The sequence below is a fragment of the Spermophilus citellus genome (genome assembly GCF_964194105.1).
Source record: "Spermophilus citellus genome assembly, chromosome: 16".
NCBI lineage: Eukaryota > Metazoa > Chordata > Mammalia > Rodentia > Sciuridae > Spermophilus > Spermophilus citellus.
In genome coordinates this window covers 9,196,037-9,267,003 of record NC_138196.1, presented here as the reverse complement: position 1 = coordinate 9,267,003, position 70,967 = coordinate 9,196,037, and the positions used below count along the sequence as shown (strand labels likewise).

Genomic DNA, 70,967 nt, shown 5'->3' with positions numbered 1-70,967 from the left:
TGATCCTATAGACCTTGTTCTGCCCTCTCAAGGAGAATGTCAATCAGTCACCAAGCCTTGCTGCAATGTGTCTCAGGATACTGAAATAAGGGTAATTGCAGAAATTTTAAAGAATTTCTAAAGTGAGCAACGAGACAGGGTCTCATGTTCTGAACTTGCCACCCACAACTGTCTGCACTACTTTTATTTTTTTATTTATTTCTTATTTATATATGACAGCAGAATGCATAACAATTCTTATTACACATATAGAGCACAATTTTTCATATCTCTGGTTGTATATAAAATATTCACACCAATTTTTGTCTTCATACCTGTACTTTGGATAATAATGATCATTACATTCCACCACTATTAATAACCCCATGCCTCCTCCCTTCCCCTCCCACTCCTCTGCCCTATCTAGAGTTCATCTATTCCTCCCATGCTCCCGATCCCTATCCCACTGTGAATTAGCCTCCTAATATCAAAGAAAACATTCAGCATTTGTTTTTTTTGGGATTGGCTAACTTCACTTAGCATTATCTTCTCTAACTCCATCCATTTACCTGCAAATGCCATAATTTTATTCTGTTTTATTGCCGAGTAATATTCCATTGTGTATATATGCCACATTTTTTTTATCCATTCATCTATTGAACGACATCTAGGTTGGTTCCACAGTTTAGCTATTATGAATTGTGCTGCTATAAACATTGATGTGGTTGTGTCCCTCTAGGATGCTATTTTTAAGTCCTTTGGGTATAGACGAAGGAGAGGGATAGCTGGGTCAAAGGGTGGTTCCCTTTCTAATTTTCCAAGAAATCTCCATACTGCTTTCCATATTGGCTACACCAATTTGCAGTCCCACCAGCAGTGTATGAGTGTACCTTTTTCTCCACATCCTCACCAACACTTATTGTTATTTGTATGCATAACAGCTGCCATTCTGACTGGAATGAGATGAAATCTTAGAGTGGTTTTTATTTGCATTTTTCTAATTGCTAGTGATGATGAACGTTTTTTCATATATTTGTTGACTGATTGTATATCATCATCTGAGAAGCATCTATTCAGGTCCTTGGCCTATTTATTGATTGGGTTTTTTTTTTTTGGTGTTTAGCTTTTTGAGTTTTTTATATACCCTAGAGATTAGTGCTCTATCCATGGTGGGAGGGGTAAAGATTTGCTCCAAAGATGTAGGCTCTCTATTCACCTTACAGATTGTTTCTTTTGCTGAGAAGAAACTTTTTAGTTTGAGTCCATCCCATTTATTGATTCTTGATTTTAATTCTTGTGCCACAGGAGTCTTATTAAGGAAGTTGGGGCCTAATCCCACTAATGGAGATTAAGGCCTACTTTTTCTTCTATTAGACGCAGGGTCTCTGGTTTTATTCCTAAGTCCTTGTTCCATTTTGAGTTGAGTTTTGTGCATGGTGAGAGATAGGGGTTTAATTTCATTTTGTTGCATATGGATTTCCAGTTTTTCCCAGCACCATTTGTTGAAGAAGCTATCTTTTCTCCAATGCATGTTCTTGGCATATTTGTCTAATATAAGATAATTGTAGTTTTGTGGGTTAGTCTCTGTGTCCTCTATTCTGTACCGTTGGTCTACCAGTCTGTTTTGGTGCCAATACCATGCTGTTAATGTTACTATTGCTCTGTAGTATAGTTTAAGGTCTGATATAGTGATACCACCTGCTTCACTCTTCCTGGAACAAGACAGGGATGGCCTCTTTCACCACTTCTATTTAACATACTTCTTGAAATACTAGACAGAGCAATTAGACAAAAGAAAAAGGTATACACATAGGAAAAGAAGAACTCAAATTGGCACTATTTGCTGATAATATGATTCTATACCTAGAAAACCTTAAAATTTCCACCAGAAAACTTATAGAACTAGTAAATGAATTCAGTAAAGTAGCAGGATATAAAATCAACACCTATAAATCAAAGGCATTTCTGTGTATCAGTGGCAAATCCTCAGAAAGGGAAATGAGAAAAACTACTTTATTTTCAACCTAACGAAAGAGGTGAAAGATCTATAGAATGAAAATTACAGAACCCTAAAGAAAGAAATCAAAGAAGACCTTAAAAGATGGAAAGATCTACCTTGCTCTTAGAATTAATATTATCAAAATGACCATACTCCCAAAAGCACTATACAGATTTAATGCAATTCCACTCAAAATTCTAATGACATTCCTCATAGAAATAGAAAAGGTAATCATAAAATTCATCTGGAAAAATAAGAGACTAATTTTATTTCCTGCAAAAAAAAAAGGTTTTGGTCATGGAGATACTGTGCTTAGTATTTTTGGTTTAAGAAAAACAAGACACTTAATGCAAAATAAACAATAAAACAAATGTACCCAAACCTGCATGTCTTTGAATCACTGGAAGTCTGTGAACTTGACTACGTCCGCAGCTGTTGGAGCAGAGGAGCAAGTGAAGATTACTGAATTAACACAAAATATAATGTGTCTGCCTGTGTTTGTCAGCATGTACTTTGTAAAGGCTTTCCTTGCATTTGTTTAAGAATGCTTCTTTGAAAATTCTTTGCAGTGTGTAATTTTCTAAATAAGGACAGAATAGACATTTTATAGCAGTTTAAATGTTAAGCAGTAGTTTAAAAGGGATACCATTATTGGTTTCTCTTAATTCTTCCATCTTTGTGACAGAATATAAATGGAGAGAAACCAAGATGGCAAAGGCAAAACTACTCAGTGCTTGAGGGTCTGAATGAGTGCCAGGCCAAGGGACTTCAAAGAATGGTGCCACTTGAGCCTAAGAAACAGCCTCCTCTTTTTGCTTTTTTGAGTTTTTATGTACTTTGCAAAACATAAAAACAATAGTAGGGAAAACCACCTAAGAAACAGGACAGCTAAGTTGACAAAGTGTACTAGAAAAGCAAAGAGAAAGAATATTAATGAAAAGGTTTTTTTTTTTTTTAAGAATTGGAGGCAGCAACTACAGAAATGGTGCAGCCAACCAATACTAGAGAACTCAACCACATATGGGAATCCAAGCTTTAGCTTAAGTGTTTTGTCTTAAAGTGATACAGGCATGAACTCCCCCAATAGGGTCTCAAGGATCATAAGAAAGGAAGTCCTGCACTGTCCTGTCCTTTCAGTGTTGGATGTTAATAGATGCTAAGTTGACGTGTGTTGAAAGGAGGAGGAGATTTTTATTGACATGACGTTTGCCTAATTTTTTCCAAAAAAGCACATAAGAATTTAAGATAAAGAAATAATCTTTGGTTATTAACAACTTTGATATAAAAAATACAGATAAAAGATCTGTTTTTCCCTAGAAATATGAAGCATCATATTAATTTGTTTAAGGTAAATCAATAATTTTTTTAAACAGGGTTTGGTGTGGTTTTACCATAAGCAGTCTAAAGCCACTACCAGTTGAGCCTTTGTATACCTCAGCTGAGGAGCTCAGACCCAAAAATGATTGATTAATTCTGATAGGCAGAAGGAAAGAGTTGGGCTACATTTCTTTATGTCTGTCATTATTCAAGTTCGATTCATCGTGTATATTGTTTTTGTGACTGTAAGCACTATCTTGATTTCTGCATTCATCAATATCGCCTTTATTTTTGCTTTCAAATGTATTTTTTTAGAGTTACTACAGTTTTGAAGAATTATTAGTCATTACGTTGAAAAAACTTGGCAAGACTTTTATCTCCTTTTAAATCATCTATTTAAAAAGATGTAGGATATTTTTTATTTATAATTTTATAAAATATTTATATTTTTTGCTTTATATACAACTTTGACTTCTAAGTTTCATGCTTTTAGAGTGATCAGATTTCAAACATTTAGATATTTAGTTCTTTTTAAAGTTCTAATGAATGTAGCTACTTTAAATTTAATAAATATATGTACATTTGCATTTACATATGTGAATGTTAATTCTGAGACAAAATCCTGAGCAAACCAACCTGATTTTTATGGTGATTTTGCCATTTGTCCCAGAGCTTTGCACAGAGTAGTTACTGAATTGGTGCCTAACATTCAGTTCTTCTAACAGAAAGGAATCAATTTCTTAATTGATTCCTATAGCAGTTACTAATGCACATCTAGCACTATAGGAAATACTTGGAGGCTGGGATAAAAAGCAAAAAGGAGTATAAATCACTTGCTTGAAAGGGGTTAATAACCTACTTCAGAAAAAAAATCGAGGGAAATGGATAAAAATGCCCTCAAACGCAGAAAGAATATATTTGTAGAAAATTCAAAGTGAAATAGGAAAAGGTGATTTTCCAGCCATGTTATCTTAGTGAGAGATTATGCCTATTACCTGTGTGATGATGTTCATTGCATTCTAGCATGACATGACTATCGTACTATAAATCCATGACCTTGCCTCTTCCCGGGGCCTCTGATGCTGCCAGGCTAGCAACCGTAGTAATTCACTAGTCCATTTAATCTTCCACATTCTTACAAGTCTGTATTGTATCACCTCCTGTCTCCTCCAATGCCTAATACCTTCTTCCCTGACTTTAATTCCACCTTCCTATTTTGCAGAGACACTAAAAACAATTAGAAGATGATGGCCTACCAATCACTCAGTGATGACCATCTGTGCATGTATGTGTATGCTCTGTCTCCCTCTAAGACCTGGTCCTTGACCTGTGTGTTGGATCCTACTGCTTCCTCCTGTCTCAGCAGGGGCACTGCTTTTACAATTCTGTCCTCTCTTTCCCGTATCATGTCCTCTCTTATCCTGTATAATACTGGATCATCCTCATCAGCATAGAAATAAGCTGTTTTTTTCTCCTACTGTAAAAGAAAAAATTAAAAATGTTACAACATTTTCCCTGCCATTTACTACTCCATATCTTTCTCCTCCTTGGAAGAATCGCCTATACCCACCAAGTTCAATTCTTCTCCTCCTTTCTTCACTCCAGTAGGACTTTCATGCCCTGCTAGCTGCTGACTTGGCTTTTGTCTGAATCAACAGTCACTTCTGGCTTGTCAAGTCAACGTGGCAGTTCTAGGTCTTCATCTTTTTGACCTATTTGACAAATACTGTGTAGTATTTGACACAGCTGATTGCTTTCTGCTATTTGGAACACTGTCTTTCCTAATCTAAGAAGTCATTCTCCTTACAGCTGAGCCTTCTGAGCCTCTCTTGCAGGCTGGAGGGCTCCTATGTGTGCTTGTTTCCTTGGTGATCTCAAGCAGACTCGTGGCTTTAAATGTCATCACTATGCCTAAGACTTAGAACCTTCTGTCTGTAGCCCAGATTTTCCTCCCAAACTTTCACTTTGCGGACTCTGCCACACTCTACATAAATGTTGCACACAATCTCTTACTTGTTTAAAACAAAGCTTCTGATGTTTGCCTCATCATCATCTAAAATCTTCCACATCCCTTGATGGGTAATCCTTCAGATTGCTCAGACCCAAAACATGTGACAACATCTTTGACTCTCACACCCACATAAAGTCTGAGAAATCCTGTTGATTCTATCTTGAAACTGTATCTATAGCCCCACCATTTTTTCACTACTCCGTTGCCTCTGCCTTGAGTGACCATCATTTCTACACTTGGATTACTGTGGTAGCCTCTGCCTGCAATCTGTTTCCATTCCTGCCTGTCATGTTCCTTTTCAACTTCATAGTCCTCTTAGTCCTGTCAACATATCAGCCCAAATCACTTCTCTGCTTGAAAGCCTCTAGCTACTTCTCATCTCACTTGGAAAAAAATGCCAAACATCTTGTCTATGACCCAAGAGCTCTTACTGTCATCTTTTATTCCTTTCCCTGGCTCTCTCCACTTCAGCCATTCAGAAGCAAACTCAGCTGTCCTGCTCCAACTGTAGCCATTCCGCAGTGGCTGTCCCCTCTGCCTCGAGTTCAGATACATGCATTCCCTTACCTTTGCACTTTTCTTCAAATATCCTTGATGTAGATTGCCTGGACTCCTCATTTAAAATTACACTTCCTTTCTCACCTTGCATCCTGAATTTCCATACTGTGTTTCTATTCATCCTTTTTTCAACAACACTTATCGCCTTCTAACATGTTATATACTGCATTTGCTTATCCACCTCTCCCCTGTAGAATGTAAGCTCCAGAGGGTAGGGAATCTATTGCTATCAATCATTCACTGATATATTTCAAACTTGGCCCAAACAGTGTCTGATATATGAGTAATGAGTGTGAATGAATTAACTGATGGATGGATTCACAGGAGAATGCAAAGAAGGTTTTCCCTACCACTCCATTTCAAGTTGCCTGTCCACCCTTCTCCATGGTTACTCTCTATTCACATCACTTTAGTTCACTTTCTTTGTTATTGGAAATTATATCACTTACAGTATCTCTTCTACAGGTTGCGTGAGGGCAGTGACTTGAGACAGTTATAGCATGTACAGTAAATATTAGTTAAAGGAATTCTGGAGACGACATTTGGATTTCTCAAATCAGTTAGCAGCATGTATAATTTTTATCTTATGATTTTTGTGATTATCTGCTTATTCAGTCTGACTCAGTGTTTAGTTATCAGGTTACAAAAGTAATTGTTACATTCTTTTTATCCCTATGATTTGATGTTTTGCCATCAGAAGAATTCTAAAATTGCCTTTGATCATTTGTAATCAATAAAGCAAAGATTTTTGAAAGTTCAATGATTGGCAGAACTCCAGGTAAGATTTTTCACAACACATTGTAGAAACTTTTGCCTATCTACCTGGGATAAAATAAAATTGAAATATTTCTTATATTACAAGGATTTTTTTTCCCCTGTATTGTGGATTGAACCCAGGAGCATTCAACTCTTAGCTACATCTTTAACCTTTTTTAATTTTATTTTGAGACAGAGTCCTTCTCTACAACTTTTCAGTACCATTTTGCAACTTGTGATAATCAAAAATCCTGGTCAAATACCATGAGGCAAGCCTGTAGTTCCAGCAATTTGGAATGCTATAGCAAGAGGATTGCAATTTCTAGGCCAGACTTGGCAATTTAGAAAGACTCTGTCTCAGTTCTGTGATGGATTTAGGTTATGCTGCAATTAGCAATTCAAAAGGATATGACTGTTTTAGGGAAAAATACAATAGAGTAAAATTTTAGAAGCATAGACTAAGTTTTATAATAAGTTATGATATACCATAAGAAAATAAGTGTTAAAATCTTAAGATTTTTTTAAAACCTCTTTTCTATTGTCTAATAGATATTTGGGTAATATTTTTAAAGTTTATCTTTAAAAGATTGCAAGTTGGGAGTAGTTAATATTTAAGACAAATCCAATATATATCATTTTATATTGTTTCTTTTATATTGTTTAATAAAGAAAATGAGAATGCATGCTTTGCTATTTCACATAGTAAATCTTTGTAATAAGAAATTAAGGAGTCAATACATGGGACACTAACTTTTTTTTTTTTTTTTAAATACGGGGGATTGAAACCAGGGTCACTTAACCACTGAACCATATCCCTAGCCAGTTTAATATTATTTAAAGACAGAATCTCACTAAGTTGCTTAGCGCATTGCTAAGATATTGAGACTGGCTCTGAACTCACAGTTCTTCAGCCTCAGCCTCCTGAGCCACTGGGCCTGGCCTAACTATTAATCATTTGTTTATTTATTCATTCATCATGATCAGAAATTAATTTTTAAGTGAATTTCACTTAGGGGTTTTTTTTTTTTTAATACTGTACTTGATCCCAGGGGTTCTTTACCACTGAACTACATCCTCTGTCTTTGTTATTTTTTTATTTCGAGACAGGGTGTTGCTAAATTACTGAGGGTCTTCTCAAGTTGCTGAGGCTGGTCTAGAATTTGTAATCCTCCTGCCTAAATCTCCGAGTCACTTGTACTACAGATGTGCACCATCACACCTGGCTTCACTTTGATTTTTTTAATGGTAGATATTCTGCTACTTGCACATTTTTTAAGTAAACTTAAAGTAAACATTATGTTGTATTTGTTCAAATTATTAGTTTCACTACTTGTTGAGTTATTGTTTAGAAAGAAAGCTAGAAATGGAACCATGAATTTGTGCTAATCTGTTTATTCTACTTCATGATCAGAGATATTTTTAAAGTTAATTGTTTTCTCTTTATAATGATAGCTTTTTAAACAGACAAAGTCTTAGTGATTCTAGAAGGTTGTGAGCAAATAAAACTGCTCCTGTTATAATACATCTTTGACAGGCTTCCACAGGCAAGGCCTCTGAAGAGCTAACAGAGCTTCCTTTGGATGTAAGAAGAAACAAGTCCTGTATGCACACAGCTGTCCACAGATACCCTCATGGACATGCCAGATGGCCCTCTCACATACACATCTGTTAATGACTGGTCTGGCATCTGTGTAGAAAAAATGGAGCATATGGCAGTATGATTAAGGCCTGAAGGTAAGGGTTACAATGCCTGAGTCAGCAGAAGCATCTAGAACTTGGAAAGTCGGATAGATGTTTCTGAATACATGTTTTTTCTGGATCATCCTTTCAGGTCTTCAGACCAAATGTTATTAGAATTGGAGTCCAGGGGCTGGGGATGTGGCTCAAGTGGTAGCGCGCTGGCCTGGCATCTGTGCAGCCCGGGTTCGATCCTCAGCACCACATACCAACAAAGATGTTGTGTCCGACGAGAACTAAAAAAAAATAAATATTAAAAAAAATTCTCTCTCTCTCTCTCTCTCTCTCTCTCTCTCTCTCTCTCTCTCCTCTCCCACTCTCTCTTTAAAAAAAAAAAAAAAAAGAATTGGAGTCCAGGTGGGAAGGAAAGTGGTGAAGCCAGGCATTCTAGGTCTTCAGCAGCATTTTTAAGGTGCCGCAGTCTTGGCTGGGCACAAGATCACGAGCCACTCACAGCTTTGTAGATTCAAACAGCAATCTTTATTCCCGAACTCACACCCGGCCTCTACACACATTCTGGGGCAATCCCATTCTGCTGCCGCCCCAATCACCTACTCCACGAGGCTTTTCTTTTCCAATACTTTCTTAATCGCACGAGAACTCCAAGGGAGCTCAGGTAGCAGGAACGCCCTATTTCCAGCAGCAAGAATCCTCAACATCGAACTTCCCTAAAACCCATAGTCTTAAACCGGGAACGCCTTAAACCCAAGGAGCGGGATACTTCCTCAAACCTGCAGGATACACCCTAATCCTGGATCCACCCTGGTCCTTGAGCAAGGTCACCTTACATGCAATGTCAACAGTGAAATTCCAAGGCAAGTCCATTTAACATGGGGTACGCTGGCAAGGAAATTCCGATGCGTCATTCCTACTTGGCAATGGCCCTCAGCATTAAGGTGACTAAATTGCTCTGTTTATGACTAAGTATAATCATTTATCAGAAGAAGCCCACCCTAAAAGTCATATATCAAGTAGAACTATATGAGTTTCTACAGTTGAGCCACCCAGATGGACTCTAAGGAATCCTGATATTGCAGTGTATTGAGCCAGTATATCCAATGCTGTTACAGGAGAGAATGAATGACTATTGCATATGACTTGCTATGTAGCACATGCCCACCTGACAAAGAGAAGGTACCCAAATCAGGGAAAGAAATCAGTTGTATTTTATCATGGCATGAGGCAGGAGAAGCAAAAACTAGTACAATAATCCACCTTGACCTCAGGTGCCTTTTCCTCTATAGCCACAAAACAAGTTATAAGGAATCTAAGTAGAAAGAGAGAGCAAATGTAGACTCAAGTTATACTGATGTGAGAATAAAGTCCTTATGTTACTAAAAGAGTTAAGTGAAAGTGGTATTATGGACCACATTTGTTACAGGATCAGTGGGTTCTTGTGCTCTGCATCAGAAGAAGCAGATAAAAGTACAACTTCAACGGGAACAAGACTCTTTTTTTAAAAAATATTTTTTACATTTTTAAAAATGTATTCTAATTTGTTATATATGACAGCAGAATTCATTACAATTCATATTACACATATAGAGCACATTTTTATTATCTCTGGTTGTATATAAAGTATATTCACAGCATTTGTGTCTTCATATATGTAATTAAGGTAATAATGTCCATCTCATTCCACCATTGATTTTACCCCCATGGCCTCTTCCCTCCCCCTCCCACCCCTCTGCCCTATCGAGAGTTCATCTAATCCTCCCATGCTTCCCCTCCCAACCCCATTATGAATCAGCCTCCTTATATCAGAGAAAACATTCAGCATTTATTTTGGGGATTGGCTAACTTCACTTAGCATTATATTCTCCAACTGCATCCATTTACCTGCAAGTGCCATGATTTTATTCTTTATTATTGCTGTAATATTCCATTGTGTAAATATACCACATTTTCTTAATCCATTCATTTACTAAAGGGCATCTAGGTTGGTTCCACAGTTTAGCTATTATGAACTCTGCTGCTATAAACATTTATGTGGCTGTGTCCCTGAAGTGATGCTGTTTTTAAGTTCTTTGGGTATAAACCAAGGAGCGGAATAGCTGGGTCAAAAGGTGGTTGCATTCCCAGCTTTCCAAGGAATCTCCATACTGCTTTCCATATTGGCTACACCAGTTTGCAGTCCCACCAGCAATGTATGAGTGTGCCTTTTCTCCCACATCCTCACCAACAGTTATTGTTGTGTTCTTAATAGCTGCCATTCTGACTGGAGATGAAATCTTAGGATAGTTTTGATTGGCATTTCTCTAATTGTTAGAGATGTTGAACATTTTTTTAATATATTTGTTGATTGATTGTATATCCTCTTCTAAGAAGTGTCTGTCCAGTTCCTTGGCCCATTTATTGATTGGGCTTTCTTTCTTTCTTTTTTTGGTGTTTAGCTTTTTGAGGAACAAGACTCTTTACTGGTAGTTCTTTCATCTTTCTTTTTTTAAAAAAAATATTTACTCTTTTTAGTTGTAGTTGGACATCATACCTTTATTTATTTATTATTATGTGGTGCTGAGGATCGAACCCAGGGCCTCACACATGCTAGGTGAGCACTCTACTGCTGAGCTACAACCCCAGCCCTCTTTCATCTTTCTTGAGCAGGAGATACAGCATTGACTGAGAGTATCAAACTGACCTACAAACAAAGAAGGTAGCTAGTTTTTATTCCCATGTAAGGAACACAGGGATATACTAGAATCTAGGAATTTTAATTGACTTTGAGCACATCTTCCAAGGTGTTTACTTTGTGGGCACTGTGCACACACATTAACCTTGGAGGAGCGCAATCAGCCAAATGTTACATCTCTCTCAGTAGAATCTTCTTTGCCTTGGGATAAGAATGCATGGCTGCAGCTGTGAGGACAACACATATGTAGGGTGGGGGAAGGAAACAAATCACGTGAGCAACAGGTTAAGAGTCCTGGGAATTTGCTATTTTGGTGACTCCACCATTGTTCTTTGTCATGAGAGTCACAATGAGGATTTCCTGGCTTTACTGATGCACCTGACTTTTGAGGCTGATTAGATGGTTTTAGAGTAAGCAAGTGAGAGATTAGCAAAAGGCACATACTCATAATAGTTAACAAGCCATTAGTTATTGTAATGGGGCTGGAGGGCTGTCTCATTCCCTCCTCAAGAGTGTTTCTTTTTATACCTCTGCCTCATTCCTTTCTTCTTTCTTTCCTCTTCCTCTAGCCATCCAGAAAACCTGGAAGACCTTGGAATAGAGGGTGGGGGGAAGGACAGTTTTATCACAGATTTCAGAGCTGATCGTTACTTTTGGTCTTGGGGTCTGCAGGAGCTTTGCTTCCCTCAAGATCTAGAACACCTCATTAGTGACCCATAGTTGTCAATCTATTGCTATAATCCCCTCTGTTCTGTGTCCCCAGGAAGCCTCTGTTGGGCCAAGGTTTCTTGACTTCTGTTCTTGCTCTGGGGACATTGCTTTCCTTTTTAGGGATAGGGGGTGTGAGTGGGGAGAGAAAGATGAGAATATAAATGGCTACTGACCTCAAAATGTTTATGCCACAAAAATCAGTTAGATCCACTAATTTCTATGAGGTGCTAATTATCTCAGTCTAAAGATAGTGATGGTACAAGGAAGTGATTTGTGCTGGGCCTTAGAAGAGGAGGAATAAATGTGGGGAAACATTTACTTATATATTTATTTTGGTATATAGCAAAATATGTCACATGAAAAATGTCAAATTAAAAACTAGATAAAAATGAAATATATTATGATTATTGTTCTTGGAATAAAATTTACATATTTAGGAAAATTCCAAGAAAAAAATGGAAGTAGCATAATGCTATCAAGGATTTTCAGGGGGCTGGAGTTGTGGCTCAGTGGTAGAGTACTTGCCTGACATGTGTGAGGCCCTGGCTTCGATCCTTAGCACCATAAATAAATAAATAAATAAATAAATAAATAAATAAATAAATAAATAAATAAATAAAATAAAAGATCCATTTACAACTAAAAAAAAATTTAAAAAGATTTTCAGTGGTAGAACTATGGGTGATACTTATTTTTACAAATTAAAAAAAATATACACACATATATAAGCATGTATTTTAAATTTCGACTTAAGGAGCAGTAGCCCTTGTATCATTAAAATTCGTAATGGATACCAAAAATTGGCTTGTCAGATATTTCAGTTCACTTTGTGTCTACTGTGCCTATATCCAGAGTGTGGGCCTCTTTTCCTACTATGCAAACTGTGAGTAGACCTGAGTAGGACTCTTAGCTTAGTCCCCAACCCAGACAGTAACAGCACAGATTAACTGTGGATTTTTCAGAAATAAGACAGATCTCTACTTTACTCTCCCTTGTCCTTCCTGGCAGGTCCAGATGGGCACTGGTTGAGTAGGGCAAAACTGTTCAGAAAACATCCACTTGTCCACAATGTGAAATACAGATACCAGTTAGAACAATACCCCTTTTTCATCCTTTCTGAGCTTGCTTACTTTGTTCATCTTGAGGATAAGCATTTGCCCTCTATCGGCAGTACTTGCTTATCTGAGAATTCTCAAGACATCAAATAATGAAGGATGACTTAATTAATGTTATCTTTAGTGGCTGAGTGAACTCAAGGGGGAAAAGAGAATGAAAGGTCACCACTTTCAAACTTCCCTGTAGCCATGAATAATAGTGTTAAAGTTGTTACATATATTCTCTGATCCTTTGTCAAAATATTATGTCTTTAGAAATCATGTCTTTACTAATTATATTAGATGTTTTAAAGTAGGGGTAGGGAGGCAAACTCTGTCTTTTCCAGTTCCCAAACTAATGAACTGGGCATTTGTATTCCTGTTTGTGATTCCTGATGTCCAATTACTATAAGCTGTTATTCTGTAAACACTCATTTCAGATCATCTTCACCTTTATTACTTGTAGTGCTTTCAAAGAGAACAATGGCCTTTTTCTAGTTCAAAAATGGGTGGTATATAGCTGAGAACTATTTCATGCATTGGGGATACAAACAAGTTGTAATGTGATAAAGAACAAAAGGGGAAGAAAATGATTGCAACAGGTTTTCATTGTGTCTTTTATTTGATGGGGGAGATTGGAAGGGAGCGATTGTTTCTTTCCTTAATTTTTTTTCCCCTTTTCTTCCTTAGACAAAACCCGTTGCATTTGCAGTTAGGACAAATGTCAGCTATAGTGCAGCCCATGAAGATGATGTTCCAGTGCCAGGCATGGCCATTTCGTTTGAAGCAAAAGATTTTCTGCATGTTAAGGAAGTAAGGAAAATAATTTTAATTTCTATCAGTTTTATTTTTCACCTTGAAACATCATTTTTCATTTCTTATTATTGTGAAATAGCCTGAGTATACAGCTGCAGTTGTATAATATACACTGAATCAATGACCCTCAAGTTTTTCTGATATAAATGTACATTTTTAAAGTGGAAAGGAATCAAGGGCTTCTGGCAATAACTTCAGGGCTCCCTTGGGCTCTGTGGCCCAGATATCAGGAATTGTTACAGTAGATTATCCTTTTTTATGCTTAACCTCTACTTTTTCTTTTAAGGTTTAACCTTGACTATGTGTAGATTTTTCTGATGTCTGAAGTTTAGCCATCAGGGGAAGGTTTAATAATTTCCAGAATTCACGAGTCTTCTTCTCTGCTGACAATGTCTAAACTCAGATTACGCGTGCCCTTTTTCCCCCTTGAGTGCTAAATTTCTGTAGTGAAAGGGAGAATGGCAGAAGTTGGAGCCAGTGAGGCAAGAAAGAGATATTAGGAAAATTATTTTCCTCTATGCCATATGTCTCTACCTGTCAGTTAATAACAATATAATGTGCAAATTGGAACAATTCACCCTTATGTTTAAATTTTGTTTGGACTCAACATGTATGAAATGCCTGCTATGTGGGACATTTTATTAAGTGACAGAAAGTCCCCCTACATAATATTGTGTGTGTGCACATGATATTTTTCTTGGATCTGGAGGGATTTACAATTGGAGCATTTTACATATGTCATAGTGTAACACTTTACATATGTAAATTTAACTTATCAATGCACTAAACATTATAAAGAGGTAATAAGTGCCAATTAAAAGACTATCATTTCAGTAACATAAAAGAGATATAAAATATTGGTTATATAGAAAAGATAGAAAAAGTTTTCAGAAGTAGTAGTGTGCCTAGAACCTCACTATAACAAGAAATTAGAGTAACATAAGGTCTCCTCTTGATGGATAATGCTCAGAGGAGAATCTCTTTCTACCACGGAAAGAAAAAGAAAACAATGAATATTCTTTTTTGAAGTGTTCCAGAATAGACTTATTCAGTTGAGGAAAATGAAATTAAATTATACAGACTAAAGATAAATATTCTACCTATAGGAGATAAAGTATCAGCATCAACATAAAGAAAAATCATGTGTGAATTCTGTTAGCAAAATTTACCTTTGTGCAGTTTTACAAACACAAAATATTTCAGATAGATTCCGGTATTTATCTCACTCTTAATTTTTCTAGTTAATCTGATTATTTAAGGGAAAAATCTCTAATTCTTTCTAGTTCCTGATGGTCTTTCACTAGGAAGAGCTATTAATCTCTGAACCTAGAAAGCCTGTCCTACTCATGGTGACAACAGCAACTGTGACAGAATTCTACCCCATCGTAAAGGCAGCACTGAGCAAAAGAAGAAAGCGTAAAGCCTTTAATGGACTGCTGCACACACCAAACACATTAAACCCATGAACCTAAGGGCTTCTTGAGTTATGATATTTAAGGCATAGTTCATTGTAATTGTCACATTCTCTCTCCATTGAAAATGGTTAATGTGGAAGAAAAAGGATTCAAAGATTTGAACTTCTGATTTTAACACTTCTGATTTTGTGTTTAGAAATTTAATAATGACTGGTGGATAGGGCGACTGGTTAAAGAAGGCTGTGAAATCGGATTCATTCCAAGCCCAGTTAAACTAGAAAACATGAGGCTACAGCATGAGCAGAGAGCCAAGCAAGGGAAATTCTACCCCAGGTATGAGAAAAATGTCAAGAGTTTGTGCAAAAGTTCAGAGTATAACATCATATTTATACTGTTTGTATTCTACAGTCTTATGTATTTGAAAGTAGCCTGGTGATATGGTCTATTGATAGCATAAATACTGCATTTTAAAAACTTCATCCCATTTGGTAGAGAACTAAAGTTAAATATGATCATTAATGAAAATAGCTAAGGTCATACAGTATTAAATCCCAGCTTCAGTGCAGAGGAAATCTGAAGTCCTAATCATTTGCTGAAAATACTCTGGCACAGAGCAGCCGTGGTGACTAATCCGAGTGTCTTTAGCTGCCTGGCATGGCAGGGAGATGTTTTAGAGATGACAGTCTCAGACATGATTGGCAAATAGCAGTTCTTGTCATCTGTTAGTTTCATTTTCACCTAAGAAACTCAATTTTCAGTTCTATCCACTTTTAAGTATTTAAAGAGACACTAGGTATGAAACAAGTTAAAACTGCCTTTGCAGATAGCGATTATGTGAGTTATGTAATCGGCTGGGGCTGAATAATCCTTCCTAGCAGGCTTGAGGTTATTTACCCTTCACTGGACAACTCACTAGGGGGCTGCCCAGACAGGTGGTGAATTTTAAACTGAAACCTATGCAGACAAGTCCAAGGACATACATGACAAACTTCTCCCCACATGAAGGATGGGCTACAGGCAAGACTTTAGTTTAATCTGAACAGCTTGGTTTCTGTTTCTCTATGCTTTATGTCTTGTTTGTTCATATGATGATGCAAATTCCTTTGTCAATGATAACATTTTAAATGTCAGCAAGGATTTTTTTACCCAAGTATCAACAAATGAAATGGAATGTGTCAGTTTGGAATAGCCATCCTCATTAAGTAGCATTTACAACTGTCAAGTTCATAGCATCTTATAATTAATTCCAGGGTTAACTTTTCAGATAGAAGTATAATCTTTCCTTTAGTTCTCAGGATTCAGCCCCATCTCTAAACACAAACTTGCCTAAGTGAATAAAAACACTTCCTGCCTTTGTAGGTTTTTTTCATTTGTCTCCTAACATTAAAAAAAAAATTAAGACAGAGTCTGGAGCAGTGTTTCAAAATTCCAGTAAACTATCAAAACGAACAGAAAAGGCGATTACACTTGGATGTGGTTTACAAATTCGGCATTTTTTATACAAGTAAAAGTTAAGGACTGGCTGGGTGCTGTGGCACATACCTATAATCCCAGTGGCTTAGGAGACTAAAGCAAGAGGATCATGAGTTCAAAGCCAGTTTCAGCAAAAGCGAGGTGCTAAGTAACTCAGTGAGACCCTGTCTCTAAATAAAATACAAAATAGGGCTGGGGATGTGGTTCAGCGGTTGAGTGCCCCTGAGTTCAATTCCTGGTACCCCTCCCCACGTCCCCCAAAAAAAGTAAAGGGCAAATTTGCATCCTGGACATTTTAACTGAGGATTATCTGTCAAAATACTACACAGCTAAAATAATATTTTGACTATTAAACTGCAAAAAGAATGTAAAATAAACCCACACTTAAACTGAAATTATACTTAGTGTTTTAGAAAAAGAAAATACAATAAACTTCTGGAAGAAAATGTTTTGGTTTTGGTAATAGGTGTCCTTACATAACTGCCAGAAACTGCCTCTATAAATACTACTTCTTACTAATTTTACATACTGTCTGGTTACTTATTAAATATAAAAGAGTATCTCTTAAAAACTTAAAATAGATGTAGAGCCCCCCTGGTAGTTACTTAATAGGTTTTTGATATGTCATGTTTGTTTTATATATGAAAATGCTAGAATAACAGCAATGATTCAGTTTTTTATTATTTACTGTTGCTGAGATTTCATATTAATATTCACTATAACATTAATATAGTGAATATTGCCCTTTGATTCACAGACACTGTGACGAATTCTTTCAACTAGATTCTTGCTCATGCATAATAAACATTAAGCAATGGGATCATTTTGCCCAAATTCTGTGTCCTCTTTTAAGGTATTTCTTGTCAGGCTGAGGTTGTGGCTCAGCTGTAGAGTGCTTGCTTTGTACATTTGAGACACTGGGTTCAATCCTTAGCACCACATAAAAAAATAAATAAATAAAATAAAGGTACTATGCCCATCAACAACTAAAAATATTTAAAGAAAAAGATGCTGATTGGCATCTTCATTTGTGAATTTGAGTAATATGTTATTGCCGTTCTTGTACACTGATGAAAACCATAAATGCTTTTTTATTTGGTACTGGGGATTGAACTCGGGAGCACTCAACCACTGAGCCAGGTCCCCAGCCCTATTTTGCATTTTATTTAGAGATGAGGTCTCACTGAGTTGCTCAGCACCTTGATTTTGCTGAGGCTGACTTTGAACTTGTGATCCTCCTGCCTCAGCTCCGAGCCACTGGGATTATAGACATGAGCCACCATGCGGCCAATGCTATTGTTTTAATATTAGCTCCAAAGGTTCTAAGATGCAGAAATGTATCTTCTATCAAATTTTAGAATTTGGTGGTTTTCAAGGATATGCTCTTCAGATCATTTCTAAATTAACCCAGTTTAATTCTCCATATTAACTATGCTTATGAAATATTCTGGGTACTAATTGCTGATTAAATCATAAAGTACTCTGTTTCACATTTTTTCATGTGAAAGGTTAGCAAGCTTTAAAATTGCTTTGTTTTACTTTTATAGGTTGCCCATGAAGGCTTGAGCACTTTGAATCTTAGTATAGTAAAAATAATGAAGCTAAGACAAAGGAGCTGGAACTAAACAAGAAGAAAACATTCAACTTGGGTGTTAGCAATAATATTCTTTGTATTCACTAACTCAGAAGGCCTCCAAATTAAAAAAAAAAAAGCAGAAGAAGTCTCTGTTGTTTAGTCACTTCTGATCTGGCTAGAGAACCTGAAGCCTGCAGAAATTATCCTAGTTTGCTTCTATTCTCTGAAGGCTTTTTAAAATAAAATCTTGGATTTGAAAATGTGAACAGAGACCATCACATAATCATTTCAAGTACTCCAGAGTCTCCACCAGGAAATTACTGTTCACATTCTTGTAAAGAAAAAGAAAAAAGAAAATACATTTTAAAGTTCAATAAAAATACAATCAAGTAGCATGTCTATTAAGCTGTATGAATGTTTTAGAATCTGAAATAAGTATCAGATTTAATATGAGTTTTTGCTTTACTTCAGTAAATCAGGAGGAAATTCTTCATCCAGTTTGGGTGACATTGTTCCTAGTTCCAGAAAATCTACACCTCCATCATCTGGTAAGTAGGTGATAAGTGCTGAACAGTATATACTGCATTTCATGCTTCCCCCAGTCTGATCTAGTTTCATGAATTCACATACACTGAATCACTCTGTCAATCCTACAAATGCTAAGATATATCAGAAATCAAAACTAACTAAATAAAAAACTAACTTGTGGAGTTAGCAAGAATTTGGAGAACTTTTTCTGGCTTTGGGTGAAAAAAAAAGTGTGTCAATTTACTCTGAGTTACTATAGATGACCATAGCAATAAAGAAGTGAATGCCCACCAACTATCACAGTATAGTGTGAGTTGTAGGGCTTCAGAATTAAATAAAAAGAGAACATAGCATTCAAACTTTAGAATAGAGTGAGGAATGGACAATTAAGTGAAGATGGAGTGATCAGCTTCTCAGAAGAAACACTAGACAGGCTCTGTGGAAGACATAGACAATGCACAGAAATATCAACAAAAACTCTTGTAGGCAGAGTAACACTACTTATTTTTTCCAAAGCAATGGATTTATTCTTATAAGTGCTAAACAAAATAAAGGACAGCATTTAAAGCTGAAAATTTCAAGTAAACAAAAATAATCTTTAGTCTAAGTATGTATTTCATGGGAAATACTTAACACTGAAAATTTATGGATCCTACTTAAACTAAAAAAAATGTTTTTATCTGGAAATCAAATTTAAGTGTATTTTGTTTTATGTGGCAACTCTAGCATTTTGAGTAGAGCTTACATTTCTATATCAATAGAACACTCACTGTCTTAGCATGAAAGCTCATAATCAGTGCCTTGGATTTTATATGACATAACTGGGGTCAGTAGGATTATAAGGATTGGCTGCCAGAGTGTTATAGCAAAATGATCTTGTGTGTGATTTCCAAGAAGCTGGAAATGAGAAAAAAAAATCATAAAGAGAATTATGCATCTATAGAAAAGTAAGAAACTGTCGGCACTCTGACTACAGTGTCTTAAGAACACGATTCTTCTATTAATAATCATACCAAGTTCCTGAATGTGGACAGCTTTTAGAAACTAGAGATTTAGCAAAAACTACAGATTTCTTTTTAAGTGAGCAAAATCTGAACACAATGAGAAATTAGGATGCATATTTATTTCAAAAGCAATGAGCTTATAACTTGCAGCAATTCTAAGATGCTCAAAATGAAGTAACAGTGTGGTTGAAGGGAAGATTAAACTACTGTAGCTATTATGTGAGGCTTGTATCTTCCCTTGAGCATTAGGAAGAAGGTCTTCCCTGAATGCACAGAAGAAAGGAACCTAATCCTGCTCCACTCAAATGTGTGAAGCTGTACAGATTCCTACATAGACTCATACATTTCCTATATATGTAAAAGAATATCTCCAGGATTCCTGAGGACTGCTACTAGGCTCTTAAGATGGAAAAAATGCTACATCACATTGTGATAAAGCCCCTCTTTTGTCGGCCAGTACAGTTCTTTCATTTCCTCTAACCAGACTGTAGCCATCTAATCATTCTAGCCATATAATGAAAACCAGTGCGTGCATTTTGGAGAATAAGTTAGTGTGTATGTAAAATAAAATTTCATTTTATAGTCATATGTTTATCATTACTAAAAATAAGTTCCATGAAGAATATAATAAAATAAAGATGACTTTAAACTTCACCAAAGTTTTATACAGACACAGGACTTTGGAATAACTTCTCTGAATACCAAGAGAATAAAACATTTGACCGACTGGCTTGGAGATGTGATCAACTGTGAAATGAATAATAAGCATATCTTTTTTGTGGTAATTTTTACATCAATAGCTCAATAGATCTAAGGTAAACCTTCAGAAAATTTTAGAGGATCCAGGAACAACTACCCCAATTATCAAGTGTGGATTGGCCTATAATTTCATCTTTTTGTTTCTCAGAGGCCCTATCTATAATTCCCCTCAATCATTGCTAGACCAAGGAATATTAGCATCTGACTGAGGTAAATGTGCATGGATGTTCTCAAGGGTGTGGAAAGGAAAACTTTCTACTTCACATTTGCATAATGGGGAAGTATGCCACACACCTGCATGTGTGTAGACACATCACCCTTGAGCTCTGCTCACCTTGACCCAAGTTCTGAGATAAAACAAAATATACCTTTCAAAAAATGTTCCCAAGGCTCTGTACATAATTACATACATACATGCATATACATGTATGCACATATATAAACATAAATGCTACTAAGGAGGACTGAAAAAGCTATTTTCAAAGTATTTTTTCCAACTAAATATTAATGTTTGCCGAGGTATGGAAATACAGTTCTGAATTTAAAAAGCAGTAACATCTCTTAGTAAAAGGAGAACCATGTGAATCCAACATACTATACAGAACTGTGAAAAAAAGATTCTCTTTTTGATGTGTTCTGAAAGTGACCACATATTCTTGAATTATCAGTGTTATAAAGAAAACCCAAATGCTTTTAGACTTAAGTTAACTAAATTCAGAACCAGTAAGTTGGAAAGTTGTCTCTTTGGGATATGGGGCCCCTGTGTTGAAATAAAGATAAATTTTAGTCCTCACTCAGGCTATGTGTGTGGGTAGCCAAATATCTGAGCACATCACAACATTTATGCATTTCCACTCTTCCTTTTAAAACAAATTCATCTGATGATCACAGCAGACAGGGTTTAGTGGGCAAAGCATAAAATTCAGTTCATGAACTTTGCCATCCCAGAGTACTATCAACTTTGACCTCCAATTGGGCACCCTTAGTTTCAGAAAGGCATTCAGAGGGAACTGTCCCTTGATTGGAGCCTTACTAAGCCAAATAAGAGGTGGAAAAAAAGAAAGAGTATGTGGAAATCTATGGCCAGAAAGGAAATGTATTTAATATTGGTTAAGACCTGTTACAGGAACAATGAAATAATGGCCCAGATCCTCTCCTTAGTCCAGAAAAGTACTAACAATAGTCTTCCTTTTTAGGATTCCAGAAAAATTATTCCTCAAAACTTTCTATTTTTCAGACTTTTCCCATGATAATCATTCAATAAGCCCCATAATGAAACATACCTATATGAGCAAAGGGTTAACCATAGTGTGCTATAAAAGCCAGGGTAGGTTCAAAGCCCTGGGCACATTTTATAATTTCTTGGCACACCACACACTGAACCTTTTAGTTACTCCATATGCATAGACAGTAAAAAGAAAGACATATTTACTAGGTAAATATGTGGAATTAATTTAGTTTATTACTACTTTCCCTTGATAGAAGACGGTACCTGATCTATTATGCAAGCCCAAACTGGTATTTGTAACACTGTACAAACAGTGCCAGGTATTCACTCCATCACAGGTTTTTGACCTTATCAAATGAAACAGAAAAATTAAATGAGATCCTAATTTCCAAATGGCTGAATGATCTAAAATCCTTAATAACCACAAAACTGAAAAATAACATGCCTATAAGATGATCTCCCCTTCTTTGGAAGGTTAAAAGAAACTATTGTGAGCATCAATTCAGCTTGTATGTCACAGGAATGTATATGTGTTGCAACACCAAGCAATCTGTTGTTCCAAATGGTAAATCATTCCTTCAATCTGAAAGTACTGTGGTTTTTGTTAGAGGGCTAACATGTATGATATGGTGTTTTCCCACATGGTAAGTAAATTTTCTTTTCATCTTCCTGATCTAATCTCAACTATAAAATAATTTTCTAGTGAGCTCAACTCTGTGATACCCTCCTGAATCCTGATACCAAAGACATGACCCCCTTGAAGAAGCAAAAGGAATTGAAAGTGTGTGCCCAGATTGAGAAGGACTGAACTGGGGGGCAGCGTGGTATAGGGACAAGAATGGACTCACTGCAATGGGAGAACTAGGTTCTGAGTCCTGCCCTGCCGAGTTATTACTGAGAGCATAAACTCTAAGTTCAGCCTTTAAATCTTATATCAACGTCGACCCTCTTATTTTTAAGTGCTTCTATAGTTGAAAGAATTGTATCATAATTACGTGTGGAAACATTTTTATAAACTCTGAGATTATGCATCCGTTTCCCATTTGCTACTTTTTAAGAGTAGTATTTTTATGTTGAACGATTTCAAATGGAAGGATGTCAAGCAACAATCCCAAACCCTCACTGTACAGTGGAAAAGAACAGTGACCTATTATCTTAGGTCTTTGTGCCCTCCATTCTGCCTAATGGGTTATAACCAGTGGCTTCATAAGTCACCACAAGCCTTATTGTTTTTATTAGACTGATTTCATTGGGATATCATCAGATCCAGTGTTTTCCAATTAGTCTTTGATCAGGCCTTTCTGAGTGTGCACTTGCCATTCATTTTAATCCTGTCTATCCTGAATCCCTCTCTGTGCTGTTTGGATTGAGGATTTTCTATTCTCTTTCCCTCAAATGCCTGTTGCGATTGTAGTAAATCTTTTCACATGGCCCCTATTTTCCACAAAATTAGAAATATGAGGCAAATCCTGTTAAGTTTTCAATATAGTTGCCTATTATCTAAAAGCTGGGTTAAGACACTGTACAAAGTGAAGCAGAATGTTCTGTACTGTAGTTTTATATAGTCTATGTGGAGAATAGCAACATTATATCTGAAACTATAAATTAAAAACATTTCTCAAAATATTCAAGAGATCTAACATGGAATAGATTTGCTCAAGCAAACAGATATGATAAGGGTATCTTTCAGTTTTATCAGATTTGATTACATTGCGTTCTTAATGTGCTGTACCTTTAAATTTTACTTTCTTTGTGTACTGTGTTGAACACTTATTTATGATAGCTCTTTTACAGTGGTTAGTTTATTTGGTTTCATTTTATTTTCTTTATTACCTGTTTTTCCTCTCCTGTCCACCTGATGATTTTTGAATTGTTTGTCTGTATATAGCTATAGACATAGATGCTACTGGCTTAGATGCAGAAGAAAATTATATTCCAGCAAACCACCGCTCCCCTAAGCCCAGTGCAAACAGTGTAACGTCACCCCACTCCAAAGAGAAAAGAATGCCCTTCTTTAAGAAGGTAACATGAACTTCCCAGCTCCCGTTGTCCACCCGCTCAACTGCACTGTGTCACATTTCTAGTCCTGTTGACTGTCTGTGTCCTTTGACAAGCCAATAACATGCATGCTCTGTTATTCTTTGTTTCTTTTCCACGCTGCTGTAGCTAAGCAGAAGCAGATATTGGTAAGTTTACATTGACATAAGCTGTGTTTATCCTGCCACTGGCATCATTAGCATTAATTCTCACAGTTTTATTAAATACAATAATTTCTGTCCTAAGAAAAGAACCTATCAACAGCTAATTGAGTCCATGCATTTCAAACCGGCTAAATTCAGTGACCTGTTAAAATACCATTACAGTACTTATTCTTTTTGATGGAATAATATCTACCACCAAGGGAATTTGTTTCAGCATTCAAAGGATGTCCAACACTGACAACTCCATCTAATGCACCTCAATTGTGCATGCTTATTCTGTCTGTCTTTGTTTCTTTCTTTTTTCCAGAAATTTAACTGATAATCAAGCATATTAAAGCAGTTATTAGATACTGATTTATGATATCCAGATACATAGCTTGTACTAAAAAAAGATGATTCAATTTTTAATTTAGTCAGTATTTAAACTTCTAATCCACTAGGTGCAAAATCTGCAGATGAACAAGACCAGTGGAAAACTGCAGGCTTGTTTTGGCGGTTTACTGTGAGTTTTTCCTATTGTCATATATAAATACTCTCCCAATGTTCTTGCCTTCTCCATCAGTCAGATTTCAGCATCTCACCTGTTGGACAATGGGGCTGGTGGCCATGCATAGAGCCTTTGCCATTGGCCAACCAAGATGCTACGCACTGATGCTGCTTGTCCCCTGACTGGAAATTCCAGGGAATTCCTGAGCTCTCTTTATACCAGATAGCCTGATTCCTTTCAGCATGTTTTGTAGCTTCCAGTATTATTTTTTAAAGGAACACATACCCCCAAATTTCCATTTTTTCCCCTTCATTTATAAGCCACTTTCCAGAAGCTACTCTGCTGTCGTTTAGACTCATATTTCCTAATGTCAGCAACCTAGCACAAACATGGGAATACTCTCTGCCCCATAGTTTCTCAATACTAAAATATTTTCCTCTGCAAACAAGTATTTTACTCTGTAGAGGAACTCTAGGTTAATTAACTCATTGTGTCATATACTGAACCCTACACTTAGTTGTTTTTTTTTAAAAATAAATTTAGGATACCTTAAGAAGGGAAGACCTCAGAACTTAAGGCAAAACTTAAAACACCTGGATTTTTGTGTTAATACAGAAAGCCCCAACTTAATATTCATCCACTCCAGTGGGCCTATCTTTCTGGTCCTATCTTCTGATCACAGCTAAATCTTGCAGCCAAGTGACCAGCAGTGTCCACAGGTTAGGAACTTAGAAAACCATCATTGGTAAACCACTCTGGACATCACAGGACAAGAACAGCCACTTAAACCATGATGCTGGTCAAGATAGTGTTTGAAGTTTGCTTACCCTTAAATTTCACAACTTTAAAAAGAGCTTATCACAAATTTTTCACTAAATGATTCAAACAAAATAGGGTAAGTAGGAAAGGGAAGATAAAATAGACGTATTCTTGGCTGGGTGCAGTGACACATGCCTGTAATCCCAGCAGCTCAGGAGGCGGAGGCAGGAGAATTCCGAGTTCAAAGCCAACTTCAGCAATTTAGCAAGGTGCTAAGCAACTCAGTGAGACCCTATCTCTAATAAAATACAAAATAGGACTAGGGATGTAGCTCAGTGGTTGAGTGCCCCTGAGTTCAATCTCTGGCACCCTTCCCCCACAAAAAAAGACATACTTTTTATCAATAGGGAACAAAGTACCAATATTCCATCAAATAAGGTAATTTCTGTAGCTACCTTATTAAGAAGCCAATTGATTACCAGCATGGGAACCCTTTGCTAGTTGGCAGTCACAGATTGGAGGAACGAAAGAGCTATTAAACACTGTGCCACTTTAGACTTAAAGACTTGGAAATAAAATTTCTTGGTAGCTGTTATTAAAAATGCATGCAATTTATATTCCTAATTATGATGGTGGGAAATGTGTTCTTATACTGCATAGTTATAAGGACTTGGCTTCTAAACATTTTCAGTAATATCCCAGGTGGTATAACATAATAATTTAGTAAATATGCTTATGATGCCTTCGGCACTGGTATTCATTCTTCTTATGTTATCAAATCTGTGGTAACTTTCAACATAGAGCTCAGGAAAAAAAAGCCTGAGATTCAACAATAAGACTGTTTTCTGTGTTTTAGGTTGCTTTTAGAGTGGTGCTTGTGTGGCATTTGTGCTGTCACTGTATTATGTTTGTCTCTTTTTTTTCTGTTCAAAAATGTATCCTACCTTAATTGTGTCTATTAAAATTAATTTTAAGAGCTAGGTAAAATTTTAATCAGTAAAATGTGACAGCACAGTCACAGTAATATTTTTCTTCCCCTTGATCATGCTGTCTACAAATATTGGTGAAATCTCAGACAGAAACTATTGAATTTGAAATGCTTTTTAAATCATTCCCACAAGCAACTTAAATTCAAACAAAGTGAGAAACTTTATAATAAGCAATTTTAAGCAACAATAAAATGTTTTTCAATGACAGGCTGATACAAAAATTACATTTGCACATTAGTTTACCAAATTCTTAAAATACTTAAAAAGCATTGTTCTTTTGGTACATGTAATTCTTTAAGTATATATATTTTCATGAATATATATACTTAGTGGAGAAGGGTACTCCTTAACCAAAAAAGAGTTATATAGAGAAAAAAAATTAATATTAACTTTCCCAGTGTCTAAGGCCATATTTATTGCTCTCCTGCATTTCTTTTTTTATTAAAAAGATTATTTCTGGATCAATTTAATATTTTCTGTTATTAAAATAATACAATATACAAATACTATCAAACAAATCAGTCTTAATGTAATCAAATTAAGTAATATATAATTATTTTGAAAAAACTGTATTTGAAGAAAGCTGAAAAATGTTGATAGTTTTAGAAATTACAACAAAATTTATCTCCTCCCCTGCACTTCCAGAAAAGAAACAAATTCCTGCAGAAAAACATGAATTAGTTATGTAATAGAAACACTAACTAAACTACATTTGAGAAGTATATTAGATATGCAAGTTGATAATTAAGCTTTGGAGGGCACTGAAGCACTGTCGAATGTTATTACACATTAATCATCTTCTGAGACACAAATCTTACATTTATGTTTTTAAATGCCAACATATAAAAACTAAAAATCCAAAAGCATTAATTATTAACCTGGAAACACTGCTCATAATTACTGTTTACTGGAATATACATTCATGCCAACTTAAATGCTCACAAAACAGAATTTTCAAGTATTTGGTAATGAGATTCACAATGTTTTGAAATTAGGCTTTATGCAGGTAAGACAAACATCTAAGATACAAAGAAAATAGAATCTTTCTTTTTTCCATAATTAACCATGATCATCTCAATTCTTCAAAAAACTCAAATGCATTTGAAAAGCAATATTAACTTCCAGTCAAGCCTATGGCACGTATTCTGCATGAGGCATGTTTCTGTTTGTTCTACAACTAGTTTTTTGTTCAAAAGTGGCACTTTATGCTTTTGGAACTATTATGATAATAGCATTTCTTGAGATGAGCAAGAAAATCTCTGCACTATTCAGTAACGTGAAATTCAGGAAAATAAACCCACCAACCTTTGATTGGGTTTATTTAGAAAAGAGGCAAGTAGAAAAAAATTTAAATGTCTGGAAAACCAGTGCCTCATATTAGAGTTCAGCAAAGTTATTTTATTAGATGCAAAATCCTACGTTTCCCCTGTCTGTGAAACATCTAAATGCATGTCCTCTCTCTGCAGACAGAGCACACTCCTCCTTATGATGTTGTACCTTCCATGCGGCCAGTGGTCCTAGTGGGCCCCTCTCTGAAGGGTTATGAGGTGAGTAGCAGCCTTTGCCTCGGTAGCACACTTGACCTTCTCATGTTAAACTGCTTTGTGATTCTACCTCCCACTTTAAACTATGGAGTTTGAACTTAAAGAGCCCAGAGCAGCAAAGCATGTTGTTTTTTTCAAGTTGTGGTATATGTTGTTTGGTGTGTTCTCGTGGTTGTTGCTTAGGATATTTCTGCTAGCTACAATTTCCTCAGTCCAGGAAATCATATTAAATGGAGAGTAACTGAAACCATTTGCAGTCTAATTTATTGTCACTAAAGTATCAGGATAAGTTTGGGGAACTCTTTTGAATTATCTTTGCATTGGAACTTAGAAACAGAAAAATATCATAACCTCACCTGCTTCTTTTTCCAAATACAAAGTTAAGGTAATTTAAAGAGTTCTTTTCATTTTTTCCTTTTTCATATTTTATTTTTCTTAAATTATTTATTTATTCTAATTGGTTACATGATGGCAGAATGCAATTCATTTCATATTACACCTGTAGAGCACAATTTTTCAAGTTACTGACTGTACACAAAGTATTTTCATACCATTTGTGTCTTCATACATGTACTAAGGAGAATGATGTCTAACTCATCCCACCATTATTCCTACCCCCATGTCCCCTCCGCACTATCTAAAGTTCCTCCATTCCTCCCATGCTGCCCAGCCATCACCATTATGAGTCAGCATGCTCATATCAAAGAAAACATTCAGCCTTTGGTTTTGGGGGATTGGCTTGCTTTACTTAGCATTATGTTCTCCAACTTCATCTATTTACTTGCAAATGCCATGATTTTATTCTCTTTTAATGCTGAGTAATGTTCCAGTGTGTGTGTGTGTGTATACACACACACACACCAAAGTTTTCCTGTCCATTCATCTACTGAAGAGCATCTAGGTTGGTTCCATAATGTAGCTATTGTGAATTGTGCTGCTATAAACATTGATATGGCTATAAAAATTGTTTTATCAAAGTAGTAATATTTTATCATAATTTATTGCTTTCTCACAGGTCACAGATATGATGCAAAAAGCATTGTTTGATTTTTTTAAAACACAGATTTGAAGGGTGGTGAGTATTTCAGAATATTGGCCTTTGTGGATTTTTGATTTCATGATAACCAAACAGTGGTGGGACAGGCATATGATCTCAAGGGTAAACTGCCCACTAATATCTATATGATGACAGAAATAAGTTTTGTTCAAAGTTGAATCAGAATCAATAAATATTTGTCATGTTTCTTTTCTACATCTGCAATCCTGGAAAATCTAGTTCCTGTACTTACATTTATAAGCTGAACTTGGTCATGGCCTTCAGTTTATGATCAACCAGCTCTCATATCACTGCCCAGACATCATAAATAAATATTCCTTTCAATTCACTTTCCTATTCTTCCCAAAGACTTTTCAGCATCTCTTCTTAAACTTTCTCATGTCAATCTCTTTTTATGAACTTGCATCCTATATCACTGAGAAAATGGGGGCAAATAGAGGAGAACATCCAGTAGGTCTCATCACACCTATCCCAGCTTGTAAATCTACCAGAATGTTCTGCTTAGTGTTAAGATACATTCTAGCAATGGTTAACCCACCTCACAATCACTTGAGCATTAGATCCCATTCAAACTATCTAGATAAAAAACTATCACTCCTTCCCCATCTCTGCATCAGTATTTGCTGTTCCAACGGAAACTCCATACACATAAAAAAAAATGCATTTTCTCCTCATATTTGACTTCATATTCCCCTCAAACTGTCTTTTCTTCATATCTTTATAGCAAGACTTATTTAAAGACTTGTGTATGTTGTACTTGCTCTCCTTTTTTCTCTCACATCTATTCCAGTTATGCTGTCACAAGAACTAGTCAAGATCAAGAGTGATCTGCACACTGCTAAATCTAGAGGTGAATTCTTACCCCTTATGTTACTTAACCACAAGCAACAGATGACATGGTGGACCATTTTGTCCTCTTTGAAATAGTTTGCTTGGTTTCTGGAACCACATTTCTGGTTTTCCTTCTATTGCCCTAGCTACTCCTTTGTCGATTCTTCCTCATCAGCTAGACATCTTGGAGAGCCCAGGGCTAAACCCTTTGGACTTTTCTCTCTTCCAAATACATTCACTCCTTTTAAAGATCATTTCATTCTTTGCTGATATTTCTCTGAATTCCAGGCACAAATACCAAACTGCCTATTCAGCATCACCACTAAGATGTCTACTGGAATTCTCAAACTCAACCTCCAAACCCCCCAAACCTCCCGTCTTCCTAACCTGATTTAATAACTTCTTCATCTTTCATTCCCCAAACCCTTCAGCCCCACATCACTGAATTATCCTCAACTGTTCTTTTTTACATCCTCCATCCAAAGGCTGTTGTCTGTATCCTCAAAATACATCCATCTCTAACTACTTCTCATACCTCTTCTACTCTCTATTAGCCTTTTGGTCTGAACACTATCGTATTTTCCCTAGATTTGTCTCAGTGCTTTTTTTTTAATGCTCCCTTAAAGTATGCTCTCAGTTCAGCAGCCAGAATGTCCCTGTTAACTGTGGGCTGGAGCTCACCATTCTTCCATTCGTGACTTTTCACTCGGATTGAAAACCAAAGTCCTTTCTGTGGCCTGTATGACCTCTGGGATCTAACCCTGCACACACCCTTTATTTTCATCTTTCACTACACTCCTGCTTGCTCATTCTGCTTCAGCCACTCACTTCCTCACTGCTATGTCCCCAGACAGCTCAGATCCATGTCCACATCAGTGTATATGCACTTTGTAGTTCCCTCTGATAGGAACACTTTTTCCTCAAATATTCTCCTTGGTAACATGTGCATATGTACACACACACTCTTTACCTTCTCTGTTTATGTATTTTACCTATATATTGTTATCAGCCTTCTCTGACTAGAAAAAACTCCAGGAGGATAAGGGTTCTTAAAGTTTTGTGAACTGTGGTACCTAAAATGCTACTTGACATGAACAATGAATGGATTAATGCTGATTCAATGTCTGCTGTGTACTCTGTGCTAAAGAAATGCAGAAATGTTGAAGCTACTGTCTTTATGAAGGAGTCATATGAATACCATAAGTTGAAACGTCTAGCAGTAAAACAGTACACCGATGAAGGGGCACCTCAGTATGTGTAGCACAAGGTATAGGTAGCATAGGAGCAATTAATACAGATTTAGTGATGTCCCCAGATAGTATGGGGTTTTAAATGGACCTACGATCTTACCAGTTGAACCAGGAGGAAGAGGAGAAGGGCATGTCTAGTAGAGTGTGCAGGTAGCAGGGTATGATGTACTGTATGTGAAGTAAGCCACCTAGAGGTCTTCAAGGACCTATGCAGGGAATGATTAGTAACAAAGCAAGAAGCTGTATCTAGTATGGCACACCAGTAAGCTTGGACTCAATCCATTACCTTTCCTCCCCTTCCCTTCCCTTCAATAAAGCCAATGTTGTATATTTTTTTTAAATTGAACAAATTATGTATAATTATAAAGCATCAATCTCATTCCCTAATACCTTCCTTTTTCCTCCCTCTTCTCTCCCTGATCCACTTGATCTCGTCTTATATATAAACTCATTGTAGCATGTTTTTACATGGACATAGCATAATTTGGGAATTTCATTCCCTAGGACTTCCCTATATACTCTCCTCCTCCCTTCCTATACGCAATATTGAGTCTCCTTCCTATTTGGGGAGCTCTTTTTGTTTTTGCTACCCCTTCCCTACTTTCCACATATAAAATTCAACCCTCGACTTTTAGTCTGGGTTATTTCACTTATAGCACGATATTCCCCAGTTCCTTCCTTTTACTAGCAAATCACATAATTTCATTCTTCTTTATGACTGAGTAAAACTCCAGGTGTGGGGTATGTGTTTCATATTTGCTTTGTCCATTAGTCTGTTTATGGATATCTAGGCTTGGTTCTACAACTTGACTGTTATGAATTGAGCTGCAATAAACATTGATATGCATATATCACTACAGTATGCTGGTTTTAGTGTTTTGGGATATACATACACCAATAGTGGGACAGCAGGGTCATACACGAATTCTATTCCTAGCCTTTTGAGGAATCCCCATACTGCTTTCCAGAGTGGTTGCACTAATTTGCAGCCCCTCCAACAATATATAAGTGTATCTTTACCCCCACATCCTCACCAGCAATTGTTGTTATTTGTGTTCTTGATCATTGCCATTCTAACTGGAGTGATATGAAATATCAGTATAATTTTGATTTGCATTTCCCTCATTGCTAGGGCTGTTGAACATGTTTTCATGTTTGTCAGTTATTTGCATTTTTTCTTTTGAGAAGTGACTGTTTATTCTTTTGTCTATTTTTGATTGAGTTATTTGCCTTTTGGTGTTGAGCTCATTACATATTCTGGATATTAATCCTCCCTTGGAAAAGCTTTCAAAGATTTTCTCCCATTCTGTAGGTTCTCTTCATGTTCTTTTCCTTTCCTGTGCAGAAGATTTTTCATTTGATGCCATCGCACTTATTTCTGGTTTTTATTCTTAAGCTTATTAAGGAAGTCACTACCTGTGCCAATATGTTGGAAGGTTGACCCTATGTTTTCTTCTAGCAGTTATACTGTTTCTGGTGGAATTCCCAGGTCTTTGATCCACTTTGAGTTATTATGCAGGGTGAAAAGAATGGAATCTAATTTCATTCTTGTTCATAGGGAAATCAGTTCCTCCAGCACTGTTTGTCTAAAAGGTGATCTTTTCTCCAAGGTATGTTTTTGACAGCTTTGTTAGGGATCAGATGACTGTGTCCCTGTGGATTTCTCTGCACATTCTAGTCATTGATCCTCATCTAGTTTTATGCCAAAATCATGTTATTTGTTACTACAGCTTTGTAGTACAATTTGAGATCAGGTATTGTGATGCCTCTGCAGCCTAAGCAAGTCTTTATTGAGTATATTCCATGTACCAAGAATTATGAGGTGTCAAAGCAGACAAGGGCTTTAATTTCATGAAGTTGACTTAGACAGCCTTGAATCAATGGGTAGCATAGTAAAGTTTAAGTTAGCTCCTGAAATATCAAAGACATGATAGGAGTCCAAAATTTAAGAATAGATTATAGGGGACTTGGGAACATGCTGGACTAGTACATATTTCTCCATTCTAAATAAGATAAATTTGCTGCCTCTTTGCCACACTCCTTTCTCTGATCCTAATAATATAAGTACAACAGACAGTTTTTAGTGTTCTAATAAATTTCTTAATATTTTCTAGATCATACTTATTCCTCCTATCATTCTAATTTACATTGACCTTTAAGGCAGGGGTGTGCTAGGGATTAAAGCTAGGGCCTCACAATGCTAGGAAAGTGCTTAAGCTACATCCTCAGCCCTTATATTGGTTTTTGACAGGAAAGGCAAGAGTAGGGAGGGAAATTTTTATGGCTGGACAGATATTAATAAGCGTCAAGCAAAGATCTAAAAGGAATTGAAACTAGTTTTCCTCTAAATACAAAAAAATATATATTCTTTTCTACCTACATCAATACTAATTAGATGTTTATTGTTCCATTTAGTAAGTGCCAGGAAATGGCTTTTGGTTTGGCCTGGGACTGTCAGGCACTGACCAAGTTTAAAAGGCATACATCTAATCTGCCCAATTGTTTCTTTATTCTCAGTTCTGTCATTTTTCACAATTTGGAATTGTCTACATGAACATGCACACCTAAAATATTCTGCTAAAATAGAAACTGTACTGTCATGAATATGTTAACTCACTGCCCTCTCCTAAAATGGAATGGAATTTATTGACTTACCACTTCTAAGTAACCCTTACTATGATTTGGATTGGAAGGTGAATTCCAGTCAGGATGCATATCTCGGAACCATGTTCTATGGTATCATTCAGATTGATTTCATTTAGGAAACAAAATATCTGAATGTTGGATCATGTACTGATTCTCACCAGAAGTAACTTCCATATGGCTTTACTAATGGACCTGCCTTGGGCCATCTTGAGTCATAGAGCTGGAGTTCACTACCAATTAAAGATCCACAAAGGAAGTAACAAAAGTCCATAGGTATAATTTCAAAAGATATAATGTTTTTGGCAAGGCAAGACAACAGTAGAAAGTAGAAAATCATCAGAAGGTGCCAGCTATATGTGTATACATTATATTGTAAAAGGGAAAAAATGGATTATTCCTTTAGGCCCACAAGAGAGAAAATAAAGGTTCTAGGTATTTGGGAATTCTTTTTCTGTTCTGAAACCTAGTTAATTTAATTTGTTAATAAACCTAGTTAATTTAACAGCTCTGGAATATTGTTGGAATCACTCTTCCAGTTATTAGTGTTTTGTGTGTCAGGTCAAAAAAGACATGATAAATCATCCTCTTTTTGTTGTGTACAATAGAATAGCCCCTAACCAACGGTGTCATGCCAACAAAATAATCTCCAGATTCACCTTGTAGGACAATGAAAGGTAAATTAACAAAATCATGAACAATAAGGAAAGCTACCATTTGGGACAAATTGTTTTCTCCACCAGTGACTTTTAAAATGTCAGCTATCAGTACTGAAGTGTTAGGAAAGTGTACTGAATTGCTATAAAGATACTGTATACCAGTGCCAGAATCTTGTGTGAGTAAACCTTATTGGAAATCAATAATCCTGGGAAACACTGTATCACTTTTTTCTGGTGTAAGTAAACATCTTCAAAACAGGTTTGGATACCTATCAGAATCACGTTAAGAAAACTCAAGGGGCCTTTTGCCACTTTTGTCTATTTAATATCAAATGTCTGGGGGCAGGTTGTGAGATTTCTAACTGTAGAAGTATATATAGTGATTCTGACATACCATGAGAATTGAGACTCACTGCTCTAAAATGATTTGTTCCTATGAATTTTGCTATTTAGATCTTCAAGGTCTGCTGCTTGGCAGACAATGCCCAAATCATGACTGTTAAGAACTCAGATAGTGGCCTGTCTCATGTAGCATATGCAGATAACCACGTAAGCAGGTCAATAGAAGCCTAGCTGAGCAGTGTCATGTTTCCCCAGGATGTCACCATCACAGGGCAGCTGCTTCCCCATAAGTTTGCAGAGCTCTTTCAAGGCATATAACTAGAGCTCTGGTCATCAGCAGTGCTCAGGTCTCAAACAGCTGTAATAATCAAGTGCCTAATACTTTAGGTACTCACTCTTATTTCTGTTAGAAATCCCCATCCCATAATAATATACCAGGTCACTCCCTCCCTCCCTCAGGTCTCCAACAAATGTTCCCTTACCTGAAAGATCATCTCTGAACATTTAATTAAACCTTTCACAGCATTCCCATCTTCATCCTCACTATTCTGCATTTCCAGCGGCACTTATCATGACTCGACATCAGGTATCTGTTTGCTTCTCTCCATTCTCTGCCTCTTCTGTAAGAATGTAAGTTCCATAACAGCACCTAGAACAATGATCGACACATAATTGGTACTCCATAAATATGGATGAAAGTAATGACTATCTTTGCACTATGCAGGTGTTTAAAATAAAGGAGTCCTATTACATGCATTACAGCTGAAAATTCCCTTTACATTCCACACCAATCCCCAAGTAAATAGGAATTTTAAAGTAATCATTGAGCACTGGTTCTTCCTACCTCTAGCCTGATTTCACTTGTGAATGCATTCTGAAATAATAAATTATTTTTTAAATTTATGGGTTTATTATTGGGTTTTTGTTTTTCTTGTTCTTGTGGTGCTAGGACTTAAACCTCACACACACTAGGTATGTACTGTACCGCTGAGCTACAATCCCAGGCTTAGTTGTGCTTTTTAATGCTCAAATTTTCATCAAAGCACAAAAATTTTAAAAATCAAGCAGACTTACAACAATGAAGATGAATCTCAAATCTGTTAGGTAAAGAAGCTCAACTTGAAAAGTTAAATATATGTTTCTATTTATATGATATTCTGGAAAAGTCAAAACCATATGGAGACAGTTACTAGTTTTATGGTTGCCAGAGTGGAACAGGAGGAAGGATTCTCTACAGAGGGGCAGCATAAGGGAATGGTGGAGTCATGAGATAATTCTGTGTCATGAATGCACTGGTGGGTGAAGAATTCTATGAATTGGTAAAAACTCATGAAACTGTATACCCAAAATGTCAAAAAAATCTATTTAAAAATATGTCTATTTTTTTAGTTGTAGTTGGACACAGTACTTTTATTCTATTTATTTATTTTTATGTGGTGCTGAGTATTGAACTTAGCACTTCGCACATATTAAGAGAGCACTCTACCACTGAGCCACAACCCCAGCCCTAAAAATGTATATAATCAACCTTCCCATTTAACTGTTGACTTAAATGGTCAGGGCTTTCTGACTAGAATAGCTTTCCTTCAGAATTTTGAAAGCCTTTGCTCCATTAACTTCTGGTTTCCATTGTTGTTCTTAAGAAATACAAAGCACTTCAATTCCTGTCCTGTTTTTCTTCTGGAAACTTTTAGTTTTCTCTTTGTCCCATAAATATTATGAAATTTATAAATTTTAGTGTATATCTTTTAATCACTACACTAGATGCTTTCAATTTGAAAAATCAGACTGTTAATTCTGGAATTATTTTCTTTTACCTATTCTCTCTTAACTCCTAATCTGTGGAATTTGAACTTCCTGGGCAATTCTAATTTTCTTAGCTTTCTTCTATTTATCTCTTTGGCTTTTTTGTTAAAGATCCCCTTAACTTTCTTTTAAATTTTGCTTCCTACTGTCACTTTTAATTTCTAAAACATCTTATTTTGTTTTTAAACAACTTTATTCCAGTTTCATAGATAATAATTCCTTATTAATGGATGACCTTTCTATTTGTTGTGGCCCCTAATGTAAAATGTTTTCCTAAGATGCCTAGTAAACACTGCTGTGCTCAAATTAATTAATTGGAAGTTCTGTGCTGGTAGTGGAGTTTGCCGATGTTATGCTCACCTATAGGACAATCTTGATGGATAATTTACATAGAAGATATCCAATATACATTATCTTTATGCCTATATATATGGTTTTTTTTAAGTTTTTAACAGGCCTTTAAATATTTGTTTATTTATATGCGGTGCTGAGACTCAAACACAGCACCTCACACATGCTAGGCAAGTGCTCTACCTCTGAGCCATAACCCCAGCTCACAACTTTATGCCTTAATTATTTGGCAGTTTCCCCCAATCTTCCTTTCTTACACCTCGAGGATATAAACATAAGCCTGGCTACCAAAATTCACTGATAAATGGCACTCTTTCTGCCTACAGATAATTTGTGGTCTCATACAAGATAGGAAAAGAATTCTCACCTGGCCACTTTTTGTGGCGAGCTCTAATTCTGAAGCAGGTTTTTAAATTGGGCCTGTCAGTAGCTAGTGGTGCAAAAGTGATTTTTAAATCAGTCCTAACTTCACCATCCTCTTCAAAGATATTGTCGGCATTCAATTTTGTTTCATAGTTTTTTCTCCTTCCAACTTGAACACTCATTGAATACTTTTTTGGAATATATCTTTTACTATTTCCACTTCCAGATCTTTTTGCTCATTTCTACCCTATCTAAAATGAACCCACTCAATTCACTCAATATAACAATACCTTATATATTCTCTTCACAATAATCATCATAATCTTTCATTGCTTTATTCTTCATCTCTGCCACTAGAAGGAAGATCAGATTTGCCTTGATCTTATTTTTCATGATTATATATTCTGCAGGGCCTAAGAATATAGGGCTCAGAAGTCTGGGTTTAAATCTGTATATTTAGTAAATACCCACTAAACTTCTCTCCTAAAAGTTTTTGGAATAATTTAATCAGAAAATTCATGTAAAGTGCTTAGTACATATATGGCACTTGAATACAACCAATAAATGCTAAGTAAGGCAAGTACAGGATAAGCAAAAAAGTACAATGAAGTATCCTAACATGTGGTTGGAAAATATGGTCATTATATATATTTCATTCTTGGGATGAATTTTGGGCATATAGTTCAATTCCCTTTTATAAGATTAACAACCTTAGGGTCTTTTGTTATTTTTTCTCCAACAGGATATCTATCACAAGGGTCACTGCTGACATCTCCCTTGCCAAACGCTCAGTATTAAACAATCCCAGTAAGCATGCAATAATAGAAAGATCCAACACAAGATCAAGCTTAGGTAAGTCTGCAATACTGATGAGCTGAAGCTATGTGGACATTGCTCTCCTAAGAATGACAGTGAAGAGATCTAGCCAGATGATGCTTCCACATACTGCACAAACAAAGGGGCATGTGTTGTCAGTAGCTACTGGTACAATCTTCATTTTATTGTGTGGAAAGATTTGTTACAGTTTCAAGTTAAAAATTCCACATGCTATCAGTACTGATGTTTTGGTTGTGGTTTGTTTTCACTAATAGGAGCTGAGAATTTGAATTATCAATAATGAAATCATATTCAGAATAATGTAATTTGTATACATGATGAGAATGAGGAAGTAAATTCAGGGCTATTCTCCATTGATACCAATATCTGTTTTATTTGTAAAAATAGTATAGGGTCTTGGTTAATTTGTTCACAGAGTAGTTCTGAAAATTGCTTATTAACCTATACTGATTAAATTCAGACCTTTTCCAACTATTTCTTCTCTTTGAAATATGTGCTTAATCACTGTTACACATTTAACTTACTAGATTGTTGGGTTTATATTTTTATAAAGTAAATTTTCCAAGGGTTGTGTGATACTTAACCTTTAGTTCTTTTTCATTTATATATTAAATAAATTCTTTGAGATGCTAGCTTTTAACAGAGAAGTTTTTAGTTTAGTCTGATATAAGATTATGTAAGTAGAAAAACTACTAGATGAAAAGAGACTTATCAGATATCTTAACCAACTGCAACATACACTTGTTAAGAAACATTGAGAGACAAGCAAGGAAATTGAATACTGATTGGCTTTTATGGATTAAAGAATGATAATTCAATTTTAGATCAGCTAATGATAGTGGGTTTTTAAAAACTTACCTTTTATGTATATGTGTGTGTCTGTGTGTGTGTGTGTGTGTATATATATAAAATAAACATAATAAAAATATATATTATTTATATATATTATAAATATGTATATATATTATTTATAAGCAAAATTTGCAGGCCTAAAATTTATGTCAAACTTATCCAGAGCATGGTGTGCACACAAATGCCATACATGTGATGTTTTTCCTGTATATGCATACCTACGATAAAGTTTAACTTATAAATTAGTTATTATCAATAACTCAATAAAAGAAATTAATAACAACTCAATAAAGAAACACAACAATAGGCTGTAATAAAGAATTTTCTCACATGCTCTAATCTCTCTGGAAAGAGTGAAGACATACTGGTATTTCAACCACAGCTTGACCATGGGGTGGGTAAATGAAACCATGGGTAAATGAAACCACATACTCAGATAGGGCAGGGGAGACTGCTGTGTATAAACCACATTCAATATAAAGTGTAGAACACTTCATTAACTAACTCTGACTTATTCCACTTGTGCTACTAGAACAGAATACCACAAATGAATAACTTATAAGAAACAGAAATGTATTTTCTCCTGGTTCTGGAGGTTGGGAAGTCTAAGATCCAGGTGATGGCAGGTTGGGTAACCTGGAAAAGACCACTTCTTCCCTGGAGGAGGGTTGGGGGCTATGCTGCATTCTCATACAGTGTGTAGCTTGCCCAATCTGGGCTGATGATTGAAGCCAGGCTGCACACACACAAAGCAAGAGCTTTGCCACTGAGCTACATCCACAGCCTATGTAGCCTTTTCTAAGACGATCATGCTACTAACTGCTTAACTGTGCAGAGAACACATTCAAACCACAGTGTCAGATGTGCCAGGTAATTTCATTTAATTCATCCTAAATGAAGGACATAATGTGTGGCAATCTTACTTCAATGCAATGAGTATTTTTAGCGTAGCTAGAGATAAGACGAATGATCCAAAATATTCAAGTTCATGAAATTCTAAGTGTTTATTTTTTTAGAGATTCTGCCATTATAAGTATGTCATAGAATCACTTACCTTTTATCCTGCTTTTACTCAAGCCGCTTTTATACCTCGGCTACTATGCCTCCCCAGACACACGCTGCTGCCATGCCTGGCCTGCCATCCTTGGGCCTAGGGCCAGCACAGTACTTGAGAGGACAGCCCATTTTGGTTGACTGCCTTCCAGGCCTTAACTACTCCGCGGTGCCCTCCGACCTGGGTGAAAGGGTGGGTGGGGGAACCCCCACACACACCAAGGGGAGAGGGCACTCCCACCTCCAGGGGGAGGCACATGGACCTGGGTGTCAGGGTCGGGGGGCAGTTCCCCGCCGAAACCCAGGGAATAGGGCACTCCCCCCTCCTGGGTGGAGGCCTCTCAGACCCTGGTGTCTGGGTGGTGGTGGGGGGAGCTCCCCTCCGCACCCAGGGAAGAGGGCACTCCCCCCTTGTGGGGAGACCCCTCGGACCTGGGTGTTGGGGTGGGTGGGGGGAAGCTCCACCCACCCGCACCCAGGGGAGAGGGAACTCCCCACTGGTGGGGGGGAGGCCCCTTGGACCTGGGTGTCTGGGGGGGAGCCCCACCCCTCTGATCCCAGGGGAGAGGGCACTCCCCCCATCTGCACTCAAGGGATAGGGCACTCCCCCCTCCAGGGGTGAGGACCTCTAACCTGGGAGTGGGGGGTGGGAACTCCCCCCCTCCGCACCCATGGGAGAGGGCACTCCCCCCTCCAGGGGGGAGGCCTCTCTAACCTGGGTGTCAGTGGGGGGAGCTTCCCCCCTCCACACCTAGGGGAGAGGGCACTCCACCATCCAGGGGGGAGGCCCCAATAACCAGGGTGTGTGTGTGGGGCTCTCCCCCTCCCACCCAGGAAAGAGGGCACTCCTGCTTCAGGGGTGAGGCCCCTCTAAACTGGGTGTCGGGGGAGCTCTCCAGTGCACCCAGGGCAGAGGTGCACTCCCCCCTCTAGGGATGAGGCCCCTCTAACCTGGGTGTCCAGGGGAGCTCCCCAGCACACCCATGACTGACAGGCACTCCCCCTTCCATGAGGGAGGCCCCTCTAACCTGGGTGTCTGGGGGAGCTCCACAGCGCACCCAGGGCAGAGGGGCACTCCCCCCTCCAGGGGGCAGGCCACTCTAACCTGGGTGTGGAGGGGAGCTCCCCAGTGCACCCACCACAGAGGGGCACTCCCCCCTACACGGGGGAGGCCCCTTTGACCTGGGTGTGTGGCAGGAGCTCCCCCCTCACCACGCACCCATGTAGAGGGCACTCCCCCCTCCAGGGGTGAGGCCCCGCGCAACTGGGTGTGGGGGTGGTAGTGGGAGCTCCCTAGCGCATCCAGAGCAGAGGGGCACTCCCCCCCTCCAGGGACAGGCCCCTCTAACCTGGGTGTCAGGGGAGCTCCCCAGCGCACCCAGGGTAGAGGGGCACTCCCAGGGTAGAGGAGGCCCCTTTGACCTGGGTGTGTGTGGGGAGCTCCCTGCCCCTACCCCGCACCCAGGGGAGAGGGCACTCCCTAGTTCTTGGCGGAGACCCTAGGACCTGGGTTTCGGGGTTGTGGGAGGAGTTCCCCAGCACACCCAAGGCAGAGGGGCCCTCCCCCTCCAGGAGGGAGGCCCATATGACCTGGGTGTTTGGGGGGGAGCTCTCCCCCACCCCAGCACCCAGGAGACAGGGCACTCCCCTCTCCAGAGGGCAGGCCCCTTGGACCTGGGTTTTGGTGGGGGATGAATCTCCTCCTCCCTGGGCACCCAGGGAGAGGACACTCCCCCCTCCTTGGGGGAGGCCCCTCTTACCTGGGTGTTGGGTGGGGGGGTGGAGCTCCCGCCCCGCACCCAGGGGAGAGGTACTCCCCACTCGGGGGGAAGGTCCCTTGGACCTAGGTTTCAGGGTGGGGGGGTGGTGAGCTCCACCCACACAGAGGGGAGAGGGCACTCCCTGCTCTGGTGGGGAGACCCCTCAGATATGGGTGTCAGGTGAGGGGGGAGCTCCCTAGCACACCCAGGGCAGAGGGGCACTCTCTATGGGGGAGGCCCCTCTAACCAGGGTGTTGGGGGGTGGGGAGCTCCCCAGTGCACACAGGCAGAGGGACACTCCCCCCCTCCAGATGGGAGGCCCCTCTGACCTGGGTGTTGGGGTGGGGTGTGGGGGGAGGAGCTCAGCCCAGCACCCAGGGGTGAGGGTATTCTCTCCTTGGAGAGAAAGACCCTCGGACGTGCGTGTTGGGGTTGGGGGGGGAGCTCCCCAGCGCACTCAGGGCAGAGGGGCACTCCCCACTCCAGGAGGGAGTGCCCCTCTGATCAGGGTGTGTGTGGGGGAGCTCCCCCGGGGACCCAGGGCAGAGGGCCACTCCCCATTCCAGGGGGGATCCCTCTCTGAACTGGGTGTTGGCGGGAGCTCCCCAGCTCACCTAGGATAGAGGGACACTCCCCCCCTCCAGAGGGGAGGCCCCTCTGTCCTGGGTGTATGTGGGGAGAGCTTCCCCCCAACCTAGGGGAGAGGGCAGTACCCTCTCAGGGGGAGAGGCTCCCCGGACCTGGGAGTCCCCCCCACCCCCACCCTGAATCCAGGGGAGAGGGCACTCCCCCTACCATGGGGGAGGCCCCTTGGACCTGGATGTCACGGGGAGCTCCCCAGCGGACCCAGGGCAGAGGGACTCTGCCCCCTCTATGGGGGAGGCCCCCTCTCACCAGGGTGTCGGATGAGCTCCCCAGCACACCCAGGGCAGAAGGACACTCCCCCACTCCAGAGGGGAGGCTCCTCTGACCTGGGTGTGGGAGGGGGGAGCTCCCTGCCACCTAGGGGAGAGGGCAGTCCCCCCTCAGTGGGGAGGCCCCTCGGACCTAGGTGTGAGGGTGGGGGGAGCTCCACCCTGCACCCAGGGGAGAGCACTCTCCGCCCCAGGTGGAGTCCCCTCAGACCTGGGTGTTGGGGGAAATCCCAAGGGCACCCAGTGCAGAGGGTCACTCCCCCATTCAGCGGGGAGACCTCTCTGACCTGGGTGTGTGTGGGGGAGCTCCTCTCCACACCCAGGGGAGAGGGCAGTCCCCCATGGAGACCAGCCCTGGGACACCAGCCCTGTTTCATTGATTTTGTTGTAATTAAAGGGAGCAGGTGCTGATAGCACTGATAATACTGATTGACCCTTCTGAGGGATATTAAAATGAGAAGGTGCAGAAGGAACATTACAGAGTACCCTTTCTGCTACCTAAAGCATGGTCTTTGTCCCCATTGCCTATCCAATAAAGATGGCAGGGTTTGAGAAAAATGGGGAAAAGCGTTTTATTGTTTCGCTAGCTAAGGAGAAACATGGTGGTCTCCTGTCCCAGAGGGTGTGATTCTCTCTGCCTTGGGGAGTACAGGGCTGTTAAGAGGAAAATGGGGGCTAGCATTCAAATATCATGGGTAGATATAATTAATGGGTATCTATTGGGTGTCCTTGACAGCTGTTTTTGGAATTCATAGGGTTGAGATTCTCTTTCTTCTTGTGGGCAGTGACAATCTTCCAGTGAATAGCATGATAGCTTAGCCTGGGACTGGGAAAATGTTAATCTTGTTTCCCTTATGTTAAAGATAGAGTTGGAAGAAGGAAAAAAACATGTCAGTTTTAAAATAAGCCACCTGATCTGGTATGGTAGCACAAACTTGTATTTCCAGTGGGTGCGGATGTTGAGGACAGGAGGATCACAAGCTCAAAGCCAGCTTCAGCAACTATGAAAGGCCCTAACCCATTTATCCAGAGCTGTCTCAATATGAAAAGGGCCAGAATTGTTGCTCAGTGGTTAAGCACCTGTGGGTTTAATCCCTACTACCAAAAATAAATAAATTAATTAATTAAAATGAAATAAGCCACCTAAGGTGTATCATCAGAAAATGATCCCAACTACATTTCCTTCTTTCTTGGTATAAACCGTGATTAAGTAGGTGTATGCATAGGTAAACAACCATGGTGCTGCACTTTTAAGATCAGTGTATTTTGTGCACTTTCAGATATATGTTTTCTCTCAAAAAATAGAGTAGGTACAAAGATCTTAGATGAGAATTTCAAAATGATATGAGACTGGTAGGACTATAGTAAGTAACACTCCTCCCCCAAACATTTGGGAATACAAATGCACACCAAAATGAGGAGGAGGAGGAGGAGGAAGAGGAGGAAGAGGAGAAGGAGGAGGAGGAAGAAGAGGAGGAAGAGGAGGAGGAAGAGGAGGAGGAGGAGGAGGAAGAGGAGGAGGAGGAGGAGGAAGAGGAGGAGGAGGAGGAGGAAGAGGAGGAGGAGAAGGAGGAGGAGGAGGAGGAGGAGGAGGAGGAGAAGGGGGAGGAGGAAGAGGAGGAGGAGGAGGAGGGGAAGACGTGAGTTGTAAAACAAATGGGGAAAAAACACAAAGAAATGAGAAAGGAGACTTAGAGGTGATCTGCTCCAACTTCCTAACTGTGCTCAGGGGTGATAAACCGCGGAGTCACAGGGCCTGTGCAGGAACAGTCCCAGTCAGGGCAGAGCGGGCTGCCGGCCTCCCAGGGCAGGGTTCCCACTTCACCGCCCGCACACCATGGCCAGGATGGAGCAGGAGGGGAGGGCTGTGGGTCAGGAGGTCACATTAGCCCCAGCCCAGGGCAGCAGCTCTTACAAGGGGCCCTGGACACGAGGTCCCTAGGAGTTGTCTCTGCTGCATCCCTCAAGGGAGTCCCTGATGATTCAGTCTTCCTGCCGCCCCACTGGGAGGAGATGGTGATGACACACAGATTGGCCACAGCCCTGCAGCTTGGGGGCCCAGGGAGTTGGATTCCAGGCACTGCAGAGGCCCAGAGCCTCACTAATTGGCCACTGGAGGCCCAAGTACCAGCCCTGCCAGGTACACAGTGACCCCAAGTGAAGGTGCCTTAACACGCTGCCCAGCTGGCAGGACAGGAGAGGAGGCTGACGTGGGGCCCCTGCACTTCACAAAGCTAGGAGCCTGCTACACACACAGCCTGGGCCCAGAGCCTCACTGGACCTGCTACTGCCCGCCACCTCACTCACTGCTCGGGAGGTCGCAGCTGAGCCGCAGAGGACAAGGGGCGGGGCACCCGCCGCCCGTCTCCAGCACAGACCTGGCTCAGGAGCACAGGGACCCTGGAAGCACAGCCGCGGTCCTAACCCTCACCTGGACAGGCAAGGGCAGCACACCACCTGCTCAGCCTGCCAGGACCAGACGCTGGCCATGATCGAGCAGGCAGCAGGGCTGTGCATGCAGTAGGCACTCAGGCCTTGCCCCAGCAGGGAGGCAGAGACCACTCCCCTGCCCACACCCTGCCCTGCACCCTGGTGGCTGGGCAGGGCCTGTGAGCCTTGGCCTGAGCACCTGCTGGCTGCCCCTTGCTAAGCACAGGCTCCGAGTCTGCAGGCTGGGGCTGCGGCTCCTGCATTTCCACCAGCTCCCAGGGGCCAGGGACGCTGCTGGCTCAGGACCACCTGTGCACAGTGGGCCAGGGACAGTGGGGAGGACAGGCCATCCTATCACACCCAGTCAGTCTTCCAGCTCCCCAGCAGATGGGCACCCTCCCTACCCCGTGGCCAGCTGCTCATTCCACTGGGCCCAGGGATGGCCCTGCGTCCTCACCAAGCTGGACAGCTCTGCTCTGTCCCTCTTCCCACGTGAGTCAGTGACCTTGGCCTTGGGGTGGGCATTCCAAGTGTTTTCAGCTCATCACAAGGACAAGCTGTGCGGTCAGTGTGGGCACCACCAAGGGGGCGTTCAAGAATTCTCTGGTTCAGTGTGCAGCATGGCACTGACACGTCTCTGTCCTCCACAAAAGATGTGACCACGGTCCCGTAACCTGCTCAGTCTCACGGCCTCCACTGTCCTCTGTGCCTGCTGTCCCAGCGCAGGGCCATGCTGACCCTCAGAAACGGAAACCTCTTGGCACTGCCCTTGCAGGAGTTTGTGCTGGAGGGCTTTAGAGGAGGGGTGGAGATTCAAGCTCTGCTCTTTGCTGTCTTCCTGGCCCTGTATGTGGTGACCGTCCTGGGAAACGTCCCCATGATCGTGGTCATCACCCTGGATGCCCGCCTGCACTCCCCCATGTACTTCTTCCTCAAGAACCTGTCCTCCCTGGACCTCTGCTACTCCTCCGTCATCGCCCCCAGTGCCCTGGCCAACTTCCTCTCCTCCAAGGCCATCAGCTTTAGGGGATGTGCCACCCAGCTGTTCTTCTTCTCCTTACTGGCTACCACTGAGGCTTTCCTCTTGGCTGTGATGGCCTATGACCGCTTCATGGCCATCTGCAGTCCCCTGCAGTACCCTGTGACCATGTGCTCCAAGACATGCTCTCGCCTGGTGCTAGGCACCTACTGTGGAGGCTGCCTCAACTCCATGGTACAGAACAGCCTCACCTTCCAGCTGCCCTTCTGCAGCTCTAACCGCATCAACCACTTCTTCTGTGACGCCCCCCCCCCCCCGCTCCGGCTGGCCTGTGCCAACACGGCTCTCAATGATCTGGTCATGTTCGGCATCTGTGGTTTCATCATTGTGGGCACCAGTCTCGTGGTCCTGGTCTCCTATAGCTACATCGCAGTGACCATCCTCAGGATGCGCTCAGGATCTGGGCGGCACAAGCTCTTCTCCACCTGTGGCTCCCACCTGACAGCTGTGTCCTTATTTTATGGAACACTATTTGTGATGTACGCCCAGCCAGGAGCCATGGGGTCCATGGAGCAGGGCAAGGTGGTCTCTGTCTTCTACACCCTGGTCATCCCGATGCTCAACCCCCTCTTCTACAGCCTGTGAAACAAGGACGTGAAGGACGCCCTGCAGAGGCTGGGACAGAGGCACATCGCCATGTGAAGAAAGTTCTGGTGACAGTGTCCATGGAGCTGGACTGAAGGGCTCCATGGAGATCTCTGATCCTCCAACTGTTCCCTACTTCAAAATGCACCTGAAGGTGTTGGGCACATGTTCGCCAACGTCCTTAGAGCATTTCATGGACCAGATGTTTACTGCGTGTGAGATGCATGGATGGAGAAGGCTGGTCATGGGCACCATGCAGAACTCTGAGGAGGACCGACAGCCTGACCACAAGAAGCCTGGGTGGGCACCACCCCTGAGCGCCTAGCAGGGCCTTACCTTCTGCCTCCTCCTTTGCATTTCTGGGCCATTTCCCAGGCTTTAGTTGGTCAGAGGATAGATATTGTGCATCCTGATTAAAGTTGTCAGACAAAAATGTGTATCTCACTAGCCCAGCTTTCACCCAGACGCAAAGCCTGGCTGGCCGGTGGCCTCCCGTGATGTGAGTAAAGGGTCTGCCTGCCCGCTCCCTCAGCCCATCTTCCACACCAGTGCCAAGGAGCTACTAAAATAATAACTGTTTAAAGATCCACAACCAAGCCATCCCGCAGAGCGAGTCTGGCATCAGGTGGAGCAGGTTTGGCTGTGAGTGGCCCAGTCTGACAAAGAGAGCCTGTGTGCAAAGGAGCTGCAGGGTGTCTGAGCTTTGGGGTGGCTTCTCTTGGGGCAGAGCTTGCCTAGGCTCCTGGGCATCACAGCATGGGCACAGACAGCATGGCCCTGGGACCGGCAGCCCCTTCCTAGCCTCAGGATGGACCTGGGAGAAAGTAAAAAGCTGCACTGTGTGTGTGACCATAACTGTATACATCATATACACGCAGTGTGTGTGCACATGGATGCAGAGCAGGACTTATCCCTCCTGGTATATGCACATATGTCTGTACATGCACAATAGAAACACTAATTCCAAGGGAAAATACACAAGTTTCATCTAAACTCAGCAAGTTCAACATCTGCAGGTCAAGAGAAGGTACCGCTCATGCCACCTGCCTGTCCTCACCCTCCGGGTTAGCCTTATCCTGACTAGCCACATTTTCAGGATCTGGGTGACACAAGCTCCTCTCCATGGAAAGTTCTGTGAAGATAAAGTACTTTCCATGGAGAGGTATGCACAGTTCGTCTTCTGTTTGACCACTGCTGCTCACCCATGTCCAGTTGCCTGTAACGGAGCCCTTGGCTGTCCACCGTACATGATGCCATTATAGATGTTCCTCAGTTGCAATGGGATTACACCCCGTAAGCCCAAGGTAGGTTGGAAACATCACAGGCTGCACTGCATCCAATACTTGTCACCTACAGGTCACAGTTCGGCCTGGCCTACCTAAGCATGCTCAGAAGGCTCACATCAGCTTCGGGATGGGAAAAATCATCTCACAGGAGCCAGTGCTGAGGGTCACCTAAATCCTTCAACATGTCCAGGAAGGGAGAGCAGAGCAGTGAAAGGGTAACTCACACCATCAGAGAGTTAGGAACCACTGCATACAGTACTGACATGGTCATTCACTCATCCGCCTACTGACCATGGACATTTTGGTTGTTACTAATTACTGGCCCTTAAAATAATTCTGTGTTCTTTTAAACATCTTTTCCTGTGAATGAAATGAAATCCTGCAGGCATTCTTAAACATGAAATCGTTCACCCAAATAGTTTTCCAAACATGATGCCAATTTCTGCTCACATTGACCAAAGCAAACACAATTTCCGTTGCTGTGTATCATCAGGAGCAGGTGTGTGCTTCAGGAGCAGGTGTGTTCTGCTTCACAAGCTTCCCCATTTGGGGGTTAGTGATCACACATCCCTGCCATTTTCCTTGTCATTTCTTGAGTGGCTCATGAGCTCACCCACCTTTGCACAGAACAGATATCTGGATATTCTTTGGGGAGAAGTATATCTGTTTTGCCCATTTTTCCACTGTTTTCTTTTTCATATTGATTGTAGAAATTCTTCACCTCTCCCATCCTTATGAACCCCTTATTGGTTATTTGATTTGAAAATACTTCTCCCACTTGGTAGTATTCACATCCACATAGTTGTTTTTCTTTTGTTAACAAAGTTAGTCAACATCATTCTCTAAACTTACTACCAGGTAACTGTGTTGGTCACTTCCTTCATGGTTCTGTGGCATTTAATACTTGCCTATGCTACGTCCCCAAAGATACTCTTCTCTGATATCTTGTTATTTTTAGATCTCTTTGCTGAGTCTTTCATTCCGTGTCCACATGCACACAAAATTGGTGATGGCTTTTGTGCTTCAGGGGTAAACTGTGTGTTACACATGTTTACAGGTTCCCACTGGCCTGACTATGGCCACCTTGAGTCGACCCTGCCAGGAGCCCTGTGTTGGCTGCTTCCCGGCACAGACAAAACCCGTCAGGTGTGGGGCTCAAGTCGGGGGATGCGCCCAATGTCCGTGACACTGCCTCCAGGTAATCCTGTGTTCTGCAGGACGAAGTCACCTTACTGCTACGCAAGCCCCTCCTTCTTACCCAAACTGCAGGGACCTGATGGCCTTGCTGCTTCCCAGGAACACACATTATCACAAGTCCAGGAGGCTGCATGTCAGCCAGCCTTCCTCCATCTTGGGCCCTGTGGCCAGTGCTCATGCCCTGGGTGCAGGTTTTCTTTTTGTAACTTGTTTTTAGATGTGCATGACAGCAGGGTGTACTGAGATATTACACATACATGGGGAGTAACCCATTACAGTCCTGAGCCCATTCTTATGGCTGAACAGGATGTGGAGTTACACTGGTCCTGTGTTCACGTATGAGCACAGGAAGGTTATGTCCCATTCACTGACCTAAGAAACACTTTTTAAAGCACCTTTTCTCTAGAGTTGTGCAGGGTCACCAAGACATTAATCAGGTGCCCCTGGGGGCGGGCTTGCTTCCAGAGACTGTGTTCTGTTCTATTGGGCTATTTCAAAATACATTATGGAATCTTACAGGTAAAATGTTATAATAAAAACTCTTTAATATCTATGGTGTGTAAACTATTAGGAAATAAAGTGTAGATACTCTTGAAAGATGTAGCAGGGTACTGAGGAGAGACCCAGCGTGTCTCTGGCTGACGGCATCCCACATGACAAAGCTTCTGATTATGTGGCACAGCAAACCAGCCAAGGCCTTTCCAACCCTAAGGTGAGGATAGGAGCCACCTCACACTTCTCTGGAAACAGTTTTAAATGGCACAGTGGGAGGGCACGCCCTGCCCGGCTGGAGCAGTGCCACGCTGCAGCACACAGGTCTGGGTGTGAATGGACTTAGAGGCCCTGGCATCTCTGGCCCCTGGCATCTGGGTGGTCTGCTTCTCGGTCCCCCTGCCCACCTTGGCCTTCCACCAGGTGCTCATCAGACCCTGGCAGAGGGCTTCTAAGGCCTCTGCCTTAGGCTTGAGGGGCTGGTGAGACCCGACCCAGAACAGTTAGCCACTCTGGAGCTCTCAGGGACCTCCTGGACCTTCTCCCCTTGTCACGACCCTGCAGTCCTCCCAGAGCCCCTTCACAGCCCCGGGGTGCACCATGTCATTTTACCCTCTGCCCTTCTCCAGCACAGGCCCAGGGTCAGTTCCAGGACAGTCCTCAATGCCCTCTTCTCAGGTGCCTCAACTGTGGCCACGCTTGCCAAATCACTTCCCTTCTCACAGTGAAGGCAGCTGCGTGCGTGCATGTGCACAAGAGCATGCACGTTGGTGCATGCTGACCTCAAGGACAGAGACCACATCTCAGTTCTCTCTAGTCTAGTGCACGGCCCCTCGTGGCTACTGAACACGAGCTGACCTGAGCTGAACCCCCAGAAGCTGCACTTTCTTCTCCTCCTCCTCTCCTCTCTTCATCCTCTCCTCTCCCCGCTCCCCAACCCCTGCAGACCTGCTCTTCATCCTCACCCTTCCTCTAGCTCAGGCAGGTCTGTGGGCTGCTCACCTGTACTCACTCCCAGAAGCATTTCTTACAACAATACTCTAGACTTCACACCTCTGCTCGTGCTACTCTTCACCCCTCTGCAACCTGCTCTCTGCTTCTGCCACTGCTCACTGTCCAGACCTAATGGGCATGTCCCATTCCTTGTCAAGGAAGACCTCTGAGTGGACCCGGGTGCCATCTGTCAATTGCTCTTTGGTGGCTGTCTTCCACTGGTGTCTGTTTGGACACTCATCAAGCTTTGTGCTTTCTAAACACCTCTGGTCATTTCTGCATGACCAGACATCTTTGCTGGGCACTCTTCTCTGTGCTGGCTAAGTACTGGCACCCCTCAGGGGCTGGTCTTGCCCCTCAAATCCTGCAGTCTGCTTTCCCTCCCTTGGTGACCTCCAAGGTCACTCTCCATGACATCCCCCCACCCATCGAGCTCCCCTCCACAGCACACATACACAAGGTGTGCACTCCATGTCTTTCACACGATGCCCAGGCCCTGCTGCCCTCACCAGGACAGGAAACGCTGAGCCAAAGAGAGCTCTTTTGTGCCCTTTATCAATGAACACCCTGCTGCTAGGGCAATCATTATTCTGATGATCTCTAAGAACAAAAATGACTTTTGTCTGCTTAGAGAATCACAGAAATCAGTTCACGTGAGGGAGGTGTATTCTTCGTAGACTTACCTGATGCAGCAGATGCCCCAGGCCGTCCTCCTTGCCGCCCAGGATGGCTGTCCTCCCTGCCGCCCAGGATGGCCGTCCTCCCTGCCGCCTGCGACAGCAGTTCCCTCTTTTCCACTGCTGTCCAGTATTCGATCGCTCAAATCATACATCCCTTCTGTGGCTGGTGGGCAGCACAGCTATTCTAACTTGGGGGACATCATGAGCACACCGTTAGGAACAATCTCCTGTGTGTCTTTGATGGTACAAGGAATTATTTCTATTGCAAATATGTCAAGTAAACTGGAAACTGTTGTGTCACGGAGACACGCAGCTTCAGCAGGCCCTGCCAGGTAAGATGGCCTTGGAAAAGCTCTAAGAATCTACAAAAAAAAAAAAAAAACCCTTAGAAAAATAAATCAACCTCAATCTCAGGATTCAAAGTCAGCACACACAGCCAATACGACCTCTACACCAGCAAGGAGTGACTGCAGTTTGGACTTCCCTGTCATATGCAATATGCCAAGTAAACAAAATATGTTAGAATAAACTTAAAAAAATGTTAAAGTACATTAACAAAAAAGTATAGAATATCAATGAAAAATTAAAAAGCCTAAATGAAGAGAGCTAAAGTGTTTGTGAACTGAAATATTCTACATTGCTAAGATACTCATTTGTTCCAATTTGGTCTCTAGATTCACTGTAATCCCCATCGAAATCCAAGAGACATTGATGACCTAATTCTGAAATTTATATGGAAAGAAAAAGCACTAAAATGATTATATTAGCTATCTATTTCTACATCAGCTCAAAAGTCTAGAATCTTATATATATATTAGATCCAGGTGTGCCTCAGGCTCCTCGGGCTTGGTTCCTTAGGTACAATTTACAAGTATAGTCTTTCTTGATCTATAGACCTGGGAGACTAGGGAAGCTGTCAGATCCCTGTGACCATCGTAACGATGGGGGATGGTCAGACAGGCACGGATAACTTTTTTTTTTTAAAGGAGAGAGAGAGAGAGAGAGAGAGAGAGAGAGAGAGAGAGAGAGAGAGAGATTTAATATTTTTTAATTTTGGTGGACACAACATCTTTATTTTTTTATTTTTATGTGGTGCCGAGGATGGAACCCAGCGCCTCGCGCATGCCAGGTGAGCGCACTACCACTTGAGCCACATCCCCGGCCCCGAGCCCCAGTCTTTACTCAACAAACTGATCGCACGCAGCACAACAGCGCTTCATCTATGCTGCTCACGAGAAGAGAGCACCCAGTCCAGGCCACCTCCGGGAGGGTGCTAAACAAACGTGAACACCAGGAGGCAGAGGTCTCTGGGGCCACCGTGGAAGCTGCCTACCTACCACGCTAGTCACAGAAGAAAATATTTGCAGATTATGTATGTGATAAAGGATTACATTATACACAAACATGGTTTTAAGTAAGAAAACAACCAACCAAACACAAATGAGTAAAAAGTGGTTGATTTTTACTTCATCAAAGAAGACATACAGATGGCAAACCATCACATGGCAATATGCTCAACACTAGTAACTAGGAAACACACCTCAAAACCTCGATGGCTCCTAGCACGCTCACCAGCATGGCTGAGACAGAAGACTGCTGGCGAGAATGTGGAAACAGCTTGGCAGTCTATTAAAAAGCTAAGTGTACACCTGCCACATTCCACCCAACATGGTGACCTCCAGCTCTAGCCATTTTTTGAAAAAGATGACTTAATTCTTTTTGTGACTGAAGAATACTCCATTGTGTATATACATATACATTTTCTTTATCCTTTCATCAGCTGACAGATACTTAGGATGCTGTAAATTGTGCCTTAGAAGACACAGGTGTGCATTACCTTTGTGATATGCTGGCCTTAGCTTCTACAGGTGTAACGGGGTGGCAGGGTCAACTGCATCACACGTGGTAATGCGACTGCACCCTTTTGAGGAGCCTGCACTCTGGCGGCCACGGTGGCTGTATTTGCATTCCCACTGCAGTACCTAAGGGGTCCTCTCCCCTGTGTCCTTGCCAGCAGGCACTGTTGTTGGTGCCCTTGAAGACAGTCATGGTGACTGAGGGGAGACAGAACCTCAGTGTGGTTCTAATTTGCATAGTCCCAAGAGCCAAAGATGTTCAGTGTATTTGTATAGAATTACTGCCCATTGTACTTCGTTTGAGAGGTGTCTGTTCAGTTCACTTGCCTGATTTTGACTGGGGTTTTTCTTTCTTTCTTTTTGGTATTAAGTTGGCATTCTTTTTTTTTTTTGAGTTCTTTTTATATTACAGACACTAATTCTCTGCCATGTTTTCTATATTAGGTGTCCCCCAGATGCTCACCTGCAAGGATGTTCAGATATTAAGTGACTGGGTTATGGAGGCACTAAAGGGACTGACTGGGAGTAACTATAGGCAGGTCAGGTTGGAGCTGACCTCTCTCTGCTTCATGGTGCCATGTCCTGAGCTACTTCCCCCTCCATGCCCTCCACCATGATGCTCTGCCCCACCTGGGCCCAGAACCATGAAGCCAACTGACCACAGATTGAAACTCTGAAACCATGAACCAAAAATGAACTTTTCCTCTGCTGTTGTTCTTGGGGTATTTGGGTCACAGCCATGAAGAGCTGCTGAAGCGCTGCTGTCAGAAGAGTGGCTTTCCCCGTTCTTCCAGCTGCCTCTTCACTGTTTCCTTTGCTGTGCAGAAGCTTCTAACTTGATATGATCCCATCTGTCAATCCTTGCTCTTGTCTGAGCTACTGGAGTCCTTACTCAAGAAGGGACTGCCTGGGCCTGAGCCTGGGCCTTGAAGCGTCTCCTGTTTTCTTTGGACACTGCCCTTCTCGAGGGCAAGCCTGCTCTGCCACGCCTCAGGGCCGGCCTTGGGGAGCCGTCCCACCACTGCCTGCTCATGTGCAAAGTGAGCACATACCCACTGGGCAATGTCCTGAGACGACATGACAGAATGCAGATGTGGGGCTCACATGGGTTTCGGTGAATGGCACCTTTTAGGATTTATAACCCTTGGCAAGATGTTAAATAAATAAAAAACAAAACTGTTCCAAATGCTATTTTCATGCCAGGTCCGCCTCAGCAAGAGTTCTAAGAGGTTCTTCCAACGTTTACTTAACTGCACTGGGCACAGTTGGGGACAGAGGTGAGCCTTCCAAGTGACAGTATAAATCAAGTTCAGCAAAATAAATTTTGACGTTGAAGCAGCCAAAAACAAAAAAGAAAAAACAAGCCACCACCAGGGGACAAGGGGAGAAAGCACCACCCCACCACCACCTTGCCCGAGGCGGCCTCAATCTGCAGACCACGACCACTTCCACATCCTGACACTCGAATCCAGGGGGCCGGGAGCTGGCAGACTCCCAGTTGAGCAGACCCTCAGATGCAGGGAGGTTCCAGCTGAAAGGAGGCCCACCTGCAGCACAGTCTGCCACAGGCTGCCCCCAGCAAACTCCCTTCCCAGGTCCAGGAGCAGAGGCCACCCACAGCTCTGGAGGCCAGTCCCCCTTTCAAAGCACATGCTAATTAATGGCCCTTGACCTTGAAGGCCATACCTGCCTTCTTTGCTTTAGCTGCAAACAAGGAAGCAAAGAAAAGGGTACAAGATCGCAGCTTGGGGCTGACTGCATGTCTGGGATGGACAACTGCTGCTCAGGAGCACAGCCCATCCCAGGTGGCCAGCCACCCACCCTGTCCTGCCTCTCAACAGCACACCCTCTCCTGAGGCTCCTCTTCACTCTCCCAAGTGCTTCCTTCCAGGTGAGATGGGGGCCACCTGCTCCCCAGCCCCTACCCACCCACGGTGTGTCCTGGGTTTTCATAGCTCTTTCTCCACAGGCCTTAAGCACAATCCTTCCTGAAACACGTTCACATACACACGGAGCTGAACACACAAGTGTGTGATCACAGCTGGAGGTTCTGGGGGGGCTGCAAAGGTGGAGACCTGGGGGGCTTTGTGTAAGCATATGCCCCACCTACACTCACCTAAGAGCACATATCTCTGCACACAATGTGTCCTATGTGCACAAACCCACAGATGAACATGCCAAGCAACACGACTCTCTACCCTGCTTCCCACCCAAGGACCAGGTGGACACCTCAGCTCACTGGCTGGCTGTGGGAGCCCACGGGTGGCCACAGCATCAATCCCTCACTTGTTTTTTCCACGCTTGTTGGGTAGTATTGAGAGGTCAGCAGGCACATGGCCCTTCCCTGTTTACCCTTACGCTCTCTCTTTAGAAAAGACTAGGGGTACATGTTGTCCCAAGTGTGGAAGTGGCTGCTGTTGGTGAACTTCTGTGCACGGCTGCTGGGTTCATGCAGTTTGCATGTCCTCAGGGCCAGGGATCCTGGCTGATTTTCCATCTGGTTCACCTGACCATTGCCACTGGGGGCACTGAGATCTCCTACAACTATTATCAGCAGCAATTTCCCCTCAGACCCGCTGGGTGGTGACAGGGGCACATATGACTGTTACACCTCCCGCCACCCCTGTCCCACCAAGGCGGGTGGTGTTCATCCCTCGCTGGCCTGGCGCATGTCACTCTGAGCACCTTCAAACACTTACTGGCCATTTGGCTTGGCTCCTCCATGAACTTTTTTAAGTACTGTGTGCCCATTATTCTTTACCGTATTGCTTCGCTCATGCCTTTGCAGCACCTCAACATCTGACAAACACCAACGCTTCGGCTTTAGGCACTTGACCTTGTTTCAGGAACTCCTTCCAAATCCACCCCTCATTTCCCTCACGGCCTCTTCGGAGAGGGCAGCTCATGATAAGGGCATGGGGTCTGGCACCTTTGTCCTCCAGAATTCTGAGTGACCTGGGCAAGCAGAGAGGTTTTTCGACAAGGTTCAGAATCAGAGTGGAAAGCCGAGCAGAAGGCCAGAGTCCCTGCAGTGCCCAAATGTGCACACAGCAGCAGCGCACATCCGCGGGACTCTGACTCCACGGAAGCCATTTCACCCACGTTAACTCAGAGCCCCTGCCCACCCCACAGGGAACACGTCACTGCTGCCCTCACTTCATAGCCCCAGGCAGACGCATCAGACCACCTCGGACAGCTGGGCTTTGCTGCAGGCATCAAGCTCCAGGGACCCTCAGCTACTGTGCTACTCCCTGACCAGACAGCACATCACATGGGCTGTGTGCAGTGCCTTGTCCCCCGGTGGGTGTCCCCAGGCAGGTCAGGTGTCTGGGGCAGTCTTACCTGCCTGCACCCTTTCTGCTCAGGTGAGGCTGACCATCACACCCCTGGGATCGGAGTTAGGGGCTCAGACAGAACTCTCAAGCCAAGTGTGGCTTGAGGACAGATGGAAACTCGGGCCCCATGGCCCTTGCTACGCATGGACGGCTGCACTCTTTGTGTTGCTGGTGCTCTGGGTCCGGAGGGGCAAAGCATGGGGCTGATGCTCAGCACTTCTCTAGGTTGGCATTTTCTTTCCAGAAAGACCTAGGACTTGGTCATTCCCAAGCCCCTTGCATACTGATATACTGTTATTTCTACTCAACAGATACTTGCTGAGCACCTTCTGTGCTAGAGGCTCCCCCTGATGCTGGGGACAAAGAAATCAAGCTATTTCTTAAACACAGTTACCTATATAAGTCAAGTGACTGCTCTTGAACACTCAGGGTGACAGCCATCTGAGGCACTCACACCCCTCAGAAATTACCCAGCAGCCACTAAAATCATAATTATGAGCAGCATTTTGTGACTCCCCAGGGAGGGTAACCATGATTCACAGAATCCACCGGGCACCTAGGAAAGCTGGCAGCTACTGGAGGCCTGCAAGTGTAGACACAGAACTAGATCCTGAAAAGATACACAGCATCCTGGTCTCACAGTGCCTGAGCCTGCCTCCTGAGAAGGGTGTGGCAGAAGCTCACAGAGGGCTCAGTCCCCTTCACTCTAGGCCAAGACCTGAATCCTGAGCAAAGGAGCAGTCCAGCTCCTGAGTGCCCAGCTTTGGCCTCATGAGAAACAAAGGGACTTCTATCTAAGCACATTTTTCACAGTACTTTCTCACCTTGACTCTAAGCAGTGTCAAGGCAGGAAGAGTTCTACCATCAATAATGTCTTTTTTCTAAAACCCACTTGTTCTGAAGTACCACTGGTACCAAGGGCTCAGAGACTTGTCTCTGGTCCCCAGTGGAGAAGATGGGCATTTCCACCTGACTCTGAAGAGGCAGAGCCTGAGGACAGGGCAAGGAGGTGCTTCCTCCAGAAGGCCTTGCCGGTGACCCTGCCTGTACCACCCAATCACCTCCCCAGGCCCAAGGCTCCAGAGCCCAGCTGTATAACCCTCCTGGCTGGCATCGAGTCACTAGAGAAGGCTGTTTCATTGAGGTTCTCACTTCTATCAGAACTGTAACAAGAACCTTCAGAACATTTGACTTTAGTAGAAAATATTCTTCTACTAAATCATCGCTGGCAGTGTGTGGGTCACCCACTGCTCCCTGCCCTTCAGGAAAAGGTCCTTCCATCAGAGTGGCTGGGAGCCACCACCCTGCACAGCTCAAGCTTGGCTGCTGCTGACTGGCTGGGCCTTCCCCATGTAGTCCCCATGGGACAGAGCCCTGGGACATAAGCCTCAGGTCTGTGACAGAAGCCACTTGGATAAGGAAGCTAGAGGAAGAGACCAGGCCAACGGGGGGTGGGCAGCAGTAAGGCCCTGCCCACTCAAGGAAATGCAGGGTCAGGAGTGCTGCAGCAGGACACCTACAGGTGACCAGCAGGCACCACACCAGAGGCACACCAGCCACCAAAAAGCAGCACATAGCGTCTGATCCTCCTTGCATGCTGATACACAATGCACACACCCAATCCACACACTCGGACAGCAACATCCACCCAGACATGCAAGAATCACAACTGCCCTGAGTGTGATGGTGTGTTTTTAATAAGCGTGAGGACAAAGGCCATTCCACAGGAGATGATGAAGTGTCCAGGGGGTTAAGACAGTCCCCCACCCTTGGTTGGCCAGGTCCTGACTTCTAGTGATCTCCACAAGGTCTCTAAACCATCTGACACCGTCCTCTGTGCAGATTGGTGTGCTGTGCATGGCCATGTGTGCAGCTGGACCGGACTCACTGGACATCATCGTCATCAAAGAGATCTTCAAAATCTATGTAAACAGAACCCCACATTAATGGGCACATAGGGAAAGCATCCCAGAAACCCACTTCAAAATTAATTACAGGTAGTTGAAGACACAGACAGTAAATGATGTGGCAAAGGCCTTTCCCCACGACAGATGCTCAGCTTTAGCTAACAGGGCTCACAATTCAAGGGGACAGTGTGGTTTCTATGTGCTTTTAATCTGTTCTTTCGCAGGAAGACACAGGTGTTGCACACTGACAACCACCTCACAGCTGCACTGACACCTGTGCTAAGGGTGACATGCGGAGGGGCTGCAGAAAGGTGGCAGAAGGACTGTGCCACTGAGAATGGCCTTAGGGGGCCTGGAAGAGGTGAGTTCAAGACACAACGAAGCCCCATTCCTGCCAGAAGCAGCTGGATAAACACACAAGGCACTGGCCGGGTGACCACAGCCAGGGCCAATTTGTCCTTCTGTATTCCTCTGTGCACCTTTCAAGTTCTGGACCTCATGCCAGCATCCCCTTCACCATGGGAAAAGAAAGAACTAAGCCCCCTCCTGTGGGCCCTGGCCTGAGGACGTGGTCAGACAGAGCGCTGGGGCAGGCCCCACACTGGCCTTTTTGGGGAAGGGCAGCTCCTCTGGCCACAGAGGGAGTACTCGCTGCCCACTGACCTCTCTGTGTGGTGCTATTGCTCTAGATACTTCTTTCCCTCTCCCCAGAGCATCCCTCTGCTCCACATCTTCATAAGGAGACACCTTCCAGGGCAATCCCACCCAGCCCTCAGGGTGCAGTTCTGTCCCTGCCTGCCACCTCATCTAACTCCTCCACTGCACTGTGAAACAAGCCAGGGAAGAGAGCAAGTCACACTCATCGTGAGGACCCACTGCCCAGCAGACAATGGATCCCAAAGTCCACCCAGCTGACGAGCCAAAGGGCTGTAGGAGAAATCTCAACTGAAGCCAGAGGCTCCTCGTGGACAACAACAGCCACCACCCAAGATGGGCAGCGCCTGCAGGAGGACTCTGACATGCTCCTGAGCCCAGAGGCAGGTGCACAGGAATCCACTGACTGTCTTTGGAAATCTTTGGAAATCCTTCTCACTGGAATCCAAGGGCCGTCTTTGGAAATCTCAGCACTGACCATTGAACACAGTCAATCATCTCTAATTTAAGAGGCTAGCAAAAGACAAAAGGGACTTTTGAAGATCACTGAACTGTGAATTAATGGTCCAGCACTAGGAATGAGATGGCCCTGCCTGGTGAGAATCCCAGGTGCCCTGCGTAAGCCACCCTCCTCACCAAGGAAGCTCTGGAAGGCGTCCGCCCTTCCGCACCTTGTGTTCCCTTGGGCAGAATTTACAGAAAGGCTACTGAGGCTCTCAAAGCTCAGCTCCAAGGTCATGGGATGTCTGATATCAGCTGGTGGCAGCCATGTCCCCTGGAGAGACTGCACCTTATTTACAGCAAGGTTCCTCTTCCTGGACAGTGAGCCAGACCAGCATGGACTCAGGGGTCATTTGTGAAGGCAGACACCAACGCGGCAAGATCACACCCCAGCTGCTACTAGCGAGTAACAAAAGCTCTTTGTAGGGACAAAAATCATGTGATTACAGCGGGACAGAAAAAGGAGAGAAATCTCATTTACCCTTCTGAGCAGGAAATGTATGTTGTGTTTCCCCTGTTTGAACCCTTGGCAAGGGCCCAAATAACCTGTATGGACAAAGCCTTCAGAAACCAGAGGAATAAGAGAAACATGCCCGCTAGCACACTTGAAGGTTCATGAGAGGTCAGCTTTCAGTGTGTGTTTGGTAAAACTTCCTGGGTAGCTAGCATGAAAAGTTCTGAAACAAGATGAAGTGTGTCCTCGTCCTGACTCAAAGATGGGGAAGGGCTGAAGCTGGAGAGTGGATGCTCCTTGCAAAGACAGCCAAGGGCAGACAAGTATAGGAAAGGAAGAAGGGAGGGAAGATCAGGAGAGTACAGCCACCCGAGAGAACCTGTCCAGGGTGACAGGCCAGCCACAACTGGCTGTTAGCATGTGCTAACATTCATGCCACGTACTCAATCTCAGGCCCTACCATGTGAGACAGGGAGCAATTTCATGCTTCTCCAGATGTGGCCGACAGCCAGTTTGATCGCTTCTGCACTGTACTCTGAGAACGGCAGTGTCTTGGCTTCACTGTTCCATGATCCTAATTATTCAGGTCACAAGATCATCCCACTGTATTAACTTACAGGAAAAACTTTTAAATAAAACCAGGCATGCAGAATCCCGGCACCCTTACCATTAAAGAAGTCTGCATGGACTGCTTTCTCATTGGCTGCCAAGTCCATCAGGAGTCCAGTGCTGCCTCCTGCCTGGGGAGTGAAAGGTAAGTTATGTGAGCTCTTTCCCCAAAACAGCTTTGAGTTGTCATAGCACCCCATACCTCCAGGGAACAGGAACAGGGTGAGGGGTGACAGGCAAGTACTCAGGGTGGAGTTAAGAATTTTAGTTGCAAATAAAGAATGTGTGTGAAGGGGGAATTCAAGGAGCAGTTTTTTAAATTCTACATTCCTTAATTTTTCCCTTTCAAAAAGAGAATTTCCATTGCCCTGAGTGCCACTCCTCATCTGTGGACCTCAAGTTCAGCCTCCAGTCCCCTCCTGGACACTGCACAGAGACCACAAGCTTGTGCAACCCCTGCCTTCTGAGAATGCAACCATTTCCCTTGGAAGCTGACCTGCCCTGGCCCTTGTGTGCCCTCAGAGCCTCCCACAGCTGAAGCTCCTCCTGGTGGCAAAATCAGGTCACTGCCACCGCTGGGCAACAGAATGCACTCAGGATTCTGCACGTTGCTTAGTCGCCTGGGAAGGATCAGTACAGTGTCCTCTGATGGTAGCCGTCTGGATGGCTGGCCACAGGAGCCTGTTCCTGCTCTGGTCCCTACATCCTCGAAGGTGTGTGCTCAACTCTCAGTGCCAAACACCTCCCGTGCTCCGTGTCAGGCTGCTGCCAAGGTTCCAAGACTCCCCCCTTCTCAGCCAGCCTCCCCATCCCAACACTACAGGAAGCCACGCAGACGCCACCACGTAAATCCTGGGTCGGGGTTCTCCCTGCTCTCACCGGCCTTATTCAGGCCTTCTTCAAGTTTCCTTTCTAATTCCATTTTCCAGCCGCCTGGCAAATCGGAGCCTGAGGCCTCCCGCAGGAGCCTTAAAACCTGACAGGAGCTGGGCTCGCGGCCCCGGGAGTGGGATGCGCAGGATCCGCCGGCTCCGTGCCGCTCCGCCGTCTGGTCCTGCGTTCTCTCCTCCCCCCGGTACCCACCCCGCGGGCCCCTGCCAGGCAGGAGCTGCGCACCCCGGCCAGGCTCGTCCCCAAGACGCGCGGGCGTCGCCAGGCGGAGAACCAGCTCCCGCTTTCCGGCAACCGCCCCTACGCTCGGCCAGAACGCCGACGCTCCCACCTCACCTCGTCCAGGTCCACGTAGGGACCGGCGCCCTCGGGGAACATCTCGTCCACCGCCGGCTTCATCTCGGGCCTTCGCGCTCTGCCCACTTCCGGCTCGCCGCGCCTACTTCCGGCGCTCCCACCCGGCAGGTCTAGACGCTGGAGGACTGCGACTCGGTGGTGCCCGCCGCGGGCCCGAGTCAGCCCGGGTGGGCTCCGTGCCGCGCCATCGGGAGCTGGGCTGGTCTCGCCGACCTGCGTGCCCGGGGAGGGCGCCGAGAGCCGGAGGCTGCGTCGCCGCCGACGGGTGGAGGGAGCGGGGAGCTCTTGCACGTCGAAGCCCGACGTGGAGCGGGCCGGGCACGGCAGCTCTTCCCAGAGAAGGATGCGGACGCCAGGCTCGGGGACGCGCAGCGACGTTCACAGCCGCCGCGCGCCACCCGCGTCCGCGTTCTGGGGCTGCCCGCGGAGGCGGGACCTCGCGGCGACCCGAGGACATCCCGGAGTCCTCGGAATACCGCCCAGGGCCGCCCGAGTCTCCTCCGGAGCGCGTCCCCGGTGGGAAGCGGACTCCTACGAGCGCCGTGCCGGGGGCGAAGGCACCAACGGAACGGGCCTGTCCCCTGGGCGCAGTGCCACCCAGGTGGCACGTTCCCCCGCGGTCAGCGAGGGCCAGCCTCGAGGACATCGGATTACTGAAATAAGCCGGTCACCGAAAGACACGGTGTCCTGCTGGAGGCGCCGGGAACGTGCCTGGTGACACTTGTTTTGCCACAATTTGTGACGGAGAAAAGGGGGTAGGGAAGGAAAGGAGGGAGAGACCAGAGCCGAGAGGGAGCAGGAGGCGCCTGGCCTGGAGTTGGTCCGCTGCCCAGAGTGCAGCCGCCTCCGGTCTGAGGCCCAGCTCTGCACGTCTGTAAAGCCCAGTTTTAGCAAAGAGCCCTGCTAAGCCAGCGCAGCCAGATGTGATCACCCCGACATCTGATGGGGTTCCTCCGCCCTCGCACCCGTGGGTATCTGAGCTCCCTGGCCTCCTTCCACAAGTCCTGTTTAGCAAGACCCACTGTGCTACCTTCAGTCACTTTCCGTCCATCACCCAGCCTGCTCCTTGCTGTCCACCCCCACTGCTGCTGCTGTTGGAGTTGAACGCAGGCTTTCCCACTGGGAGGCCCCACAGGCCCTTGCCCCTGACTTGGTAGTCCTGAATGGAGTCTCTTACTCCCTGTTAGTGTCCTTGAATCATCTTTTCCTTAACTTTCAGGAGTAGGTGAACATGGAGGTTGGGAGGGGCTGTGGAGGCCAAGGGACAGAGCAGAGATGTGAGGGTATTGTGGCCTGGACAGGGGCCAGCCTGGCCTGAGTGGACAGGGACTGGATTCAGGGCAGAGGAGCCTCAGATGCCAGGTCAGAGTGTGTCCCCTGAGGCACTGAGGGGCTGCCACTGGCTGGCTTTCTTCCCTGAATGGGTGTGAGCCTCACGGTCCTCTTGGCTGGCACACCTTGCACAGACGGGTCTCCCTGCACTGGGGCTGGACCTGAGGCACTCCTGCACTGCCTGTCCACCCTCCTACTCCCACAGGACTGCCCAAGGCCACTCCCTCCTCAGCCTCGGAGCCTGAACCTGGGCCCTGACCCCCCTCACAGCTGGGCTCACCTGTCCTCATTCCCTGCTGCTCTCAGGATGGTGCTCTGTGTGAAGTGTGGACACCTGGCCTGGGCTGACTGCTGCCCAACTCCGTGTCCCCTGCTGGGGACCAGCTGAATGGCTTTAACGATTCAGGCTGAGCCTCTGTTCCTGCCTCAGTTTCCTCACCGGCAATCTGAGGGTTATGGAGAGAACTGGAGGAGGGGGTGACACAGAGGCGACTCCCCATGGATTAAAGTGTGCAGACATTTATTAAAGCAGAGTTCCCAGGGATCAGAGCAAGCCAGGTTAGCTGGCGAGACAATAGAGCAGAGGCACTGTGTGCAGCTGTGGGGTAGGTCAGAGTGTGTCCCTGGCCTGTGGCGCCCCATGGCCTGTGGTGTCTCTTCAGTGAGAGGTTTAGCCACCAGACCCCCACCCTACCATGGCTATGGGTCACCCCAAGGCAAGGGCAGTGCAGCCAGGCAGGCGTCAGGCTGGATGCTGCTCAGTCCTCCTGGTAGGGGATGTGGAAGCCCAGGGTGCTCCCCAGGGGGAAGTGGGCAAAGAAGGTGCGGGCCAGGTCCTCCAGCTGTGGGTAGGCGCCCAGGCTCTGCAAGTACTGCACGTAGTTCCAGAAGTCAGAGGTGGAGAAGGGCCAGTAGGGCAGAGCTGGAGGTTCAGCATTGGGGTCTGAGAGACACAGGAGGCAACCTCAGGGGCTGCCCACTGCCTGGAGACCCCTCTGGGGCAGTTGGACAGCTCAGCAGCACCTGCAGTGGTGGGGCCTTCTGGCCTGGAGCAGGGCCCAGGCTGCCCCTCATCATCCTAGGAACAGGGGCCAGTGTCCCTGCATCTTAAGGGTGCCAGGTCTAGGGACAGAGGAAGAGTCAGAGAGGGGAGGGATGAGGACCTGAGGTGGAAGAGGAGGAAGGGGAGGGGAGGCCACCCTCACTCCTCGGTGAGGTGCTGAACTGGGAGGAGCTGGCTGGTAGGATTGTAGGGGCTTGGGCAGTGTCCTGGGAGGGGTTCAGAGGAGAGCAGAGCTTCCTGGTCCTAGAGTTTGGGCAAAGACACCCAGATAATACCTGTGTTTGAACTTGAGGGAGGGCCCCGGACCAATCCCAGGCCTGAGGGTGGGAATTTCGGGGCTTCATTGGTCAGGTGTGTTCCCAGGCTGCTGGGCAGGGCCTGCTGGCAGTGACCCACCTTCTCTCAGTTGAGCCAGGCTTCCCATCATGTCTGTCTGGTAAAGAAGCCCTGGCCCCAGCAACCACTGCTTCCACCCCACCCAGTTATTGATGTAAATGAAGAAAGGGCCAGGAAGAGCTTACCTGCCCCCTCCTGCACAGCCTTGGCCCCTGCAAAGGGAAGGGGAGGCCATCAGCCAAGCATCCCAGACCTGACCCACACTGCTGAGTGGACCGCAGTATGGAGGGGAGAGCACCGGAGGGCAGAGATCTGTCCCAGGGTGGCCCCTCACCTGCAAGAGGCCCCAGCAGGAGGCAGAGGGACAGCCCCAGCATCCAGCAGGCCTCCATCGTCCCCAGTTGCAGCCAGTCGACTCCTCAGGTCCACCTGCAGGAGCCCAGAGGGCGAGACCACTGTGCACCAGAGCCAGCCTTTCTGCCACCCTGGGAAGCTAGTGTCTGCCCAGTGACTCCGACTTCAGTGGTTTCAAGCTGTCATTCTCCCATGAAGCCCCCACCTGGTTGGCTTCATTGATTCTGAGTACTTAAAAGTCTGCCTTCCTTGCCCTCGGATACAGTCCCAGGTCCCCAGAGGCTTTACCTTCCCTCCGTCTGCTCAGCCCAGCCGTGCAGCCTGGATGTGTTGCTGCCAGCTCAAAACTTCCTCTTTATACAGGGGCTGGGGACAAGGAAGGAAATGTCACCTGTCTGACTGTCAAACTGAATATCTCATTCCCAGCCAGAGGACTGTGGGCTTTTGTAGCCCTGCGGGCAGCAGAGTCACGGGATCAACTTGTGAGACTTGGATCCAAGATCAAATTGAGAGAAAAGCATCCTTGTGCAGTCTGTTTCTACAGCATCCAGGCCTGAGATTCAACCTTGGCACTTGGAACAAACCCACAAGAGAGCGGGCATCTGCCACTGGGACCCATGGAAGCTTCCTGTCCTGGGGTGATGTGGGTGAGCCCAGAGCTGCCCCAGCAGTACAGCTGGCAGGAGTCACAGAATGACTGTTGAGCAAAGTCACAGGCAGAAAGTGTGGGGCTGAGCTGGACCTGTCTCCAAACCAGAACTTTTGGGCTTCTGCAGAGCCTATCTCTAGTCTGGAGGGAGAGTGTCCCAGCCCAAGGGATGCCAGCTCAAATGCCAAGGGGTCCTGAGCCATGAGAATGCTCCTCTCTGCACAGACCACCACAGTGCCCGAGACCACCCTGCCTCTCCGAGTCAGCGCAGATTCCTGGCCCTACCCGTGAGGGCTGCCATCCCATGGGACACTACCTGTCAAGGGGGCCGGTTCCTTTGTTTTTCCTCTCCACCCCAGGGTGCTTCAGGGGTGCTGGGAAACTTGCTCACCCACATGTTTTGGGATTCTGCACCTAAAGATCCCCAGCTCCACCCCAATTTGCCCACAGATCCCCATCCTAATGGCTGAGGCCCATTCTTTCTCTAACAATGCCCTAAATTTACCCAGAGACCCACAACTTGCATGATAATGCAGACACCCACCAGATTAGACTTTGGGTTTCATTTTCAGAAACCTGGTCCCTGTGGCTATAGGAGGTAACAGGTTCTCTTGGGGGCAGCTGCTCTGGGGTCTCCAAAACCACAATTCACTAAAAGAACACACAGGACTCGTCACGGGGATGCGCTCATGGTTGGTTTTATTACAACAGCTGGACACAGAGGGAAATCTGCATGGGACAGGCCCGGGCCTCCAGTGTCAGAGGAGAGAGCTGCCCGTGGCCATGGCTCCTGCCCTGCTGAGATGGCATCCCAGGATGAGTTAGGAAAAGCACACCCGACAGCAGTCGCTGTACCTTCACGACTCTGTTCCTGACAGAGGACTACTTCAAAAGTCTAGGAAGACGGACAGGAATGGTGTTTGGTGGTGGGGGACTACAGGTGCACATACGTTCTGTCTTCTCTTTCTGTACATATTGTAGATAATTTATCTCGTGTCAGGAAGTCTAAACAGCAGCAGTAGCTCCCTGTGACTGGCCTCCACGTGGAGGCCCTGCCCTCTACACCCCTTGCCCCATCCACTGGTCCTCCCCCACCCCTGCTCTCCTGCAGTGGGCCAAGAAAGTCCTGGAGGGAGTTTGCCCGCCCCCCCCCCGCGTGTGTTCTGGTTTGGGCAGGAGAGAGATGTCCCCATCTTTAGGGATCTCCAGGGATTCTGTTGAAATCAGGTTCTGACTGGGTGGTGGAGCAGGGGGGTGCTCGGCATCACTACCAAGCTGCAGGGCCTGGAGCACACCTGGGGTGGTAAGGCTCAGCAGGGTCCAGGCTGGAGGCCCTGGAGGACCTGACAAAGTGCAGGTGCCACCGGCTCCTCCCCCTCGGAGCTCTGAGTGAGCCCAGCATGGGCTGCGTTTCCAACTTGTTCCCTGTCAATCCTCAGCAGGGTGGTCAGCATCTGTGCCTCTGGCTCACGTGGGAACGAGCAAGGCAGCTTGAAATACCTGAGTGTCCACCTCCCCGCGTGAATCCTAACTCAGCGGTGGACCCTGGTACCGGTGGGTTTGGAATTTGTCCAGCAACTGCTCTGAAGCCTGGTTGACCACCACTCCCTGGCTTGGGGTCTTCCCTGTCTCACCCCTTGTCCCTGCAGGGCATAGGGCCCTCCCTGTAGACGCATCAGAGGCCTCAGGAGGTCCACTGTCTGGAGTAAGAAAATGCTTGGGCTGCATAAAACCATCTGGGTGGACAAAGGCTGCCCTGTACCCTCTAGTGATAATGAGAAGGCGCCGGCTGGCGGCCTCAGCAGCGTGGCAAAGATAAGGTCTCTGGCGCCCCCTCCCGCCCACCCCGGAAACAGCAGGTGTGGCCCGGGTCTTGCAGCCCCCAGATGCCCAGGCCAGTGCCCCAGGGGGCCACCTGCTCTCTTGGGAGACTCAGGTGTTACTGCAGCTCTTCCCCCGGCCTCCTCCCTTCCTGCCCCATGGAGTGTGTGCAGTGTCAGGGCTGGTGCCTGCTCATCGCTCAGACCCCTGCCCTCTCCAGCCAAGAGCTGCACCTCCTTGGGGCTGAGGACAGCCTCCTCTGCAGGCCTTGCTGCCTCACGTATCCCCTCGCCTGTCACTCTGTCCTGGGTCCTCCATCCTGGCAGGTGGCCCTCTTGCCCAACTGTGTCCCTGGGCTCCTGAGAGAGCCTGGTGTCCAGGGCCTGAGCAGTTGCTGGTGGAGAGTGGCTCTCTGCCTTCATCCAGCTAGCCAGGGTTCCATCCCAGAGGCCCCTCAGCTGCCCCCTGCTGCCCCTCCTGCATCACAGGACATGCCATTCCAGTGGCTTTGGCCCACCTCAGTACTGTGCCATACTCCCCCCAAACCTGCTGAGACCCGGGCCTGGGTCCTCGGGAAGCACTGCCCCTGCTCCAGGAGTGGGAGGGACGTCTTCTCATGTCACCTACACTCGTTCCCAAACCCACAGGTTCTGCTCATGTTATTAGCTCAATAAAAGAACTTAAATATCATGAAATCAATGAACATGAACAGGCAGACTTTGGAATGAAAGCCACGGTGACTTAGACACCGGATGGAGCAGGGTCCCAGACCCTCCCTGCGGCTTCAGGGGAAGAGGGCCAGGGCGGACCCCACAAGGTCTCTCCAGGTCTGATCCGCTGGGGTTCTGGGAACAGCATGTCTGGAACGGGGCCCAAAGTGCCTTGGAACAGCAGAACCAGGAGAGGGCACTGTTGCAGGCTGCACAGGGCTGGGCCCTTGGGAGTCCCTCCTGGACCTGGTCCTGATGACTGCGGGGAGTGGGAGGGCTGGACAGAGGGGCCGCAGTGTTGTTGGGGTAGTGGAGGGAGGAGTCGTGGGGCAGGGACATGACCCAAGGCTGAGACTGCCCACAAGAAGGGGCCATGGTCCAGGGACCACCCTGGGACCTATGGGCAGCTGGGGATGCCAACAGACGTCCTCCTGTGGTTGGGGATGGGCCTAGCCGGCAATGGACTGCTGCGGATGGTGGACACTCCTCCCCAACTCTGACAGGCATCATTCTGCTGCTCCCAGACAGGGCCAGGGCTCCAGGACTGCATGTCCAGGCTCCTGTCTGCAGGGGGCCCTTCCGCCAGTCTCTGCGGCCACAGGGAAGCTGACCTTAGGGAACTGTGCGCTTCTCAGCTGCCAGAGGCGCCCAGGCCACAGCGCCCCGCCACCCCCCAGGGTGCCCAGCCTCTCAGCCTCTGAGGGTCTCTGCTGGAGAGTCCAGCCTTCATAGCTTCCCCGGCAAACGGCCCGCTGCCCTCCTCCCTCGGAGCCTCCAGCTCTCTCTCCCAATGCTGAAGGACAGGAGAGGTCTTGGTGGCACCCGGCTGCTGTCCCAGATTCCAGACCTGTTGATTCACACGAGAAGGTGTTGTGAGCCCAGAGTGCGGGGAGTGAGGTGGCCGCTGCTGGGCAGGGTCCAGCTGGGCCAGGAACGCGTCTCTGAATTAAAGGGCTGGTCATGCCTTTGGAATCCCTGGTAAATCTGTCTCCTGGCCCGGCTGGGAGGTGGCTGTCCAGCCCAGAGCCTGGACAGCAGAGCCCATCACCCATCTGGCTCCCAGGAGATGTCAGCCTGGCCCCAGGAGCAGCCAGTGGGGGAGGACGGAGTGAAAGAGGAATGAAGACCCCCGCCCCTCCAGCCCTAGGCCTCCCTGTCCCAATGAGGCCATGGCGGCCATGACAGGCCCCGATCACACACAGGAATCATAAGCCCATTTTCTCACTGAATGACATATTTGGAGGTCTGCCAGGTCAATATGTATGAGACCACTCATCCTCCTAACAGCAACAACACTTTGATTCCAGTTCCCAACTTCAGCACCATGGACCTCGGGTAGACTGCTAGACGTCCAGCAGCACCCCAGCCTCCACCCACCTCAGCCTCCACCCACTTCTAGCCTCCACCCACCTCAGACCTCTACCCACCTCTGGCCTCCACCCACCTCAGCCTCCACCACCTCAAGCCTCTACCCATCTCAGCCTCCACCTCCTCAGCCTCCACCCACCTCAGGCCTCTACCCACCTCAGCCTCCACCCACCTCAGCCTCCACCACCTCAGGCCTCTACCCACCTCAGCCTCCACCCACCTCAGCCTCCACTCACCTCTGGCCTCTACCCACCTCAGGCCTCTACCCACCTCAGCCTCTACTCACCTCAGCCTCCACCCACCTCAGGCCTCCACCACCTCAGGCCTCCACCACCTCAGGTCTCTACCCATCACATGCCAGCCCCAACCCTGGTCAGGACAACCCTGACTGACACACACCCAGGGGCACCTTGGGTTGGGGACCCTGCCCTGCTGTAGCATGCTGTGCCGATTTAGTCATTTTCCTGGATGGACGTCTGGGGTTTCCAGGACCTGACCACTCTGACCATCTTCACATGCATCTGAAGTTCTGACCCAGATGAGAGCTTAGAGTGGACACGGGGGCGCTGATGGAAACAGTGTGAGTGGACTCCACAGAGCTCCTGCCACTGGCCTCTGTGAGTGAGGCCCCCTGCCCATCCCTGCCCTCTGGTGACGTGGAGCGGCCTGGCATGGACACTGCCATCCTGCTTCTGTCCAGGACCTGGAGTCCTCAGCTGTGGCCCACACAGTGTCCTGGGCTCTAAGCCAGCCTGGCTCTCCCCTGCCCTTGCTCTCTCCCCAAGGGGCAGCCTGGACAGCCATGCACCCCTGGACCTGCTGGGGTGATGTTGCCAAGAGCAAGCCTGGGGCCGAGGTGTGGCTCTGGACTGGCTGCTGCAGAGGGTCTGGATGCCGCGTGTTTCCAGAACTTACGTGAACAGAGGCGTCCTGTCCTGCCCTGTGGTGCCAAGGCAGGGGGCCTCCGTGGGGCCTTATGCCTGCTCCCAGTCCAGGTGGCCTGGACGAGAAGACAGCCAGGTGGCTCACAGCAACGCAGCCATCCCGAGCAGGCCTTGCTGGGCGCTGCCAGGCCCACCCCGCCTTCCTCCGGGGCCAGTCCGCCCAGGCCCCGCCAGCCGCCCAGGCCCCGCCTGCCGGGGGTACCTAGGCTCCACCAAGCCCACCCTGTTCCCCCAGCGTCCTGCCTCCCTGCAGCCTGGTCCATTCTCAATCTGAGCCTGGCCTTGGCCTCCAGGAGAGCACTGGACACGTCCGCTCAGGGCCCCAGAGTCAGGGTTTGTAACCTAGAGGAGGTAGAAATGGGGCTGCCAGCTGGAGGGTGGGTGGGGCTGGAGTGGGGGCCATGGTGTTGGCTGAGACAGTGGGGTGGGCGAGGGGCAGTGGAGAAGGGGGGCAGGACCGAAGGACGGGGACCACAGACAGCACAGGCCACCACGTGAGACATGCCTCATTGTCCCTGTGTGGGGGAGGCCTGCTTTGTGGGGACTGTGGCGCTGGGGGCCCTCAAGGCTTCAGGGTTGACGATCTCTTGGGAATGACCTGGCAGGAGCTCCCCAGCAGAAGTGCCCTGGTTAAGGGGGAGATGGAGAGTCTCCACACCCTGCCTTCCATAGCAAGGCTCCCCAGGCTGTCCATCAGGAGCCCCACAGGTGGGACCCTGCAGCAGACTGCACCTGGAGAATGGGGACGGGTGTCGAGTGAGGAGGAGCTGAGGAAGGCGAGGGGCCTTGAGTCGCCCTGTCCACACCCTCGGGGCCGAGTGCCCACTGGGGACCCC

At 45.0% G+C, this 70,967-nt stretch overlaps 3 protein-coding genes and 1 pseudogene across 7 annotated transcripts; 2 read left to right on the top strand and 2 right to left on the bottom strand.

Annotated features, from left to right (window-relative positions):
* The first annotated feature begins 13,440 nt into the window (after positions 1-13,440).
* On the top strand, positions 13,441-44,439 carry LOC308635075 (voltage-dependent L-type calcium channel subunit beta-2-like; annotated as a pseudogene). The gene is made up of 8 exons: positions 13,441-13,604; positions 15,219-15,355; positions 18,543-18,619; positions 23,479-23,612; positions 27,493-27,573; positions 28,586-28,645; positions 37,615-37,724; positions 44,018-44,439. The product of its transcript is annotated as a voltage-dependent L-type calcium channel subunit beta-2-like (transcript).
* A 1,009-nt stretch (positions 44,440-45,448) lies between these two features.
* Positions 45,449-46,342, top strand: LOC308635092 (olfactory receptor 9S13-like; the record flags this gene model as incomplete). The annotated part of the gene is made up of 1 exon (XM_081269344.1): positions 45,449-46,342. The coding sequence occupies one exon, from the start codon at positions 45,449-45,451 to the stop codon at positions 46,340-46,342; it is 894 nt and encodes a 297-aa protein (XP_081125470.1).
* Positions 46,343-57,856: 11,514 nt separating this feature from the next.
* Positions 57,857-61,908, bottom strand: LOC308635218 (COP9 signalosome complex subunit 9). 3 transcript variants are annotated; one of them, XM_081269508.1, is made up of 4 exons: positions 61,534-61,908; positions 60,365-60,437; positions 59,725-59,789; positions 57,857-58,103 (listed from the first exon to the last, which is right to left on the bottom strand). In XM_081269508.1, the coding sequence occupies exons 1-4, from the start codon at positions 61,594-61,596 to the stop codon at positions 57,876-57,878; spliced, it is 429 nt and encodes a 142-aa protein (XP_081125634.1). In that variant the 5' UTR covers positions 61,597-61,908; the 3' UTR covers positions 57,857-57,875. The 3 variants fall into 3 exon arrangements, with proteins under 3 accessions (XP_081125634.1, XP_081125633.1, XP_081125632.1); XM_081269506.1 differs by lacking the exon at positions 57,857-58,103 and adding an exon at positions 58,110-59,639 and having other exon boundaries at positions 61,534-61,745; XM_081269507.1 differs by lacking the exon at positions 59,725-59,789 and having other exon boundaries at positions 61,534-61,689.
* Positions 61,909-62,326: 418 nt separating this feature from the next.
* LOC308634917 (otospiralin-like) lies at positions 62,327-64,964 on the bottom strand. 2 transcript variants are annotated; one of them, XR_014019110.1, is made up of 5 exons: positions 64,928-64,964; positions 64,620-64,714; positions 64,471-64,497; positions 63,581-63,829; positions 62,327-63,332 (listed from the first exon to the last, which is right to left on the bottom strand). XR_014019110.1 is itself a non-coding variant. In XM_081269114.1 (4 exons), exons 2-4 carry the CDS (start codon positions 64,675-64,677, stop codon positions 63,645-63,647), a joined length of 270 nt encoding a protein of 89 aa, XP_081125240.1. In that variant the 5' UTR covers positions 64,678-64,714; positions 64,928-64,964; the 3' UTR covers positions 62,327-63,644. The 2 variants fall into 2 exon arrangements, 1 of the variants encoding a protein (XP_081125240.1); XM_081269114.1 differs by having other exon boundaries at positions 62,327-63,829.
* Between the last annotated feature and the right edge of the window lie 6,003 nt (positions 64,965-70,967).

Coding starts and splice junctions, on each gene's coding strand:
- LOC308635218 (XM_081269508.1), bottom strand. CDS start 61,596: ATGAAGCCGGCGGTGGACGAGATGTTCCCCGAGGGCGCCGGTCCCTAC. Junction 60,438..61,533: donor CCTACGTGGACCTGGACGAG/GTGAGGTGGGAG, acceptor TTCACTCCCCAG/GCAGGAGGCAGCACTGGACT. Junction 58,104..59,724: donor TACATTTCCTGCTCAGAAGG/GTAAATGAGATT, acceptor CTGTTTACATAG/ATTTTGAAGATCTCTTTGAT.
- LOC308634917 (XM_081269114.1), bottom strand. CDS start 64,677: ATGGAGGCCTGCTGGATGCTGGGGCTGTCCCTCTGCCTCCTGCTGGGG. Junction 64,498..64,619: donor CCTGCTGGGGCCTCTTGCAG/GTGAGGGGCCAC, acceptor TTCCCTTTGCAG/GGGCCAAGGCTGTGCAGGAG. Junction 63,830..64,470: donor GGCTGTGCAGGAGGGGGCAG/GTAAGCTCTTCC, acceptor TGTGTCTCTCAG/ACCCCAATGCTGAACCTCCA.